Below are 59,935 nucleotides of genomic sequence, written 5' to 3' on the forward strand. Positions count from 1 at the left end.
AAAGAGAGAGATTCCGGGTTCTCGCGCTACTGACCGGTCGTGGCTATTTATTCCCATTTATCCCCAAGGTTCTAAGGCTACACTCACCCCCTCTTCAAATATATTAATATCTTCATTGACTATTGACTAACAACCCTTATTAAGCTAAGGCTACCCCCCCTTCAGAGATGTCAATACTTAAACCATCCTCATTGACTATTGACTAACAACCCCTACTAAGCTAAGGCCACCCCACCTTCAGAGATGTCAATACTTAAACCATCCCATCCTACTGAGCCAAGGAACCAGCACCTCCATTTTTGCACTAAATCTACTAATCCTTCCATTGTGTAGATTAGCTATTTCATGTGAGGCAACTAGTCATCCACCCGTACCATAGTGGATACCTTCGTTCATGGATGCTCCACCAAAAGGAAAAATGTACGATTTCAAATTTATAGGTAGGAATATACCTTGCTTAAGGGTATATTATATTTTTAAGTAGCCACTAATCAATGGGAATCGAACCCGTGTCATTTGCTTTAATACCACATGTAGTACATTTTATTTCTTTCCCCTTAAGCCAATTGGAAAAAAGGCAATTGTTTGATAAGAGAGCCCTTAGTGGCTATTTTATCCCCATTTATCCCTTAAAGTTTCAAGTATCCATAGTGATAGTATATCTAAATCTCATTTCATGATCACATGCATTACAGATACCCATACTATAACTTTATTTATGAGGAAGTTGTATACCGATATGAGTCCATCTTATAATCTTCACTTTAGTTTTGACTAAGTGTTGATCATGTATAGCTAACCTCTTCGCATGCCTAGAGCTAGTGGTTAAATGCATTAGTGAGCTTATTGCGGTTGAGTTGAATTCAAGTGGTCATTCAGTTTGTGCTTGTCTATGAACCTTTATTTATGAACCCAGGGTATCACGTTCATGTGGAACAAGTATATAACTCGATGATATGAGTTTAGTGTTTGGGTCTTGTGAAAGCAAGTTAAAGAGTGATTGCTAGTTGCTTTGCAATTAGTGATTGCTTGTAGACTTTGTCTATGACTGTTGACACTTGCTTCACTCGATGAAGATTTATTGGTGATAGGTTTGTTTTGCCAGATGATGTTGTGGAGGATCGTGTTGTTAAACTTATATGGGTTTTCCATATTGGCATGTCAACTCTACTTCTATCAATATCATTTGGTTGCGTTTAGTTTGTAGTGTTGGATTTCATTGAGTCTTGGATGTGGTGACTCACTCTTTGATGATGTGTTATCTGTAACTGAGTATTGTTGGAGGATTAATTTCAGATACTGACTAAAGTATCTTTGACTTTAGTTAGCTTAGTTGTTAGGGGGATTTGGGTGGTGATTCACTTTTTCTTTCTTTTAGCTTTGTTCTAGTGTTAATGGCATTGAAGTGATACCTTGTCTTTAACATTATTAATGTTGAGATTTGAATGAAATGAAATGTCTCTTCATATGATTTATATTAAGTTTCATTAGTTTCAATGGAGATAATGTTGATGATTTGGCTGTAGCTTTGTGTTATTGATATTTGTGCATTTACTATTTAGAACTATGTCGACTTTCGAACGAGCTGAGTGGCAAGTTGAGTTAGTTAAGTTCTAGATGAGATTATTTAGTAAGGGGTTGAGCTTTGGCTTTTCCTTGAAAAGTGATTTAATCGTGGATGACGCTAACTCTATGAGAGGAAGAGTTAGTGATCAATATTGGAATGTTTGAATCTTTATTGAATTTGAGTTAGAATATATTGATCATTAATGATTCTTCTTGTGTTTGTTATAAAGTGAGTTACGTCTTGCTATAGATGGATTCATAGAGGATTGTTTAGTGATTATTTGTTGAGCATAGCTTCATTGTGTTTGGCTTTTGAATTGATGCAGATATACTCTTCATTAGCTTTGCGTTACTTATGGATGTGTTGAGGAGGATATTATTGGTTGTACTATGAGTTTTTCTTTAGTATTGAAGTTTATGCAAGACTCGTAATCATTGTTAGGTAAGACTTAGTTATAGGTTTCTTCAAACTTTTGGTTCCTTAAGATTTTGTGCTTATGGTCCATTTCTTAGAAGTTATTGGGGAAGGCATTTTGGTTTATTAGCTTTGATGTTGAAGTTGGCTTTTGCATTTAGCAATCATTGGTGATGATTAACTATCATCTAGGATAGTTGATTATCTTTGTTAAAATGTTTTGCTTCATTATTGTTGATATAAAATGATTTACTATTCTTTGGGATGGTAGATTCCTTTTTCAACAATAGTTATGCATTTCTCTATTGATGGGATGATTGATGATCTTCTATGATAGTTAGTTGTTCTTTTTGATAGCTTATGGCTTTTTGCAATACCACATGTTCTTTGTGGTTTGCTCTGGATTAGTCTCTTGGGTTTGAGATATCAATAAAATATTGTTAATGCTTGCTTAGGCAACTTGGGTTCCCTCGTATTGTTGACTAGGATCTATTCAGATTGGCTATTGTGATAATTAGTATGAATGAGTGTTTGTTGGTCTTACCACATTCATTCTATTGTGTTAATTATTTCTTGAGTTAGTTTTGATAGATCGGGATATTATTTCCTTTAGGTGATACATTCACGAACATTTTGTTTGCCTAATTGATGATACTTTGTGTTCTTGAGTTTTATCATTGAGTTTTCTTGATGATACACTAACTATTGAATTTTGTTGGATGGTAAATCCTATACTTTTCCAACTATAGTGATTTTGGTGGTTCCTATGCTCTACTACTATTTTATTGGATGATAACTTACTTGGAATACTTTTATGTTCTCATCTAAGATTTAATCATTGATAATTAAGTCTTTAAGATATCATTGTCTATGACTTTGATATTGTTCATCTATTTATCTTTGAGTTTAGGCCAGTATAGGCAAACTGACTTTGACACTTCGTGTGCATGGTGAAATTTCTAGTCATGGGGTAGCTACTGTCAACTAGTCACATCACCCACCTCTTGTTGATATTCCTTATTACATTGAAAGGGTGTGACCGTGTAAATACTTTTAACTGCCTGTTTATAGTAGTCTATCTAAACCTTACTGACAAGTTTGGTTTCTTTGCTTAGGAGGGTTGGGGCCTCTAGCTTCTCTTTTTATGTCTCTATAGGCAAAGGTGTATCATACTTTTGTAAGTTGGGTGACATCCAGAGCAGCAAGGGTGGCTAACTCCGTTGGTCATTTCCTTGTCGGCGACGGTCGGAAAGTGTCTAAGTTGGTAACGCATCCGCGTTCGACAAAGAAGTTACCCTAAATCATTTAAGTTGGTGCATTTATCATATAGTGTGATCACCGTGAACTTTTTCTAAAGTTGTTTCCTTGGCAGTGGTCTAGACTCGAGTATGCATTGACGAAGACGTTGATCTTCCTTAGGGGGGGAGAGTGTCACAAATGTGACTTCAGGTATTGAAGGTTACCTATTGGCCAGTCCTTACAGACACTTTTTCCTTACTACCACGATGGTAAGAGGTCAGTATTGCTGGTTCCCTTTATCAACCCCTCTTATTCAAGTGTTAGTTTACTGGGCTTAGCACCTATACTTAGCCAGATGGACATAAAGTAGGAACTCCTATGTGTTTCTAGCTGAGCATACTTGGCTTGGCCTTTAGTTCTTTTTTACTATGTTTTGCACTGGCTTGACAAAAACCCTCGCATATTGAGACTAGTCCCTCAATATCACTAGATGGTAACTTATTGTGTTTGCTAAACACCTTCGCTATCATGCCCTTTGTGTTAGTCTCATTTTGGTCCTAAATGCTATTTATGGAAAGCGTATAGATTTACTCATTTGGCACATCACAGAATGTAAAAATTGTCTCGAACACAATGGTGTTCGTCCCGTGTCTAAATTTGCAATCTAGGGATATTCTATATTTAGTAAGTTTCGAGCTTGTCCTAGAGACTAACTCCTGATTGGCTTTATTTTGAGTGTTGATCCTGGCATTAGGATGTTGAATATTCTAGGACTGTTTCAAGTCATTTCGTGCTCCTATTCCTTCACTCCTTGGGCTGTATGCTCGAGAGTCGTTCCGTGCTCTAGTGCCATTGCTCCTTGGCTCTATGCTTGAGAGTTTGGCACCATTCCTTCATTCAGTGGCCCAAGGCCCTAAAACTCGGGTTCCACACCACTGTCTCTCGAACATATGGCATGTGGCACGTGGCATGTAACATGTGGCACATAGAGGGTTTACGTTCCACTTCTATAATTAACTTATAATAAATCACCATAGGATAAAGGATAAAAACCATATGCGCTACATTCTATTACCACTACTTTATAAAGGATCACTATCTAAAATTCCAATCATTTAAGAAAGACAAACTTACAATTCTCCTCTATACTTCTATATGGTATTGGTTAGTCAAGACAGTCAATATTATTTAACCAAATAGTAACAGTCAATTTTAGTACAAGCACAAATTCTTCTATTGCCATTTGTGTAGCAATGAATGGGATGATTATCATCTCTTTACTCTAGACCTTTATATAGGTAGTATGGTTTTTTTTTTCCTCTTTTTTTCTGTGAGTAATTTTTATTTAGGCTTTACAATTATGTTCTGTTATAATGAAAATAACTTATAATAGGTATATATGTAATCTCAAAAATGATTTTTTTCTTGTGAAAAAAAAGTTAACCACACCAAGCACCTCATAAACTCTCTTTTTTCAATCTAGAGTGTCAAATAACCATTTGTGTTCCTCACCTAATACAATATCCAGTAGGAGCTTAATACTTGCTTAAGATCTAGAGCAATATTTAAATGGATATTAGTTTGGTGATCATTTGTTGAGAATAAATTTATTGTCTTTAGCTTTTGGATTGATGCAGTATAAAATGGTAACAATAGAGTAGAATAGAGTGCCATGAAACATTCTGGTAGAAATTATGGTATAACCTATAATATCCTTTTCAACACATCTATAAGTTGAAATTTCATAATACAAAAGTTAATGATGAGTATGTAAGCTTATGTGAAAAAGGGTTATCAAGGATGAAGGATCAAAAGTATAAATCATTTTATCTTTTATAAAATGTAATTTACAACAAGGTGTGATCTCATTAATTGTGTTCACATCATATGATCGAAAGTCCTTACATCAATGCATAATTTTATGAATGATGAGTCATAGGATGGAAAGCATTAATTCATTTTGCTTAGGCTTGCCATCAAAAGGTTTAATTATAATGCTCAATTCTTTTTTGAAGAACCTTACTATTGCCCTTTTAAGTATCTTGGTTAGATTAGTTTGAGTTTGGTTAGAAAGAGAGTGGTATGAGCTTATTTGAAATATGAATAAAGTTGATGGTATTATGTGTTATAAATCTTTATTAGTAAGGTTTGGTATTTATATTATATTTTGTTGACTAAAGTTGGCACTTGATACTAGCATAAACCTTTGTAATAATGACATAGGCTTTGCTTCTGATATTGTTTGATTGATGACAAAGATATTGTGATTTCTATATCATATTTTAGTGATTATAAGCAATTGCAATTACTTATTCAAACGATAATTAACTTTAAAGTGGTTGATAGGGTAGTCTACTTGTAAGTAGTAACATTCTAACAGTCTTAATTAGGTTCTCAATAAGTGATTTATTAAATGCTAAGTTGGTATTAGTACCTTGGTTCTTATTGAGTTGGCTCATTAATGTTTAAGAAAGTTATAACATTTATTTATTATAGCTAAATGGTGCATCCATTGGCAATTGGAGTAAGTTATTGGATTGAAAAAGTGTAAATTAAGGTATTAATATTATTAGCCTGTGTTAATGAAAGTGATATTGTTATGATAGGTGATAAAGAGCTTTTCTTAGAGCTTGATTTTTCATATCACTTTTGTTATTAATGTTTTAGCTTCATATTAGATCTCAAAAGTGTTTGAAAAAGAGTGTCAATGCAATATAGATATCCAAAGTTATGGTCTTTATAATCGAGTCTTGGGTATTAATTTTGTATTTTGTAGATATCAAAGATAAATATCAGAAATATGAGCATATTGTTAAACACTTATGCATATTAGTGGGTCATACAAATTTATATTGAGGTGAACCTATATAAAGTTGTTGGTAAGAAAAAGTTAGTTGAGTTTTGAGACTTTATATTTTTGGATTAAGAGTCATTCCTTTTCTAGGATGAAATTCTTTTCATAAATTTTTATAAGCTTTTCCAATGACTTATCTATTGATTATTTTGCTTAAAAACCATTTCACTTTTTGCAAACTAGTGAAGGGATTTTTTTTGAAATTGACTATGGTTAATTTTAACTAGTAGGTAATTTGTAAAAAGGATCATTCATAACTAACCTCTTTTGTTATGCTCAGAGCTATTAGCTAGATATGTTAATGGGTTTATTGCTGTATAATTAGATTCAAGTAGTTATTTTATCTATATTTGTTCATGATCCTTATATTGTATTTTGGGTATTAACTTTCAATTGGACAAGTATATAGTTCAATAACATGAGTTTGGTATTTAAGTCTGATGAAGATGAGTTGAAAAGTGATTGTTAATTGTTTTGCGACTAGTAATTGCTTATAAACTTAGTTGAGAACTACTAACACTTTACTTAACTCGATGATGATTTAAAAATGATAAGCTTACTTATCAAATGATATTGTGGATTGTATTCATAAGATTTCATAGATTTTACATATTAGTATGTTGATACCACCTCTGTCGATATTGCCTAATTGTGTTTTGTTGAGTCTAAGATGTGGTAATTCATTTTTTAATGATATAGGATTTCATAGAAAAACCATGAAAGCTCAAGAATAAAATCCACTACAACACTATCTAGTAAAGCAAGCCCATCATTGTTACCAAAAAATAAAAAGTGAAAACCACGTACAATACATTGTTGATTTTGGCATTGGAATAGTAAATGTTTTAGAAATATTCTATATCACTCCATGCTTTTATTCTTTTACTCTTTAATTACATGTTTAGGAGTTATTCTATACTTTTGTTCTTTTTCTTCTTAACTATATGTTAAAGAGTTTAACTCTGTCCCTTTGTTCAGTGGCCAAAGCTTTAAACCTTAAATTCTACTATGTTATATGTATTCAATGGTTTTATTTTGTTATGTGATAGCTTACTGTGTTTGTCAAACCCTTAAATGATTAAAAGAGAATGACTCGAGAAACAATACATAAGGGTTTAAATATAGAAGGAAATAATCTATGAATAAAAGTGCACCCTTTTGTTATTCAACAGAGTTAGATTTAAAACCTTTTTAATACTAAATGTAAGTTTTTGAATTTAGACTTCTCGAAAATCCACCCAACCTAATATTATTTAAACCCAAAGACAATAAACCCCAAGTATCCCAAAATTTTAATTAATTGGAAAAGAAGGTGTATTTATTTTTATAGGCCATTTCCCTTTATATTTTAACTTTTGGTTATTACAAACTATTGCTATTATGTCTTATGTGTTGGTCCCATTTTGGTTCTATATGCTATTTATAGAAAATGTCTAAATTTATTATCTATAGAATATGTAGAATATACTATGTTATTTCCATGTCCAAATTTACAATCTAGAGCCATTCCATATTTAATAAGTTTTCAAGATTATTCCAAAGACTAACACTCCCAAGTATATAGCCAAGGAGCAAAGAAAAATGAGCATAGGATAATTCCCAAATATACAGTTAAAAAATGAAGAAACAGGAGTACAAAACAATCAAGTATAAGGAGCAAATAAAGAGAAATATAGAGTGACATTAGAATAGTCTTAGAGCATTTACCATCCTAACACCAGGACTAATAAACAAAATAGAGCCAAAAAAGATTTCACATTATTTCAGTATATTAGTGGTTTATTATGAAAATATCAATATTCCACCAATTAGAATGGTATGGAGCTTGGGCTTAAACCCAAGTCAAACATAAAACAAGGATAAGCACACCTAATAAAGAGTTAAACAATGCCTTAAGTTAGTCAATTATGCCCTTTACCCACTATCCTTACCACTTTCCCACTATCTAGTTGTAGAACTTCATCATCTTTAGAATTTGAAGAGGAATTTAGTAGCTGTCTCAGCTTCTTTTTTCCTCTTCTCATTCTTCTTTTTCAATTTATGAACTTTCTTTTGCAAATTCTCGATCTTAACTTCTTAAGCTGTACATTGTAGTGCTGCAACATTAGGCTCTTCATCCTTTGACTCAGCCTCAGCTTCTTTTGTAGCATCTCTAGCAAGAGTTTTCTTCTCTCGATTCACTTATCTAAAGGTTTTAGCATTATCAACATAGTTCATTTTCACCATTTTGCTAGTTGCATACATGCCTTTATCAACAACTGAACATGCATATATTATATCTCTAATACCAAATGTAGTATATGTGGCTTTTACCCTTTATTTTATGGTGATTTACTATAGGATAACCATGAAATGGAACCTAAACCCCCATGTGCCATGTGTCAAATGCCATATCCCATGTGTCCAATGACAACAGAGCGAAACCCAAGTTTTAGAGCTTTGGGCCACTAAATGAAAGTATGGAGTCAAACTCCCAAATTTACAGCCAAGGAGCGAAGGAACTGGAGTATGGAGTGACTCTCAAATGTACAGCCTAAGTGTAACGCACGTGGTTTTGACTTTATCCTATGGTGATTTACCATAGGATAACACCACGAAACGGAACCTAAACCTTCTATGTGCCACGTGTCATATGCCACGTGTCCATGCCACGTGTCCATAGGAACCCGAGGTTCAAGGCTTTGGGCCATTGAACGAAGGAACAGTGCCAAACTCCCAAGCATGGAGCCAAGGAGTGACTAAACCGAACCACGGAGCAACTCTCAAGCATAAAGCCCAAGGAGTGAAGGGACAGGAGCCCGGAGCAACTTGGAACAGTCTTGGAGCAACCAGCATCCCAATGCCAGGACTAGCACGCAAAACGGAGCCAAATGGAGTCTGGCGCTATTTCAGCATAACGCGAGGATATGGGTACTCCACCAGCTAGCATGGAATGGAACTTGGGCTTAGACCCAAATCGGACGCAAAACAAGGACAAGCACGCAAACAGGAGCTAGACTATGCCTTAGGTTGGTCAGCCATACCCGACCTACCCACTATCCCTATTATACATTTGGAACCCCCCACATCCCCCCCCCCCCTGAGGAACACACGCTTTGGGCTTTCACCCCATGCCTCCCTTAGTATCAGGAGTTAGTCTCTAGGACAAGCTCGAAACTTACTAAATATGGAATGTCCTTAAATTGTGAATTTGGACACGGGATGAACACAGGCCAATCTCTACATTCCGTAGATATGCCAAATGAGCAAATCTAGACACTTTCCATAAATAGCACTTGGGACCGAAATGAGACTAACACAAAAAGCATGATAGCGAGGGTGTTTGGCAGACACAGTAAGCTATCATCCAATGATATTAAGGGACCAATCTCAATACGCGAGGGTTCTTGTCAAGCCAGTGCAAGACAGAGCAAAAGAGAACTAACAAGCCGGGCCAAGTATGCTCAATTAAATAGACACTTAGGAATTCCTTCCTTATGTTCATTCAGCCAAGTACAAATGTAAAGTTCAGTTTACTAACATTTGAACAAAAGGGGCCGATAAAGGGAACCAGCAATACCGACTTCCTGCCATCATGGCAGTAAGGTAAGAGTGTCCGTAAGGACTAGTCGACATGTAACTTTTGATACCCGAAGTCACATTTGCGACACTAAGGAGTGAAGGGATAAAAGCATAAAGCAACATAATAACAGTTCTAAAGCATCCAATATATATTTTACAGAAGGCTTGGAGCACAATGCCTTGCAAAGAGCAGCACATAATGGAACAATGCTAACAAAATGGTTTAAGTTTAATATTCATAATCCAAGTGCAAGGCAATATACATACATTCAAATACCTTTATATTATGTTTTCAATAAATCTACTAGCTAGTTGCCAAAATCTAGCAATTAAACCTCTATTACCATGGATGCAATTATACTTTTTCTTTTGGTTTGAAGGTATGCTTAATTAACTTAGTCATAAAGATTCATGAAGAGTTCATCACTTGCTGGCAATGATGAGGATGCAAAAAAGAATTATTTATAACATTGTTTTCTTTTATATGGGCTAGAAAAGGGCAATTCTAGTCTAATAATTTCTTCCCTTCTACATAGCTGGAGTGGACAAGCATTTATATCTTGCACTTGCAAAATAATTATGACCAACTTCCTTGTAGCATCAAAAGCTGTAAATGACTATTGAATTAAACTCCTATAGACATGGGTCTCTCTGTTTTATTATTTTATTTTTTAAAAATGTGTTATTTTGCTCAAGTTACATATTGAAAACATTCTCTACTTCTTTCGTTATCTACATATATAAAAACGAAGAGCTTAACCTCCCCCAAAGCCGTCTGGTCCTAGGCCTGGGGCAGCCTCAGGATGCATGGTTTTAGTAAAAGTTTTGTGGATTTTTAATGGAAAATTGGCATGGCTTGGTTTACTATTGGTTGGAACCCCACCTATGCTGTGTGTTGACACAGAGACGGCTTGAGCAATGGAGCTCCCAAGCTCCCAGGAGCACTGCTGTTGCCTGTGAACCACAATTTGCAAAACACACATTATAGTGCACATTTTGCTTCGCTCCCATCTGTGGTGCCCTAATCGCATTGTGAAATTCTATCTTATCTTTGTCCGATCCAATTTCCCAAGCCAGCATTTTGGACTTTTTACTTTCCTCACAGGTTAGTGAAGAATTCTCTCAGTCGTGATGGCTGTAGGAGACGTGATTGCTCACAATCAGGACTGGAGTTGAGAGCGTAGAGAATTCTCCTGTTTCTCTTCTAAAAACGGCTTGTTGCTTAAGAGCGAACAACAACCAAAAATGTTGACACCATTTTCTTCAACTAGTTTTACACTCTTACAGTTCACTTGGTTTCAGAAAAGGCGAAGTATTTGCCGCAGAGACTCAAGAAAGGTTGAAGGCGTGTCCTCCACAGGGCGTGAGGAGGCAGCAGCTGGAAACTTGAGTGTTCAGCAGCTTCTCAAATCCAAGCTGCATTCTCTAATGTTCATTTTTTCAAATTATAGAATTTATTAGCTAGGGAAGCTTGAGAGCATCCTCATTTGCGTCATTGGCTGGGTTCGTTGGAATTCTTATCCAGCAAAGCAATGCAACGTAAAGTCGACCTTTGAGGAATTTCCTTGGGATATTTGGGGCATTGGTCCAAAGGCTGGGATTGTGAGAGTTGACAGATCTGGTGACAAGGCGTCACCAAAGTAGCTATGAAATGCATGTACCCGCATAGTTCTCCTTATCCTCATACTCACCTTCCCAGTGGCCGTGTTCATTTGAACTTGCCCTGTGGTTTATGTCTGGGGAGATCATATTGTTTACAGGCTGATGACCTTTTTTCTGGGGAGAGGATACAAATGGCTGGAAGACGTACCACTTTTTAAGAGCTCAAAGTGGGTCAGTTGTTTATCATCCTGTCTTATCCACCTTAAGTTTCAGATATTTCATAATTGAAACAATCGTTAAGACAACACAATTTAAAGGTTCTTGAGTTGTTATTCCACACATCACCCTTACATATGTGGAATGACTCCAACAATTGATCCAGTTAAAAATCATCCCCATGTATCTCTGTCCAGCTTCCTTTTATGAAGTCTCAGTGTACATAAGGGTGTTACTGCCAATAGAGGGGTGGGAATGAATCATAATGGCAAAGTTTGAGCATTCATAAATCAAGGACTGTGGCTGGGCAAATTACTAGTTATTATATGTTTACCATGCCTAGAATATCCATAAGCCATAACAAAATATACCTTATCTGCGGGGTTTTAGGTCATCAGTCCGCGACCATGTTTGCTCGTGCTGTTCCATCGAGCTTCGCCACTGGCTCCCTGCCACTGCAGGTACACTCTCCCCTCCCCATTTCTCCAGGACCATTCACCGCAGCTTGCAATCCAAGGTGGAGCGCGGGGATGCCCGGATTGTGTGCCGGAAGCCCGACATCCACCCCGCGTTTTTCAGCGAGGCCAAGGTATTCTGCAAGGGCGAGCACGTGATGACGACGGGCGGCACCCAGGCGGAGTACGTGGTGGACATTTGGTCCGGGAACCACCCCTTCTACCAGGGCGGCAAGTCCGGCGTCGTCATGACCACCGACCAGCTCGAGAAGTTCCGCCGCAAGTACGGCAGCCTCGGCTCCATGAACAACATCCCCGTCATCACCAACAGCGTGCCCAAGTTCGACAAGAAGGGCAAGAAGCCCGACAAGAAGAAGAAGCGCTAGAGGAGATGCGCAACGGAATGTTCTGTGCCGCTGGTGGCATATTCTGGTTCCGCTGACGGAATATGCTCCATCCATTTTTAGTTGCCCTTGCGCGTATATAAAGGAGGTGTGGCCCGCAAGCCCTATAATCATAAATCATGGCTGACATTGACGCGTCCCTTGATCATGCAAGATGCGCAAACAATTGTGGATACTACGCCAACCCAGGGACGGGTAATTTGTGCTCCAAGTGCTTTAAGGAGTCGATCAAAGCATCCAAGGCCAAGAAAATTGAAGGTGGCGGTGGAAAGATTTTGCATCCCGACGTAGCAAATGTAAAAGTAGGTGGTAGTGGTGCTGGAGAAGTAGAAATAAGTGTTGCAGAAGCAGAAATTGGTCCTGAGGCAAAAGCTGATCCTAATCGTTGCATATTGTGCAGTAAGAAAATTACTCTTTCCATGGTATTCAAATGCAGATGTGAGCTAGTATTTTGTGCGAAACATCGCCATCCTGAAGATCATTCCTGCCACTATGACTACCGTGATAAAGGCAGAAAGGATATTTCCAAAGCTAACCCAGTTATCAAAGCTGAGAAGATTACAAAAATTTGAAGTTAAAAAGACATCATTTCTAATGTAAATTCATTCAATACGTTCGTTAGTGTTCATAATATAAAATACCTGCTACAGTTCTTACACTCGGTCACCTCAAAGGATCCTCCCACAACGTTGTAGACTCCGCAGGACACGCACTTGAGCCTGTTGATCTTTGCGGGCTTGAGCTGCTTGTAATAGTGAACGTAGCCCAGCCGCGGATGGACGAGCGTCTGCGCGTGAGCGTAGCTTGCTCCTCTCTGCTGCGGATTCTGTGCCGGGAGAGATGGAGCCTTCTTCAGCTGAACGCAGCACTTGACAGGCTGGAGCTTGCACGCCTTGAGGTGTTCCTGGATGATCCCGACGCGGCTGTCACCAGTGATTTCTGTTTTACTGCTGCCTTCGGCCCCGGTGAAGGCTCTTAGCGACTTGAGTTGCGAGGAGAGGAGCAACGAGAGCTCGGCCGGCGGCTCGATAAGTTGGTCTTCGCAGTAAGCCTGTAAGTTACTGAGCTGCATCTGAACGTGAGCAATCTCCTGGACCAGACTGTCCCACTCGCTCGATCCTCCTGTTCGTTCTCCATCGAGCTCGCAGCTAAGACCTGTGGCTCTCGGGTGATCCTCGCAGCTCTCGTCCAGATATGCCAAGTCGATGTCCTCCACTTGAGTCAATGGCTCGTCACGCTCGTTGCTTCTCCTTTCCAGCAGCCCGTACATACTGACGAAGTTGTGGCGGACAACCAGCCTTGCAGCGAGGAGGTGCTCGCAAGTGAACATCGTCTCGAGGCAGTCGCAGAAGTTTGTGAGGAGGTTGACGACGTGAGACTTGGCCGTGTCACCATTGCAGCCGTGAACTCTGAAAAGAAAACCCGGCTCGCTGAGTACCTCGAAACATGCTCGGTTATTGTTGTATTGAGCCAAAAAGCGTTCTGCAGCAGCCAAGCGCTTGCGCTCCGCCGAAGTGCTCGATTGACTGTGATAGCGCCTCGAATCACCTGAGAAAGTGTTAAGGACTCGAAAGAAAGGAAAAGACTGGTGGATACAAAGGACGTGTCTCTGCCGAAAAAACTCCTCCAGCGTACCACCCTCTGGCTTACTGCTTGTCAGGGCGCTTCCTACCAAAGCCAGAAGAAGATCACAATTGCTCTGGTTCATACGCCCTCCAAACAAGGAATACTTGATGAAGAGCCAGAAGTAACTCACTATGTTGATTGTCTCTACGTTTCCATGCTCGAACAACCTGCCAAAAGTCGGCCAAATTCTCCGCCAAGCACAATGAGAGCCCAACCATCCCATTTCCAGATAATCCACAATCTCCTTAAAACCACCATAGTCCTCCTGTGCATCAAAAACAAAAACAGGCCACTCAAGACAGAAACATGACAGAACTACCTTAAATTTGTTCCAAAGATTATCGAAATCGGCTTCAGAAGGGGCCATCATCATTCCATCCAGTTGGCGATACACATCTTTTCTCATTTCCGATGCGACCTGCTGCAAGCAATCAGGAAATAGTTACAACGAAAAAAGGTTTTCACCTGTGGGAGAAGATTCTCAACCCAAGCTCTTTTCACGCAAAACCAGCAAAGCAGTAGTCGACAAGCGATCTGCTTACCGTCCCTCCAGCATTTCTCATCCCGAGAGACAACACTGAACAAAGCGTCAAAGCTCAGCCGCGACTTATCAATCAAAATTGCAGCTGGCCTCACAGACAGCTGCTTCAAAACTGCTGTCAATGCCAGCTTCAAGGCAATGCTCTCGTGCCTTGACCCCGTGTCAGCCGAGCACATCATGAAAAACACTGGCATTCCAATGCCGTCCTGGAAGACGTGATCAAAAACCATAACAAAATAGAGATAGAGACAGTAAGGCACCTGATTAGGAACGGCTGCCGCATGCAATGGAAGACCCCGTATACAGGTTGTGAAAGTCGAGTCGAGGGCCCAAACATTACCCGCAGAAAACCTTTACAAGAAAAACAAACGTCGTTATAAGAAGAATGAAGAACATAAGAAATGAAAGCAAGACCTTTCAGCCATTTCTCGCATCCATGGAGTCATGATGACACACACGAACGGCTGCTTCTCTTCCACGGGATTAAAAACGTCATACTGCTGATAAAAAATCACAGTCTTCTTTTTCCTGTGTGCGTCAACCTCCTTGAGCAACCGGACCCAATCGCTGCTTGAGATCTTGCCTAAAAGAAAGCGGTACAAAACCCAGCTGTATCAGGCAGGAAGATAAACATTGGACCATAAAAGAACGAAAAAACCGACAAACCTTGAGAGTTCAGCTCCATGGTTAACTGCGCCACCTCTTTCGGGATCAGATGAAAGCGAAAGGTAGCTTTGTCAAGGTCCGTAGCTCTGGACTTGAGTAGCATATCCATCCGCAACGACGCTCTTGCAACCGAAATCACGTCCCAGGACAAGTCAAACTCGTACAAAGCAGCTTCTTTTGCCGACGAATGGACGGGAAAGTTAACGTAATCTTCTTTGTCATTGGGATTATGCCCCCTGTGTGCCCTGTTGAGAAGTACTGTCACCAAGATATTGCTCGAATCTAGAAAATGGCTGTTTGCCTGCATTTGCTCAAAGTAACTCCCATGGCCGTCCTGGAAATCTGGAAGTTGGCTCGAGCTTTTGGAGCCAAGAAAGTCCTCCGACGAATCCACGGAGGCTGTTCTCTCCGGCAAGTTTACTGGCTCTGTAAACTCCGGGTTGAGCTCGGGCAACTGAGAGATCCTCACCGGAATGAGAGTACGTACTCGAAAAGTGCATGGTAATCCTTGATGAGTAGCACCAACATTTTTGCTTGAGGAATCGGCTCCTTCCTGCTTTCGAAAACCACGGGCACAAACCCAGGTGGTGACGATCGAAGGCTCAGGACTGGCGATCCTGTACGTGCTCTCCTTTCGCAGCGATACCCTGTGCCGGATACAAAGACCCTCGATGAAATCATCCAGATGCTGCCAAGGAACAGTGTGAACTTCCGGCCACCTTTCAGGCAAGTTCTTGCGGAGACGCTTGCTAGCCGGGGACTCGTGGAGCTGGTCATCGCATTTCGGGCACTCTCCAATCCTGGCCTTGATGAAATCCTCCGGGATGCCATGCTTCTTGTTCCCAGTAACGTAGAACAGCCCCAAGTTCTTGACAGTGTCGCGGAGGTTTAGACACGATCCACTGCCAGCCTCGACATGGAACTTATCGACGACGAAAGGCCACTCCTCTCTGTAAGCTATGATCCTTCTTAACTTATCCCACTTGGAGCTCAAGCGTCGGCGCTTGATCCCATCGCTTTCCACGTCCATCACCACCAGAGCGCTGGACAGGGATTTCCATCGGCTCAAGAGAGCGTCGGCCACAGCGCGGTTGTTCCTCCGCTTCTCCGGGAAGCTTGGATCGGCCTTCTTGATCTGCGCCTCGCTTGGCTTGGAGCCAGAATCCAAGCACTTGACGGTCAGATCGTAAGCGGCAGCATTGAAAGCGTAGGATTCCAGCGATCCAGAATTATCTCGTGGCGCCTGGTGATGATTCTCTGAAGGCGCCGCTGCCGCTGCCGCTGCCGCTACACAAGAAGAAACCCTCTCTACATCCTCGAGGCTGTCTAGAAATTCTATCACATTGAGCTCCGCTGCTGGCTCAGAGACTCCAAAACCCTCAAAATCTACATCGCGTTGCCTGGCCGCCGCACCTGCTGCTGCGTCCCAGCCCTGACCCCAGCTGGATTCGTAAGCACTCATCGCTAGCATCGCTGGAAAGCATAGCTACAAATCCTAGAACCCTAAAAATCAAATTGATAAGATTAAAAGAACATTGTTCTTTTCTAACATTATTGAATTCTTTTACTTCCTATTATTACTAAACTCCCTTTTAGTTCAACGTGAAGATAACAATATGCATTTTTGTTTGATGTCAAAACTAAATTTGCATTATGAGGCAATACATTCTATTTTATGATACCAAACTATTTACTCATAAATCCAACAATTATCAAAATTTAAATCATGATAACGTTTTTTATTATTAACCAATTAATTGATTAGCAGGACCTATATTGATATGTTTAAATTCATAATTTTCTGAAACTCCAAAAGCCCTAAAACAGGCATACATCCAAATAATGTCTCAAATCTATCAATAAGCTGATACTTGAACAAAAGTATTAGGCTCACTATTAGACTCTTTAGTTGTATGAAATTTTATAACAATATTAAGAACATTATCTATTGTATAACTCCAAGTATCTCCCAAGATTCTACAATTTCAATAAATTTTATAATTGAATAGATGTAGTTATTTGAGTGACACTGGAAGAGCACTATCATGTACAATTATATTAGTAACTATAGGAAAGATTAAACATATTAATATTATAAAAATAATTGTGTTCAATCTCAAATAAATATAATGCTGTATATAATACTCTAAAATATTATAAATATCACTAATTGTCTTTAAAAAAAGAGTCATATACTTCTCTTTAAGATTAGATAGTGAAGCAGTTGGCTATAGTTTTATTAATCAATCTTATTCTTTACTTAGAATAGAATAATCTCAGATGTTTATGATCTTCTAAACATAAGACTTTAAATTAGAGGTGTATTATTTTTAACTTATAGCTATAACCATATAAAGATAGGATATATTCAAAATAAACTACCAAGGTTAATATTATTATAAACATATATTTTTAGTTATGTGAGTGCATGGAATATAAAAATGGAATACAAAAATCCCATTATACTAATATTAGTGTACAACTGTTAATATTAGTATACAACATCGTAACCATACACTTGGATTTCATATCATCCCCTCCTTTCTAAAGTATAGAAACTAATTAGGGGTTTCTAGTTAATAGGCTGGGATTTAGAAGAATATTAAGAACTAGTGGATTTGTAGATGGTATTAATTGTTCTTGATCCCTTTGTACAAACCATTTCAACCATTATACATATATAATTTCTAAAGGATTAATTTCTTGAATATCATGCCAAACCTCATAAATTTGCAGTCCAATTGTAAATGACTAAATTTCCATTCTACTTTAGTCACTTAACCACATATTCAACCATTTAAAAGAGTCTCATTTACAACCTTCATAAGCCCTATTCCGGACTTAAGGCTTGTTAACCCCAAAAATGGCATTTATGCCATTTAACCTTTGCATTTGGTCCAAATGCTCTATATGTCCAATCCCATGATCGACACTCAAAGGTATCACTAATATATCAACCCATTATACTAAGGCCATGCCCATTCACTTTTGTCACACCGATGATCCAACACCACTTACATCACAGTCCCATCTCTCAAAGACTAAGGCATTCATCTATGAATGATCATCACAGATCCACTCCTTAACATCTTTAAGATACCTATAGACATGGGGAACAACTTTCCCCAATATCCCTTTTTTAGTCTCTATCAAGTCCCTTTTTGCCCATGGTTGTGTTTGCCCACACTGCCATTAGATCAAGGCCCACAGGCCCAACCATCATATGACCATATCCTTGGTCATTACACCAAAGGATTATTCCCCTTCCTTTCCAGTGTTTGGGACTTTGGGATAATATTTTGGAACACCATGCCCCACTCTCCCCACCTTCCACCTTTGGGTGCTTTAGCTATGGGCTTAGAGTGAGGTTTCATTGAGCCATGCTAAGTATCCAAGTAGATAGTGCCACCCATATTTGGATTGGGAGCATCGACCATTCAATCTTCTAGGGGAGCTAAAGCTAGCTCTTGAACACTTCACCAAGGTACCCCACTTGTCTGTTCAAATTCACTTTAACTTTAGACTCCTCAGTGGATATATCATCACCGAACACGTGGGCATAGCCTTCTTGGGTCACATTGGCCTTTCCAACAATCTTTAAAGAAGAAGGACAACAGAGGTTTTTCAAAGTGAAGAGTGATGCAAAGTTTAAGAAAGACTCCAAGAAGAAGTTTGGTGGTTATTATAATAAATCTAACTATGAAGAGTTTAAATGTAACTATAAATGAGTTTAAATTTAACTATTGACCTATTGTGGTAGTTAAAGAAATAACCCCTTTATGCATTTGGGTGCATGGCATATCAGCATGTTCCAAAAGGGTTGCATACAAAATTTAATCCAATTAGGGAAAAGCTTATGTTTGTTGACATATCTGATTTTAGGTTTCATACTTACAAATTGATGAATTTGGTGACAACCATGGTTCACATTTACAAGTAGGAAAAAGTGGTATTTTCTTAAGTAACTCTTTTTTTTCTCTCAATCCTCTTTTATTCTTTATAAAATTTTCATGTTCTTAATTTTGGAATGATGTTATTTTTTATGCTTATTTTTCGAATAATGCTCAACAAAGTGGAGTTAATTTAAGAGTATTTGAGCAAAAAAGACCTAATTTAGTCATTAAAGTCCCAACCCAACCTTCTCTTATAAGATATGAGGTTACAAGACTTTTTGAACCACTTAAATAAGGAAAAAAGGTGAAAATTCCAAAAAACCTTTAAAAATGCTAAATATTTTTATGTTTTTTTATTAGAATTTTATATACTTACTTATACACTAGAGTTTTCTTCATTTAAGGAAGCTATTAGAAGTAAGAAATGACAAATAAATCAAGTTCATCACTTGTATACACACTTTTGATGAAGTGGTTTTTCCAATTAAACTTGCATCTCTTGGCAATTCATAGGTTTACAAGATGAAAATTAACTTTAATAGTTTCATTAATTGTCATAAAGTTTAATTCATTGCACAAAGTTACAAATAACAATATGGTATAAAGTATTTCAAGACATACTCTTCAATAGTAAAGATGAAAAGTGTTTAGATTTTGTTTATTTTAACTATTTACTTTAATTTTGAAATTCATCAAATTGTCATTAAGACTGCTTTCTTAAATAGAAACTTACAGGAAGATGCTTACATTCAACAACCAAAAGGTTAACCTAACCTGAAAAACAACATTTCATGTAGAAGCTCAAGAAAGCTCTTTATGGCCTTATGTAAGTCTTGAGAGCATAGTGGCAAAAAATTAATATTTTCTTTAAAATTAAAAGATTTTTTTATCACTCCTGAATTTAATGTTTACATCAAGCAAGAAGGGAAATTTCTATTTATTGTTGCTCTCTACATTAATAATTCACTCATGATTAGCAACAATTGTGAGTATTTACAAATTTTCAAGACTAACCTTGAGAAAAAAATTCTGTGATGGATCTTGGAGAAGCTTGATATTTTTTTAATCTTGAAATTCATTGTGATATGAAAATAAGGTCTCTTTACATCTTTCAACATCAATATTTAACTAAAGTTCTTCTTATTTGTCTATGAAACCTAAAAGTTGAGTGTTCTTTTAACAAGAAAGAGTGTCAAGCTATAGCAAAGGTACCATTTCAAAATTTTCTTAGGAGTTTGATATAGTGTGCAACTATCCAAATTTAGCTTATGTTGTCATTGCTCTTAACCAATTTTCTACCAATCACATCAAGATATAGCTAAATTTTTTATATGTTGCTTTTGGAGTGTTATATGGCTCAAGTGGTGGCTTTTCTCTTGTTACTTACAGGAACATCAACTTGTTAGATAACAGAGATAATTATAAATCCACAACAAGGCTTTTCTTCTAGTTTGGAACAAATCATGTTCTTTGGGCTAGCAAGAAGCAAACTCATATTACTCTTTCCTCTACAGAAACAAAGTATTTTGCTACCTTAATTGCTTCCAAAGAAATTCTTGAGTTTCAAAAATTTCTTGGAGTTCATGGTCTATATCAATTACTTTTCATGTTGATAATGGAGTTATTAATTAGTTGCAATACTAGAAGTTTCAGCATGTCTATCACTATATCAAAGATCTGATACATATAGAAATTCCATTGGAGTCATGGCCAAGCCTTGGAGGAGGAAGCAATAGCAACAATCAAAGAGTGTTGAAGCTGAAATCCAAGATATGATAGGTGCTTTGAACCAAAGGCCATAATTTCAAGTGAAACTTCTGTACATAACAGTGGTTCTTTCTTGTTTCAAGTAAGCAATTGTTTCTAATTTCCTTCTATTCATTCTTTCTGGTCCTTTATTAAGAGAAGATGATTGGACTCTGACCTAACTACTCCTGGATGCCATGTGGCAGGAACTGGCACTAACACCCCCACTTTGGCGCAGTAGAGGATGGGACTGGTGGAGACTCGTCTTGGATGGTCTGGCCACATACTACACGTCATTGCTCCTGGATCCAGCACTCTACTCTTGCAAGTGTTGCAAGCGCTTGCGCCCTCTTCTCCTCGTTTGTCATTGGTCATCTGCACCATTCATATTGGCCATTGGATCGTTTCAACCAAATATCATGTGCGAATAATATCAGTTAACTTCATAGCATGTCAGTTACATTGTTATACATCTAGCTATGTGTTCCTTGGACCATCACTTGACAAGCTTATGTGGAGATCAGTCAGGATCACTGACGTAGTGATCTTGTGTTTCCCACAGTTTGTCCATTGTAGCTGAAGGTGGCTCTCTCTAAGAAGACACCAAATCTGGAGGATGTAGTGGTGATCGTCAGTCACCTGTTTCAAGAGGATGGCCTTCTTTGGAACTTCTTGAAGTGCCAGACACCCATCTCATGGCCGTTTTAACCAAGGAAATGAGAAGGACCTTGACTGTCATGCAAAACATTGTGGATGGGATCGCAGAATTTTTATTTTAATTTTTTTTTTTCTGGCCTCACTTTTGCAGCTCCCTGGCGTAAGCAACCCCGAGTGCCAACCAGGGAGACTTTTGAGATGGCTTTGCTTGAGAAACTTAAGTTTGTTTCCAATCCAATCTATACACGCTAAGAGCTCAGATCATCCGGTGGGACACAATGAGCCCCTGAGTCTGCATGGAACCAAAACAATAAACTCGCAATGGAAAGCTCAATGGATTCAGCTTGGCACCATTTGGAAATGGCCAACGGCCTTGCTGTGAGTGTGTGACACAAAAGCACCACACTGTTTTGATTGAGAGCTTGCGATCGATCAAGAAGAAACCACCTAAAGGAAAACTGATGCTTTGCTTTGCTTCTGTTTTAGATACACTCACTTCCAACTCGCTGCCTCTACTTTCGTTTAGTACATACACTATTTTACAATTGAACATCAAGTATCATAAGCTGAGAGGTGGACGACTTACTAGCTCTGCCATTCACGTGCTGGTCGTGGTAGTTGATGTCCTTCACTTACAATTCGGACAACCATGCTATGGCTTTGCCTCGGTGGTCCGAGCTTTAAAATGGTGGGACGAGATCGAAAGCTCGTGTTTTTCACGACAGAGATAGCCAATCAGCCGCTCTTGATATTTAAAGCACGTGTTTTTCTCTCACATGCTTGACAGGCCTATAAATGTATGCAAGGATTGCTGTGACTTGCCAATATCGAGAAGTCATTGGAATCATGCTTCTTCGTGCTCTAGCATTCTTTGCATTGTGTTTGCTGGTTTCCGCAGCACCAGCATCACCCCCTCCTCCTGGTTCATGTTCATCCGACGCTGACTGCCCGGAGGCATACCCCTGTTGTTCATGGGGAAACTGTGGCAAAGAAGCCCCATGGTGTTCGTCGCCTCCTCCACCGCCTCCACCTTGCAAGGAAGTCTTACGAGTACACCAGTGGAGGGTCTACGCATAATCAGCGGTTGTGTGGTTGATGCCATTCAGTGGAAGTCGTCGGGTTCTTCCTGGACTCAAATGTATGGAACGAACTCCTGTTCAGAATGTTTACCAAGGCCACCTCCGCAAGCTGGTCTGAGAGGCACACTCTACGAGGTCTTTTTAAGTTAACGTTTTTCTTACTTTCTCAATTTCTTTCTGCAGATCTCTTTGAGCTCGGATGAGTACATTTACAAGGTATCGGGTACAACTGGAACAGACAAAACATGCGGTGCTGGTTGGGCGGGAGAAGCTGTTGTTTCGCTGACTGTGCATGTCAAGAACATGAGAACCAGTGCAACCAAACCATATGGTCCATTTGGTACTTCGACGAGTGGCACTTTCTTCGAAACAGCACCAGGCAACATAGTCTCGTTCTTTGGATATGCAAGCCCCAGCTCATATATGAAAGGCATTGGTGTTATCTATTCGACGTGCCCATCCAGTTCTGTCATGGGGGCGTTTAGCATCATTTAGGGCTGTGTGGCATTTGCCAAACTATGTATTAAAGATTTTGGTGCTATGCCAAAATATGTATTATCCGAGCAGCTCGCAGCAGGGCTTGGCAGAGAAACATCCTTCATATTTCTTTAAAAAAAATGCAATCTATTATGATGTTGCAATAGATCATTGTAGTGTTACACACTTTGACAAGAATTGAGGCCAGCATTTCATAACCCAGTTAGGGAGGACATATACATGCCTCGATCTTGCCAGCCATCCGGGAAAAATATCCACCGCATAAAAAGCAACCTCAACCTGGTGGGATCCAAGGACGTTCACAGCATGCTATTCATGATCAAGATTATCTGAGTATTTTCAATTCGGACTATTTCAACGAACATAACTTTAAAACTTTTAATGCTATGAAGATGCATCACATTTTACAAACTTCATTGCAGGATTATGGCGGTAGTTTGGTGAAAGCTGGAAAGAGAACTGCTGTAGTATCATAGCCAGAATGACTTTGGCCTTGATCATCACAAATGACTAGCCGAACACCTACGGGCCAAATAAAAACGTGAGTACACAGAGTACAGTATGATATGGCACTGCCCAAGGGAGATTTATACAAGAGAGATTTTGAGAGATTTTGCAAATTGGGCTGCCCTCCTTGATGGGTATAAGTCTAGGTGAGCAATATATTAACCTTCTTCTCACTGATTGGTAGTTTCTTTGTTGTCACATTGAAGGGCATTGAATTAATAAGAATTGAATTTGTGCCAATACCATTTATTTCTCTTCCCTTAAAAGCTAATTGAAAAATGTGATGGTTTTTAGTGGCCTTTTATATACCCTAAAATTCTAAGGATTCATTGTAATAATATATTTAAATTTCATATATATATATATATACAGATAAGCACTTCCATTATGCAAAATAACCTTTTATAAACATCAACAAATGTTAGTACTCATTTGACATAGGGCAATATAAAACTCTTTGCATAACCAGAATTTATAAGGTTAGCTTATTTCTAAAGAGATGTGTTAATCTCTCAAGGAAAAGGAACACTAGTAGTAAAATCTCAAACTCAAGATTAAACTCATTGCTTTTATTACTTAAAGTAGTTCTCATTTTTTTTAATCCAACAAAATTCCAACCTCCAAGAGTTCCAATAATAATTTTACAAAGAAGAAAGGCCATTGTAACTATTATACCAATTACTACTCACCATTTACACCAATCGCCAAGACTAAATAATCACATTCAATTGATAATAACATTCATGATGCATAGTTTTACTTTTGTTGCTAATTCTCGAATTATTAATTATACAAATGATTTGTACCATCAATTTAATCACTTTACAATGATTACCACCTATCATTTTTAAAATGATATTTGGCATTTGCACAAATTTCCCAAATGTTTACAAAGGATACAGTGGTACAATGTTTTAAGCATAGGCACTTGTGTAGATTAAAGTTGTGTGGATACTAAACTAACACATGATAGAATCATACAAGATCTTTGCTGTAAAATGCTAATCTGCTGTCTTGAGAGCCACAGCCTCCACCTACATAGTGAAGAAATTCATTGCAAACAACAAGTAACAGTGGCTGTGTAAGATGCTGGAGATATTGGGCAAGTGTAGAATGGACTTTGAAAAGGTAATGAACTGAAAGGGAGAATGTTGCTTTGAGGATTGAACTGTTGGCAAGTCATGCATTGCCTTGAAAATGACAGGCCAATAGAAACCACCATTGTTGATCCCCCCAAATGACCATTATAAGGGTGAAGACTTTGAGAGTCTGGAACTTTAGCTTCTGTCAAGCAGCACAGTTGAGCTGTTCTCATGTATAGTGTTCCTCCCAACAAGCAAAATTCTGAGCCTTGATCTCCAAAGTCCATTGCCACACCACTGGCAAGTTGTCTGGGGACTCTTGTGATGCAAATTTGACCTTGGTGTCAATGAGTGCACGATAGATTTGCTTTTGTCAACTGCCCAGGGTTTGCTGGGCAATTTATACTCTTGGTTCTAGTATGCTCAAGAGTTGATTACATAGGAACTCTAAGGTTGTCAACGTAAAGTTAGAGGAGTGGTTCATTCTTGATGCAACTTTTCATATATCTTGCACTCAAAATAACTGTGACCTTGAGTTCCCTAGTCCACCCATGTGTTGGACCGCTTTGTAGCTTTGCTAAGATTTGTCAATGCTTATTCCCCATTGAGTGGTACACTCTAAGCCACTTGGGGTTGATGTTCATCAAGTAGTATTGGCAGCATGCTTGGCAAGCCCTGGTCGCTGGCCCTGAGCACTGTGTTGGCTGGCCCAAGAATCTCTGCTTAAACTCATTTCTTGGATTTTCAATGACAAAGCTTCTTATTGGTCACACTAATTGTGGCGAGTTTCTTTGGAGTAGCCTTCTGGTCACTGGAAACGATTCGGTATGCCGAGAGCCAGGCTTGGCTCCGTGGCACCACTTGGAGCAGGTGATCGATGTAGAGACAGATTTTCCTTATCACTTTTCTTGCAACATTGGCAGACGGAGAAGTCACAAAGCAAGCTTAAATGATGGAGAAAACCGGCATTTGATCTGAAAGCTCGTCGCTCTCAAAGACAGGCAAACGTCCTATTGTTGTTCTTTCCCTACAGTAAAAATTTTGAGCTCAAATGAGTAGCTACTCATTGCTGTCCTGCCACGACTCAAGGGCCGCAAAGAACCTCTGCCAACCGAAGTAGACCCCCTCGATGATAAGAGCAGTCGGGTCCCTGGGATCGTCGTCGTCCTCGCGAGCACTCTCGAAGCACTTGAGGTAGACATCCCGGTTCACAAAGTCGTGGTGGCGGCCAGCGCCACCAGCAGCAGCAGCGAACAAGACGTTGGGGAACACAGCCACGCTGCGAAGCAAGTAGGCCAGCATCATCCTCCCGCATCGCCCATTCCCATCCACAAACGGATGGACGCACTCAAACTTGTAGAAGAATTCTGAGGCCAGCACCAGGAGCTGCTCCACCGTCTTGCAGCTGATTGTCGTCCTCTCCTCCTTGAAGAGCCGCTGCAGATCCGCGTTGGTCTTGCTCACCAACTTGGACAGCTTCGGCCGGATTGCCCAGGCATCCGCGTAGAAGTGCTGCCTTCCGCTGCTCGTGATCGTCATTGCAACCTCGCTGCCAGACCGAAACAAGCCCGCGATGTCCGGCCTGCCCGACTCCATAAGCAGCTCGTGTGACTGCCTGAGATTGTAGTTGTTGACGCTGGGAGCCTCCTCCTGATCCTGGAGCCACCATGTCTTGTTGAATGCTCGGGACAGGCAGCGGACTTGTTCCAATCTCTCGTCCGGAGCCACCACTTTGTCGTCCAAGTCCACTTGGAGCTGCTCCAGGGCGTGGAGTGTTTCATCCCGGGTATCAAAGCCTTCCAGCTCCAGCTTGTTCACCTGGAACAGGAAGTCGGCCATGGCGTCGCGCTGCGCGTACACGTCCAGCGCCCATGCTTTGGCATCGCCGTCCAGCGCCAGGAACCTCTTCACGTACCCACAAATGGCGTCCACCATGCTGCTCGTCGCCGGGGCTCCGTCGCCATCGCACCTCCAAAAGGGCCTCTCCGCGTATCGCCCCATCTGTAAGCCCTAACCAACAAGGGCTCCATTTTATACCCTTTTCATTTTAAAGTTTACAAAAGGTGGCTATGTATAAAGCTTTCTCAAATTTGTGTAAACCTATATTCCGAGAATATTCCAAGGCCCCTCAAGATATACAATATGAGAGCCTAAACAATGTGTAACCATTTTCATGCATGGATATTTGTAGTACTTGGTACCTGAGAACCGAACATGCTATCCAGCTGGCCTGTTGAAATCCCACAAACTCACTTTCACAGCACAGGAAACTGTTTGTCCATACCCCAAGTGTCACTTTAATCATGCCGGTTGCAGCTCGAGCCCGCTTCTTCCCCTTGTTTTGCGGCGCAGAAGCACGAAATCAGCTTGAAATACAAAGATGTCACACCCTGTCCAAAGATCACATCGCCAAGGTGAGAATCTCAACACTCTTAGAATCCTCAAAGTCTCACCTCCCGCGAGAATTCCAGGCCAAAACAGCCATGGACAAGTTCCTCCAAAGCGTCGAGTCGAATCCCCACAGACGAGACGCAGCCGAGCCTTGCTACTCGCTGCACGAGCCAGGAGACCTCGTCTATGGAACCGCTCTCGTCTTTCACGGATTCGGGCAATCTCCACAGCAGTGCCAGTTGCTCGCGGACTACCTGTTTGACAATGGCTTCAATGTCTACCAGCCTTGCCTTGCTCGCCACTATCTCGGAAATCCGACTCTAAACTGGCCGCAGGTGACACATCTTAAAGTTCGCTCTTTACTTTCATCTCCACCCAGGTCGATCTCAAGCCGGAACTGAAAGAGAAGATCCGGCAAAACTTCCTCAAGGATCCGGTCCTGGCCAAGGAGCTATATATCTCTGTAAGCCTTCTGCTATAACGTTTTCATCCTGCTGACAGTTTGCTGGCCTGTGTTCTTCGTGATTGTCCTCCCAGGCGGAAGACACCATGCAGCGAGTTCGCTCGCTTTCCCCCGAAATGTCTGATATGATCGCTGCCCTCGACCAAGGTGACTGTAGCCAGGATTTCCAGAGGTCTGTGAGCGCGGCTCTTCACCTCCAAAATGAACTAACCACTTGGCTGCCAGGTTTTTCGAGTCGAGCCACTTGGACTACTTCACGGAAGCCGAGCAGCGACTAGAAGAAGTGCGTGCTCTGCCAGGCCCGATCTTCGCGATAGGCATCTCGATGGGAGGAGCCACTGCGTTGCATCTCGCCAACACTTATCCAGACACAATCTCGAAAGTCGTAGCGTACGCCCCGCTCCTCAAGGTAGGAGGATACTTAGGCTTCGAAACAAAAGAAGAAAGAACAAACTTACTAATGATCGATCGATTTTCTGGCCAGACAATGGATGATGCGAGGAGAGAATTTGCTCTGGCGATCGGCCCGCTGGACGTGAAAGAAACCGGATGGGAGCCGTCGCTCCAGTTCACAGTGGGATGCCTTGTGGCAATCGACCTGTGTGGGACTCGCGTCAGCCAATCCAACATAGATAACCTCGCAAAGAAAGTCGCTACCTTGCTACTCTTCACCGCAAACGAAGACTCGGCCGACCTTCCAACGCAGGAGAAATTCGCGCAAAGACTAAAATCCATCTCCTCCGGTAGGATGCTTTGATCTTCAACACTGCGGAAAAATTCTCCCGTTGCTACTGTCCCAGATGGAGTGCCACACCTGCATTACACATATCGCCGCGAGCTGGAAGTCCCGCACGCGATGATCCACCCAAACGAGGTAGGAAATCGAGAAATTCTCGAGAGATTTCTAACCTCTCGCTTGGCGCAGAGGCCGATCGCGAACAAGCTGTGGAGAAGAATGTACCAGGAGACATTTCGATTCCTGACCACCGGGAAGGCGCGCCAGGACGAGCTCGATTCGCTGCGCCAAGACGAAACCCTACCCCAAGTACCATAAACCCTAAAACCCCAAATTCTCGGGAGCAAACTTTTATCTCCTCGTGAGAGCGAACAAACTAAACGCTAGAACTTTGGATCAAACCTGAGAGATCTATTCCTATCCTAGATGGAAGTTTTTCGTTGTGATCTTCTTCTCAAGCTCCTGTGACTCTCGAAAGAACTTACAACTCTCTGGAACTTGACGCTCGCTCTACCTGCAAGGAAGAAAGAACGTCGATCAAAAACACGAGAAAAGAGAGAGGACCACCATCACCACTCGCCTGGAAGAACTTGGAACTTGGCATGGATGGTGTGGAGTCGCTTCACTGCTCGCCATCCGAGGCCGTGGATTGCTGGCCTTGAGCCTGCGATTGCTGGGCTTGGGCCTGTTGATCCGGCTGCCACTGCTGCTGCTGCTGCTGCTGCGGCGACGCCATGTACTGCATTGGCGGCCGCTGCTGCTGCGCGTAGAGCGCTGGATCCATTGGAATGGCCGGCCTTCCAATCACCCCCGGAGGAGTCTGCCCAGGAATCATGTAGTACTGCATGTCCGGAGCTCCGATCGGCAGCGCTGATCGCGAGACACCCAGCGCCTCGTCCTTGACATCCTCGCGCGGCACGATGTCCACCAGGAAATCGAAGATGTCCGTGCGAGTGACCGCCGCCGCGATGTCGTTCTTCTGGAGCGTCCGCCGCTTGTTCTCCTCGGTGTGCATCCACGCGCGCAGCGTCAGCTCCAGGATGAACATCTCGCACGCCTTGGCGAAGAGCACGGGCGCCTCGCCCGAGATCATCCTCACGTCCTCGTCCGCCTTCATGATCTTCTTGATGCGCGCCAGGGGCAGGCTGTGCGTCTTGAAATCCATCACCTCCTGGACCTCTTGCATCTGCCCCATCCAAAACTCTTGCATCTGCCGCTGCTGCTGCTGCTGCAAATGCTGGTAGCTCATCCCCGGCGCTGGGAATCCCCCCGCTGGCTGCCCCGCCGCGATCTGACCTAGCGCCATGCCCGGAGGAGCCCCAGCGGCCGCCATTCCCTGCCCGGCGTACTGCGATTCGTTCTGCGAGCTCTGATCCATGCTCACCCCTGCCACGGCCAGGAGGAAGGATCTCAGCTAGAGCGCCGCGCGGCGGCGAGGGATTTTCCGGGAGGAAAGATTGGAAATATCGGCCTACCTGGTGGATCGCGCTCGCGTCTCCCGGCCTGTGCGCCTTAGGGCTCGCGCTTCGTTGCAGGCCGTAAGATCCCACTAGTCCGTTGCCCTTCACTGACGGCCGTCAATCGGGGGCTTGGCACGTGGTGCTCCATCACACCGTCTAATTTAAAACTTCTAGGGGGTAGGGTTTAATATTTGAAAAGTTGTAACTAAATTAAAGTGGTATAACAATTTTATTTTTTATAGTGTAATATTTTTAATATTTAATATTTTTAACCTTGATCCTTATTTTTATAAATTGGTTAAAAAATCCCAAATTTGTGTAGCTTATAAAATATTTATTTTTACTAAATAGATTTCAATTGTTGCTTGCCTCACTCATAAATTAATTTTAAGTATATAATTTTTAAAAACTTTAGATATATGCGAATAGAAATATCTAGAATACTCTACTGAAAGTTGTTGAAGAATTTTTTGATATAAAAATCTTAATTCACTATAAAGAGGAAAATAAAAATAAATTGTTAATATTTATTTTAAAATTAATGTTTGAGTTCAAGTTCAAAGGAAATCAAGAATAATCTTCATTATAATGTTATTAATGTCAAATTTAGAAATAAATAATTTATCATAAATAAAATAAGAATATTATATTAAATAGGATTAAATTCTATTTTATATCCTAAAGGCAAAAACATTAATCTCACACTTCTATAATTTATTTTATGTATGTTATTGATGTTATTTTAGATTATACACTTTTAACTGTGAAAACAAAACTTACAAAAATCAGATTTCTTTTTTTATCCCACTCTATGGTTCTGTTTGATTTATACAAGTTACCCACCGCTTTCTTCATTGAGCTGTCTTCGTTGGTATGAAAAAAAAACCTTCCCAACGTCAAAGGAAAGCACTGGCAAAAAACCATCCAGCCGATACACTCTGCCTGTTAGCAATTTGTCTGTCATGTGATCTATAATACAGCACCAGTCGTGTCTTGTCTTTCTGCCGCTGCACCACCAAAATTATTCCAAAACCGAAATACTCCCGAGAAAAATGTACACCTTGCACCAAAAAAACACTCCCTCCCACCTCAGCTTCTCGCTTGCCTGCCTCGTCGTGTTGATTTCAATCCTTCTCAACGTCCGAAGAACTCTGGCCACCGTTGTCATTCTCGTCGTCTTTGCTGGAGCAGCTGCTGCTGCTAGAGGTTTCAAAATGGCAGAGGCCATTTCGTTCTTTTCCCGGACGAGTTCTGACGTTAGACCCAACGGGGAATGGCTCCTGCCAAGATCCAAAAAAGAAAGTTAGAATGTACAAAAGTCTCCGCAGTATTGCTTACAGGATCGCCCAGGTTGGGACCTTCCGAACGAAACAGAATTGGACGGCATCTCTTGTCTTCGTTCATGAGGCTTGAGTTTTGGAAATGTGCGACGAGGGCAACCTTGCCTTGTATTCGAGCGTAAGCCAGAGAAGCAACCTTCTCGCTGTTGAATTTCTCCCACTTCTTTCCATTGAAGGTCTGTAAGATCGAGAATGAGAATGCGCACGAAGAAAACAACGGTGTCAAACCTTGAAGAAAGGGACGATATGCACAGGTGCAATCATGTTGATGAAAGCATACCCCACGTTACACTTATTCTGAAAGGAGAACCAACAATCAGCAAGAATGTAAGGATTTCTCGTTATACGATTACCTTAAAATCAATAGGTAAGTAGATGAAATCATAGGTACCGCGATGATGTTCGTCAATTGTTGACAACAGCATCTTCGACGTGTACCTAGACACTCAGTAGCAGATCAGAAAAGTTCAACCTCGTAAAAATGAAAGAGAACTTACTTGTTTGGTATGTTTTTTATCATCAGTGTTGTCCGTAAGTCTTCCCCGCGAAGAATACGCTCCAAGTCAAGCTGATACTTTTTGTTCTCTGCCAGAGTCAAAGTGCTGTCGGTTCTTCGGCTTCTACAACGGTCGCTAAAAGTTTCCAAAGTCGCACCATTTGGAAAGGAACGGGGCCTAAGTTGTGGTGACATAACACCCAACCTGGGAGAATCCACCAATCCTTTCGATGTAGCAATAGCAGCCAGGTTCAAACCGCCGTGAGTGAGGCCAGCCCCCTTAGAACCATTCATTCTCAGGCCGCCGAGAGATCCTGGCCATCCTAACGCTGATCTCTCGGCCAAGTCAGAGTAGTACCTATTCTGGCCATCCATCAGACTCTGCTCGGTAAATGTTGCTGAATAATCTGCAGCTCGGCTATGCCCGTCCGTATGGTACATGGCATTCGCGGAGTATAGCGAGCCCGAACTGTTCCATGACAAGTCCTCGTTTCTCGAAGCAGGAACTCCAAAAGCTGGAGAGAAATAAAAATGGCATGATCAGTCCACGATGACTGTTTGATTGCTGAAAACTTACCTCTGGATGATTGCTCGAGAGACGGCACGTCACACAAGCTCGAGACTGCCCTCTGAAGGGTACCAGCATCTAGCTCGTCATAATTTCCAAAGCCGGGTGGAACCCGTGTTGGACTGTCGAGGTCAGGAATCTGTAACGATGGAAATTGCTGACGGATTCGAAGGCCAACAGACCGCTCCGGTTGTATGAAAGAATCAGGATTTGCGGACATGCCGTTTCGTAGCGGAGAGGACACACGTGCAGGCAACGAACCAGCATTTACGTTTAGAGGCTTGATACCCAAGGAACCAAAAGTGCCTCGCTCGTTCAACTTATTCATAGGAGTACTCCACTGCGGTGAATGCCCTGGAGTGCAATCAGTTAGATAAAATAAATAGAACGTCGTGCATAAAACAAACCTGCAGGCGAAGCACCCAATGATGCCTGAAGTTGCTGACACCGAAACTCTTCCTGCTCCAGCTCTTGAGTGAGCTGTTGCATTAGGCTGAAAAATAAATCTCAAAAATCGATTCCAATGCTTGCAGTAGCCGACCGCATTACCTTCTTCGAGCACCACCGGGACGACTGGGTTCCAGCTTTATACGCTTTCCTGCGATGTCGCTTCTGTTCAAGGCTCTCAAGGCAGCTTCAGCTGCCCTGACATCGTAAAACTCTATAAACTTGTGGTGCTTCTTGTGTGGGGTCTCACGTATCTGACGTAGTATCATCCACATGTGAGAAGGCTGTCTAGTACAAGAGCTTGTACTCACCTCTTTGATCTCACCATAAACACCAAAAATATGCCGAAGGTCGTCGTTGGTCACTGAGGCGTCGAGATTAAATACCACTAAAGTGCCCTGGTTAACATCCTTATCTGAGGGGTTATCCTGCAAGAGACCGTGTTAGTTCCATGCCGTATATTGCTACACAATACCTTCGGAATGGAAAAGTGAATATCTAACTTTCGACGCCTGAGCGGTTTGTTCTGGAGGGCGCGCATTGCAGTACGGGCTGCTCGGATGTCGTAGTAGGAAATCATCACGAATCCCCGATGCTTACAGGCGGTATACAAAGTGCGAATGGCACCATATTGCTGGTGAAAAGGGAGAGGACACAAAATGAGCAAAGAAAAGGTAAAACAAGATTTCGTTACCTCAAAAAGTGCTCGCAGCTCCGCATCTTCAACGTTACTGTTTATGTTCCTCACAAAAAGCGTTCGCGAAGGATGCTCGCCGTAGGGGTGTTCCCCGGCCAACACTGCGGCTGTGTTGCCACCAATCTGATAGTTGTTCAAGTAAGGATCACCCTCCAGCTCCAGTCCACCCCCGCTGTTGAAAATGTCGTAGTCATCCTCGTTACTGTTCCGCTCGTAAGCATAGCCCACCTCGGCTAAAAGATCCTCCTCGGCATCAGGAAGAAGTCTGCCTAAAGCGTGTGACTCGAGCTCTTGCATCGATCCGAAAAGCTCGTCAGTTTCAGTCTCGGCATCCGGATCAGAGACTACCGTCGGTTCCGACAGTTTGACTGCATGCATAGCAAAAAAAAAAAGAGAGAGAAGATCAGAGTAAGAAAAAAAGATGATTTTAGTAGTAGTAACTTACGTCTTTGCTGGAGCATATTTGGTAGAGAGTGGGCGAGCCCATTTATCGGAGAAACCGCGGGGAATGGGTTTCTTCCTCTCCCATTTTCTAACCAACCATTGGCGTTGTTGGCGACACCGTCGTGATTTCTAGCTAGATTGTGAAGCCCATTTGCCCAGTCCGGCTCGGCAAGCGACCACCCGTGCTGGGAGAAGGCCTCGAATTTTCGAGCGCCAGCGGGGAAGAGCTGGCCGACGCTGCGAGTTTCCATCTCCATCGCAGAAAGCTCCTGCATTCACAGATTTTTCTCACAGCGTCAGGCACCAAGAATCCACGCCATGGCGGGCAAACCTGGCGAGGGAGCGAAATTACGCCGCGAGAGGGACTACGCTCGCCCTAGCACGAGAGCGCGCGATCAATTGAGCGCGAGAGAAGAGCTCCGGGGAGACGACAAGGAGGAGAGTGTGAATGAGGGAGCGCGATCATGACGAGGAGCCTAAAGCAGGGGAAGAGAGGGAATCGAGTAGATCCAAGCGAAATATCCAGCGGGAGCTTGATCTTGGGGCGGGAATCCATGATTTGGAGCTCCTGGAGCTCACAGCAGCGGGATCACCAAGCCAGAGGAATCCCATGCGTAGCTTACATGATGCAGATCGCCACAATCCAGAGCTCGAAGCGGCGCCTATTCGATGCGTCCTCCACTGCCGCGATCGATCGTTGCTCCATAGCTCTCTCTTCTCTCTCTCTCTTCTCTCCCTCGCGCTCTCTCTTTCCCTCTTCGTACAAAAACCACGCAAAAACAAAGAAAGAAAAGGGAAAGAACGCACCAACACGCATACACACCCTCTCTCTAGCCCGCGGGCAGCCACGGGCAGCGCGGGCACGCCTGCCCGTTTCGCCCTTGCCGGCCGGCGCAAGATAAGTTTTCACGAGCAGCTTCCCGGCAGCATTTCCGTTGACCTGACGCGGCACGATCGCCGCCGTTGTGGCCTGAGATGGACGGGCAGGATCTGGCGGGCCAGGAGCTCGTTTGTCGTTACTCGCGTTGGTCCCAATGGCCATGTGGCCCAATGGGGCCCTTGCGTGTTGTCCTATTGGCTCAATCTTATCGCTACGGATTCTAATTGCTTTTTCTTTGATTGATCGAGAGGAGATGGTAGGGTTAGCTAACACCACCTTTGCTTTGTTTCTATCTCCCGCCCCGGAACAAAAGATATTAGGGCATGGAGAGGACGTGGCCTGTGGCTCTTTCACGCTGAGTGTGATTGTCTGCGTAGATCGCTCGCACAGGAAAAACATTGCAAGTGGTCCCTGGAGAAATAAATGACCCAATGGTTTTTTGTACATATAGTCAAGGAATTCACTTGGAGATCCAGGCACCAACTTTGGCAAAATGTGACCCCGCCAACCATAGATTGCGGAATGAGATCTTCTAATTCAATGAAAATTGGCTGTCCATGTGTGCCACGCTTGCAAGAAACACTTAAATTGGCAGTGCAAAAACTATATTAAATCAAAGAATGTTTAAGTTAAACCCATTTTTCGAAAATAAAGCTGGCAGGGTGAAAATTACGTACCACTGGCGCCACTTTTTCGAAGCATTCAAATTTCGAAGCTTCCTTCTTCCCAGGGCAAAGAAAAAGCGAGGGAATCCAATCCATACACACGTCACGGGTTCGAATTCTCCTAATTTATTTGAATTTTTTTTTTCCCGGCCAATAGTTTTTTTGTGGATTGGTAGGCTTAATGATGTGCACTGCCGCGGCTGCTGGCGCAACCTTTTTCTCCTCCAATCAATCATTTGGTCACACAAAAGTTGGGGCATATGCTCTGTACTATGACCAAAAGATTCCACCCAATTCCTTGGTTTCGAGATGAGAACCTTTGAGCGAAAGTTATAAAACGTTACAACGGAGTATAATTCCATAAGAGAAAAATTTTAGTGTAGCAGCCAAGCAGCAGACATCGAGAAGGCATTCCTTTCGCGGCCCAAAAAATTGATATCTGCCTGGAAAAACCGAAAAGTAGCGATGGACGAAGCGGAAATGGAAGCTCGTAGCGATGGACGAAGATGGAGATGAAAGCTTCCATCTTCTCAAAGGAGGTTCCGCAAGAGCCTCGCGAAGACCCTCCACGATGGCCACAGCCAGTCGATGGCGTCCTCGTACTTGGTATACAACCACAGCGCCAAGCGAGCCAACGCTTCCCTGAGATCGCGAAGAGCTTGAGTTTTCACGTACTGGATCGCCCAAACTCTGGAGCTCGACGCAAACTTCTTGGCGTTGGAGATGCCTGTTCTCAACTCCTGTTGGAGCCTTCCCGTTCTCACGTCGGACAAGAGTTGGAGTCCTCGCTGATTTAGTGCCTGGACCCTCGCTGCTCCATACTTTTGGTACAAGCTTCCAGCGTAAATCCCTGCCTGGATATAAAAGCTCATGGCCAGAGGGCCCAGCGTCCATACTCGCCACAGATCATCCGAGACTGCTTTTCCAAACCGGACAGTCACAGCCGCGTAGAAAATGCCACTGAAAAGAAAGACGAAAAACTTTAGCATATAGAACATAGAATTTTTCTACTTACAATACGATCACCGGCCATTTTATCGCGGGATGGATGCTCGACCAAAGTGTCGACGGTTGGGGAGGTTTTAGCGTCTGCAGCTTTTGCTTCAACACCTGTTTCGCGTCGGCGCTCTTTCTTCTAACTTCCGTGATTGCCAGGAGCTCCCTCGCGACCTGGAGAGATCCGCGATCTTTTAAGTTTTGCCTCCAGTGCTGCAGCGAGCCTTGTAACTGCTGCCACAATCTTTCTCTTTGTTGCCAGTCCAGCGTAGGCGTCGAGGAGGATGATGTCGGTGAGTCGTTGCCGTCGGACTCGTTCTCGGCAACGTCTTGGAATGATACAGCACGAAAAGTTCGTTTCCTGTTCGTTGCTTTTGGAAACAGCATAAGATATCCGTGTGGATCAAGTGGTGAGGATCTAGAAAAAAAAAGAAAGCAAGATAGGAGAGACTTGACATACTTGCAAAGAAAGAAAGAAAGAAATACTGAAAACTTCGCTACCTCAACACAATCTTTGAAAAACTGTGCGTCCAGGACGATTGTAGATTCGTGTTCTCGACGTAGCTACACGTACAGAGGGATTTTTCTTTCACCGAGCGTACAAAGCTTGGGTGAGAAACACAAGCTACGTGAAGACCCTGCAATGAAAGGAAAGTTATTAAAAACGTAAGCCGCGATTTGTTTAACACGAACACCAAGAGCACTGCTCTCTAGAAACTTACTCCAACGTTAAGTGCTGTCATCTTCAAGCTACGCGGCGAGCGAGTGGAAAAAACAATAGAATTCCCGGGGAATCCTTTCGTTTGGATTCACAATCCACTTCTCGCGAGGAATCTGTAAGCGCGGATTAAAACTCACGGCACTGGAGCACGAATTAGGGCCGTGGGAAGGAACACAGGCAATCCACATTGGATGGAGCTTATGGCTCCCGAAAGGCATCAACCGCAGCGAAACCTAGCAAGCAATCCAATGCCAGGCGCGGGCGCGCTGGATTCTTACCGGGCAAGGCGCTCTCCACAATCGCCCACTCCCCCCCGCTCGCGCTAAAGCCCTGAATCTCTTTGGCGAGGAAAGGAAATCTCCATCGTTAAAAATCTCTTTTTATCCCTTTGGCCTTAACTAGCTGAACGGGGCCCCACTTTCACGCTTGGAACTTGTTATGTTAGCCAAGCTCTAATTTAACTCTCAAAACCATAGTTTGATGGCCTCTCTCTGTACAAAAATCGATGCTTCTTCTTCTTTTCACCGGAACGAAGAAACCATCGATCAATCCAAACAAAATACACCGCCTGCTAGAAAGATCCTTACGGACTTCCCACAGCTCTCTTGCCGCAGCTAGAAAAAAAGAAGGAACTCGTACAAAAGCTCACACCTCTCTCCATCTCGATCACAGCGAAGAGATTTCGAACTGGCAGTTTCCATCCGGCTCGGGCCGAGCAGCACAAAAGTGTTGCTGCAACAAGCAAATCTTAGATCGATGAAGAGCTATCTCTTAAGCACTACTTACCGGATTGTTTTCCGAAGGGAAGAGTATTGGACGACACCTTTTGTCCTCGTTCATGAGGCTCGAGTTTTGGAAGTGTGCGACCAGCGCGGCCTTGCCTTGGATCCGTGCGTAGGCGAGAGAAGCAACCTTTTCGCTGTTGAACTTCTCCCACTTCTTGCCGTTAAAACTCTGAAAGTCACAGAGCGAACAACAAGGATTACAACCAGACGAGCGAGAGAATTGATCGAACCTTGTAAAAGGGGACGATGTGAGCTGGCTCGGTCATGTTGATGAATGCATAGCCAACGTTGCATTTATTCTGCACAGGCAAAAGCCGGTCAATACCAGGGAAACACTTTTGCTCGCCTAAAATCACCTTAAAGTCAATTGGTAAATAGATGAAATCGTAGGTACCACGGTGGTGCTCGTCAATTGTCGACAGAAGCAGCTTTGATGTGTACCTAAAAGCCGAAAAACGTAAATATCACCGCAAGACTGCTCTGTTCGGAATGCTTACTTGTTTGGTATGTTTTTTATCATCAGCGTCGTCCGCAAGTCATTCCCGAGGAGGATGCGTTCCAAGTCCAGCTGATACTTCTTGTTCTCCGCAAGCCCCGCAGAAATTTCACCCCTCCGGCTCTTGCAACGTTCGCTAAAATTATCCAGTGACCCAGCACCATTGACAAATGGACCAGTTCTATATAGCGGTCCCAACCGTGAAGAATCCACAAGGCCACTGAAAGCCTGATTGGATCCTTTCATATTCAGGCCCCCAACCGGTCCTGACCATGACATGCCGGGCAAGTCAGTGAAGAAGCCATTGTGACCGTCGACTAGCTTTCGATCCGCAAAGGCTGCGGAAAGTTCCATACTCGCCCGGGTGGAGTCCAAATGCCTGTCTCCCACAAAACTCTGTAGTTGAGAATGGAACGGACTGGAATTACTCCAGAGTGACTGCTCTGTGATTCTCGTACCCGTAAGAACTGCACAGTCGAAATGTCAGTCACACCGTAACGAGAAAGATAATATCTTCGCACCTCTGGGCGAGTGGTCGAGCGATGCCGACACTTCTCGTAAGCTAGAGGGTATTCTCTGGTCATACACACCAAAACTGGTGGGGTCCTGGTCAGAGATCTGTAAAGATGAAAATTGCTGACGCATGAAGTGACCAGAGGACCGACCGAGAGAATCAGGAATGTTAACATGTAATGGAGAAGAGACCCGGGCAGGAACGCTACCAACACCGTTTGGATGCTTGCTAGCAAAGGAGCCGAATGAAGAGTGCACAGCTCTTATTCCTGGATCATTCATTCGAAGCGTGCTGCTTCCCCAGTGTGGTGATTGCCCTGCCGCAAGGTATTACACTTGAAACACGTAAGCATGTATGCAACTTCAGGAAGCATACCTGAAGGTGACGAGTCCAAAGGTGTCTGCATCTGCTGGCACCGAAACTCTTCCTGCTCCAGCTCGTGGGTGAGCTGTTGCATTAAGCTGAAACAATCGCTTCAAAACTCTGTTTCCTGGCTTCCACACAGACACGTACCTCCTACGAGCACCACCAGGGCGACTGGGTTCCAGTTTGATACGTTTCCCCGCAATATCGCTTCTGTTCAGCGCTCTTAGCGCCGCTTCAGCTGCCCTGACATCGTAAAACTCAATAAATTTATGATGCTTCTTGTGTGGTGTCTCGCGTATCTGAATTACAAAAGAGAGTTGCATACGTAAACGTTGTCACCGAAAAGACAAGCATACCTCTTTAATTTCTCCATAGACACCAAAAATTTGTCTCAGGTCGTCGTTTGTGACTGACGTGTCCAGATTAAATACAACTAGCGTCCCCTGGTTGACATCTTTATCGGACGGGTTATCCTGACGAAGCGAGCATTAGCGTAAGAAGCAACTCAGAAATTCTGAGTACCTTCGGTATTGAAAAGTGGATGTCCAGCTTTCTTCGACGTAGAGGTTTGTTCTGGAGACCACGCATGGCACTCCGGGCAGCCCGGATGTCGTAATACGATATCATCACAAATCCGCGGTGTTTACAAGCGGTATACAGCGTACGAATATCACCATATTGCTTAAAAGAAGAGAAGGTAAAAACCAAAACGTGTGTCACGCGCGCTCAAGAAAACCGAAAACAAATGCAGCCTCACCTCAAAAAGTGCTCGAAGCTCCGCATCCTCAACGTTACTGTTGATGTTGCGAACAAAAAGCGTTCTAGAGGGATGTTCTCCATACGGGTGTTCTCCTGCCAAAACATTCCCGGTAAAGTTCCCGTTTGTGCCTGCGATGTCACCCTCCAGCTCCATTCCACCACCACTGTTGAAAAAATCGAACTCATCATCGTGAAGAGAGCCCAGATTGTATCCAGAATCGGCTAAAAGGTCCTCTTCGGCATCCGGAAGGAGAGTCCCCAAGGCATGCGACTCGAGCTCTTGCATAGAACCAAAGATGTCGTCACTCTCCACATCCTCGGAAGCAAGCGGCTCTAGACAATCGCAAAAGTGATTCTATCAGAAAACAGGAACTCGAGGAACGAGAGAACTCACGTCTTTCAAGAACTAAGTTTGGCAGCGAGCAAGGAGCACTGAGAAGGCGATTTAACTGTGAAGTGGCCGAGAACATCGACGATCCAACTGGCGCATCAAAATTCTGGAATTCATTGCTACACCATCCGGAGTCCGAGAAAGCTCCAAATTCCCGCCCGCCAGCGTGACTGGGGAAGAGCTGCGAGGTATTGGACGCCATCCAGGCAGCCGATCCTGCGCGAACACTCACGCTCATCAGCACATCATCAAAACCCTAGAGCATGGGAAAAACAGAGTCTAAAGCTCGCGGCAGTGGAGCGCCGCAAATTCGAGCTCCCCGAGCTCGCCAGGGCCGAAATTTCGAGAATGGAGGCGCGAGGGACACTCACATGACGTGAATCGCAGCATTCCGGAGCTTAGATCGATCGCGCCGAGATGAGGAACACGATGCGCTCGCCGCCGCGCCCGCCGCTGCTGGTGCCGCCAGGGATTCCTCCCCCCCCGCCAGCGTCCAAGAGCACTGCTCGCCATTTTTGCCTAGTCGATCGAAGCACAAAGAAAGGGGCACACACCCTCTCTCTAGCCCGCGGGCAGGGCGGGCAGCCACGGGCAGCCACGGGCAGCCAGTCAGGGGCCGGGCATCATCTTATCCCAAAATGTCTCTGTCTTTGACATTAAATCCCGCGAAACAAACATACTTATCACTTTTAAAAGCCCGAGCTCGAAGAAATAAAATCGTCCTAAACGCTAAACAAGAGAAGATTAGCCTCGAAGTCGAGGAACTTGGAAAATCAAAGAAATCCAAAGCCTCGAAAACATTACCACATCACCTAGTCGATCAAGCGCTGCAAAGCTGGAAGAAAATAGTCTGTACAGACAGAAGAACAGTACCTATCAGAACGAGCAGCGATTCGAAAAACACGAAAGAAGCCTTTCCAGTCTCGAGAAGGCGAAGAGGATTACTACTAACAAAGCACAAGGAGAGAGTACTGATTAGAGTCTCAATCACCCAAGACGCAGAGAAAGCAAAAGATCTCGCAAGAACACGGACAAAGCAAAAGAAAATAAAACTTCGAGACGCGAATCTCACCGGGTGAGTCGCGATCCGTTTTGATGTGTCCGCTCGCAGTGGCTGCAGCCAATCCGAATGGATCCGTTCGTGTGCATCGATGAACGGGCTCCACGCCAGTTTATCCCTGGAAAATGGAAAACTCCCTCCAATTAGCACAAGCAATACTTCACATCACCTGATGTTTACCTGATGTTTATGTTGCTAGTGAGATAAGCTTCCACCACTGCTCGCTAGTACAATAATGTAGGCAGGCGCCTTTGCTTTCCCTTTCGCTACTTTTTATCGCTCCTCTCTCTCTTGCTTCACTGCGAGCGAGAAAAATCCATCGCGGATGAGATGAGTAGCTCTAGTTAGCTATAGATACAATGAGATCATTTACCAGCTGCTGAGCTGTTGTGTGATCCCTGATCCCTGCTGTTGATCATAACTCCTCCACCAGACACCACGGCAGCCTGGTTTTCTTCTTTTTTCGTAACCTCTCTTCCCAGGAGTGCTCCAGACCCGAGGAGAGGATCAAAGCGCTCATGGCCTCGGTCGATTGTTTCTCCAGCCAAATCGAGCACATCTACTCCAAGTCTGCAAAATCCAAGCCCAGCGGTAAACTGTCAGTGTTTCTGAAAGAACGGTATTTAGCTCGACGAGAAAAAAACCTGTCTGTGCAGGAAATCCGGTGCTCAAAATCAGTTTTATAACACTGTCTATTGCTGTGGCTCTTGGAGTTTCGTATATAGCTCCACCTCCCGCAAAGATATGCGGGACACTGCATGGCCCCGCTGTTACCACTTCTCGACTCCGCTTTCCAGATGGTCGACCCGTTGCTTACGCTGAAAGAGGTGTCTCCAAGAACGATGCAAAGCACAAGGTTGTTGTTGTTCACGAGTACGGAGGCACTCGCTTGGATCTTTTCCCCTGCAACGAGGTAAGATATATTCAAGCCAGCTAACAGTGCAGTAAGCAGCGAACCTGTGCAGGAAAAATTGGAGGAGCTCGGTGTGTATATGGTGAGCTTCGATCGAGCTGGATACGGCGAAAGCCACCCCTTCCCGCACCGTTCTATTGCGTCCGAGGTTCAAGACATGGAGCACTTGGCAGATGCACTTGAGCTTGGACCGAAGTTTTACGTGATAGCCATTGGTGTTGGTGCATACGCCGGCTGGGGTTGCATTCAATACATTCCCAACAGGTACAATGCCTTGAGAATGGCTGCAAATGCAACTAGCAATGTGTTTCAACAGGATAGCAGGACTTGCGATGATTTCACCTGTTGCAAACTTCTGGTGGCCAGGCTTAGCTGCTACTTCTCAAGGGCTCGAGGCTTTAGAGGCCGCCGATAGATACACTCTCCAGGTAGCACATTATGCTCCTCGGTTCCTCTACCATTACACAAGGCAAAAATGGTTCCCTTCATCAAACATGGAGAAACTTAGTCAGGTATGTAATATTAAAAGAGCAACTCACGGACTCGAGGTTCCCAGGTTTCGGAGCTTGCGATACAGCAGGGAATACACGAATCCATTCACAGAGATCTGATGATTCAATTTGGAAGCTGGGAGTTCGATCCAGCGGCACTCCACAATCCTTTTGTCGGTGATGCGGTTCACGTATGGCAGAGCAGCGAAGATCCCTTCTTCCCATCAAGCTGGAAGGCACGGCTGAAAATTAAACTCCCATGGGTTCAGTACCATACAATACCCGGGAAAGCTCGTGATTCGTGGCTTCAAGTTGCTGGTTTGCCTGAAAAAATGCTTGTTAGCCTACTACCTGGCAATCAAACACATGCCTGAATCCTGTTGGTTGGGCATACTCCGAGCCGTGGTACAAAACTTTATTTCAAGGTACCGTCCTGGTCGGAAGCTCGTGGAGTTCATAAATCTGCTATAGACAACACGTTATTGTGAAAAGAACTAGCAAATTGTCTTACAGCGATGTTCGTCTTGGTGAACTGGCGAGTTCGTCTTGGTGAACTGGCGAAAATCCATTCGTTGCGACGGTCTGTCCTTCCTGACGACAATATTCATAGCAGAGCCGATGCAAAGCATCAACTCTACCTGAAAAGCCGTTAACTGCTGGCACAGAACCGGTACTGCCGCATCTCTGCTTGCTCCAGCTCTGGCATCAGCAACTGTACAACTTCCAGCCTGTTGAGCCTCCGAGCATGGTTCACAAGCGTCTGCAAAGTATTCATTTGAGGGCTATGTCCACTGGCTTTCATCTCCCTCAGCATCGAGCATGCCTGGTCAATGTGACCAGCGCGGCCGAAAGCTTCCACCAGATTGCAGTACGAGCTGCGGTCCAGCGAAACGTTTCTGCCCTCCATTTCCTTGATCAGCTCAAAGCAAGCTTGGAGCCTCCCCACCTTGGCCATCCTGACCACAATCGTGTTGTACGTGTAATGGTCCGGCACGAGGCGCTGCTCCAGCTTGAGCTCCTCAAAGGCTTTCCAGGCCTCATCGACTTTCCCAACTTTTCCCAGCAAGTCGATGATGATGTTGTAAGTGATGAGATCGTGAACAAAGCCTCCCGCGGCCTTGAGATCGTAATAGAGCTCGAGCGCTACTTCCGGCTTGCCGACTTTGTTCAGTCTGGTCATGATCACGTTGAGAGTGAGCGAGTTGGGATAGAAGTTCATCTTCATCAAGTCCCGGACCAAGGTATGCGCTGCATCCACTTCCCCAGACCTCCCAAACGCATCCATCAGGATCCTGAAAGCCCTCTCCCCGGGCGAGCAGCCATAAGACACCATCTTCCTTACCAAGTCCGCGGCTTGAGCAGTTTTCCCGGCTTTGCAAAACGTGTCGAGAAGAACGTTGAAGGTGACAATGTTGGGCTGGCACTTGTTCGCTACCATCTCCTCAAACACCTTGGCCGACGCTTCCAAGTTCGTGGTGTTTCCAATCCCTTCCATGACGAAGTTGTACGTGTAAACGTCCGGAGGATAGCCTTTCTCGGACATCTCCCTGGTGTACTTGAGCGCCTCGTCAACTTTGCCGAGCTTGCAGAGGCTGTTGATGACAACGTTGTACGCAAATCTATCCGGCTTGTTCCCGGCCCAGATCATGTTCTTGAAGATCAGAGGCACCACCTGGAAACACCCGGCCTTGACGAGCTTGTGCATCACGTACTTGTAGTGCTTCATGGCCGGCTTCTCCGAATGCTCGAACACATCGAAGAACTTCAAGGCCTTTTCGATCTCGCCACCGTCGAAGTAGCACTGGAAGAGGATCATGTACGTGATCTCGTTCTTCGCGACCTTGGCCTTGGCCATGTCGGCGTGGAGCTCCTCCATCATCCGGAAGTTCTTGGCATCCCCGAGAGTCTTCATCATCATGTTGTAGACGTAAGTGTCGTTGTAGTACTTTGGCTGCGTCTTCGCCCACCGGAAGAGCTTGAGCGCGGCCTCCTCGCCGATGCGCTGCTTCAAGATCTCACAGACGTGGTATGGCCGCAGCCTCTTCACTCCGGATGATCTTAGCAGCTCCTCGGCGGTCCACCACCCAAGCTCCCCCTTCCTGATCGCCTTGGTCATCTCCACCACGAACTGGAGATCCTCGTTCACGGGCTCCCACATGAAATCGCTGGTGAGCACGTCCTTCCGGTGGGAATCCAGCGAAATCTTCTTGAGTGGACTCTCCAGCCGGCTCCTGCTGATGTCCCTGCTGAGAGAATAGGGCGATGGGAGAGTGACGCAGGGACGTCGCCTCACCAGCAGCGATTCCGCCTCCATCGACAGGAATCGCACCAGCCGGATGCTCGCTGCCGCATTCTTCCTTGTGATCGCGAGGAACCCCATGGGAAAATCCCGAAGAACCCTAAATTTCGCTTGGCCGATCGCACCACATCGCCTAGCTGCTCAGCGATCCCACACTTCGTCCAGGAAGAATCGATCGAGCTGCGTGAAACCTCAAATCGTCGAGCCACAGCGATGCCTCCATCGCCGGGAATCAGTGACACTGCCGCATTTTCTTCCTGAATGTGATATCTCCCGCCTAGCTCCTCAAGAACCCTAATTCTCGGCTAGGGTTTCTGGGCAGCGAGGATGTGGATCTTGCTCGAGGCCGTGCTGCTGATGCTCAATAGCATCGCGATCTTGAACGAGGAGCGATTCCTGGCGCCGCACGGGTGGGGTTTTGGCGACATGTCGCAGCACGGCAGCCAGACGCTCAAGGGGCAGATCATTGGCTTCATTCACGCTGTCCAATACTTGCGCATGCCGCTCATCTTCTTCAATCTCATCGCCATCACTTCGATGCTTCTCTTCGGCTGAGCTAAGATCGATCGATCGATCCCAGCTAGAAAAAGGAGAAAATGTATGGCGCTTTTCTAGCTAATCAAATTTGCCGCAAACCCTAATTCCTGAACCCTAGGAGGGGAGGAAGAGCGATGGCGTTCGCGGGCGCCTTGGGCAGTGAGGTGAGATTTTCCCTCTTTGTTCTTCCGATCGATCCACACTCTTGGCGCTGCGCAGTTGGGCCTCCGATTGCTGCTATCGCCTGCTGGAACAAACATTGTTGTGCGCACGGCAAGGTTCTCTTCTTCTTTTTCTTCGCTTCTCTCGCATTCTAAGATTTGGATTTCCATCCAGTGTTGGAATTGGGATCGGCTTTCCAGTGTATTCCACATTCAAGGCCATTGAGAGGAAGAATCAAGCAGAACAGGAGGAATGGCTTGTCTATTGGACTGGTAGAAATTCCTTCTTGTTTTTCTCCCTGTTCTTCATGTTTTGTGGTGTGCAGTGTATGGATGTTTCACTGTAGCGGAAATCTTCTCTGATTCCCTTCTCTCCTGGTAAGTTTTGTTTTTTTTTTCTGCTCAGAGATTCTTCAATCCTCGTATGTTTTCTCTCGCGCAGGTGTCCATTCTATTACCACGCAAAGCTTGTTTTCCTTGTTTGGCTACAATTCCCACACAACTACGTACGTCTGTTCCATTTTTTTCTGCTCTTTCTCACTCCGATCTTTGCTTTTCTTTCCTTGCTTGTAGGGAGCAAGGCATGTTTTCAAGGTGTTTCTAAAGCCTCTGTTCGTGAAACACAAGCCTCAGCTCGACAGGATCGTCGAGGGAACACGCTCAGATCTCGTAAGCTCATAGGAGTTCGATCGATTCCTACATTTCTGATGAGCTCCTGGATTTTGCAGGACACTTTCGTCAAGACCACAAAGGAGAGAAAAGAAGTCCAAGCTATCGTGCACACAACGAAAAATCTCGCTCTCTCAGGTAAAACTCCACACAGTCTAAGAATCAAAGGCAAACTTTTTCTTCTCCTCATTACATTTTTTCTTTTTTTTTTTACTTCCTCTTCTAAGCGTACCATTCTCTCGGCGATTTGATCAAAGGCCACAACGATAACAGTATCAGAGGAAACGATGAAGATCAAACAGATCAAACCTGGGTTCACGTTCGCAGAGACGAAGATCAAGATGAATGACGAAGATCAAGATAGACTATAGAGTTTTTAGAATATTCGGTTCTACGAAGGGGAATCTTTTCGCTTTATGTTGATGCCACAAGGATATGCTGTTCTTGTTCTAGGGCTAGGTCTCTCTTGGCTAGGGCATTGGTTCTTGGCTCCTCCGGCGCCATGGCTTCGTCGCTGATCCGGGATCTCGGGAGGAAGCTGGCTCCGCGCATTGCATCGGCGGCGGCGGGGTCGACGTCGTCCTTCCACACCTGCTCCTCCGGTCTCTCTCGGGGCGCGGCGTGGAGCGCGAGCAATGCGATGGCGAACTGGGATTGGGAGAAGCAAGAGAAATCCTCCTGGGGCAGCTGCGCCACTCCCTGGAGCTATTCCACCACACGAGGTAAGCAAATTCTCGCAAGAAGGGGGGAAAAGCTTCCATCTTTTGATCGATCTATCCAGGCTGCGCACTGACGCGAGGGAGCGAGGCGCTGACGCGAGGAGGCGAGGACTCATCGCCCTTCCTCACGGCGCTGCGCAACCCCACCGCCAACATTGTCTACGACGAGAGCGTGGTGGAACGCTACCCGCCCGGCGACCCCGACCGAGCGGCCTACATCTACTTCGTCGCCACGGGCACCCGGTTCGTCTACGCGGCGGCCATCCGCGTGTTCATCCTGCGCCTCATCATGACCATGTCCGCCAGCGCCGACGTGATGGCGCTCTCGAGCCTGGAGGTGGATCTCAGCAACATCATCGAGGGCTCCACGATCACGGTCAAGTGGCGAGGCAAGCCGGTGTTCATCCGGCGCAGGACCCCGGACGAGGTGGCCACCGCCAACAGCGTTCCCGTGAACTCTCTCCGCGACCCTCAGCAGGACGCGGAGCGAGTGGTGAATCCCGAGTGGCTCATCGTGATCGGGGTGTGCACGCATCTGGGATGCGTGCCGCTGCCAAACGCGGGGGATTACGGAGGCTGGTTTTGTCCCTGCCATGGATCGCACTACGACGTGTCTGGGCGAGTGCGCAAGGGGCCAGCGCCGCTCAACCTCGAGGTGCCCGAGTATAAGTTCATCTCGGACACGACTGTGTTGATAGGGTAGAGAGGGAAGAGGCGAGCACCAGAATCTCCAAGGCAAGAAGAAGAGACCCCATTTTTCTCTAAGAACTTTGCTATGTTGACGAAGAAGAAGATGAGCTGAGCAGCGGCTGCCTGGCATCTTGTTGGTTTTCTTTCCAACCAGAGAATAAGAGTGAGATTGTAAACTTGTAGCTTGTGTCATAAAAAAGTCACTGGATCTAAGTTCATATAAACCAAAGTTAATAAGTGTAAAACTACATTAAATGAGCATTAAACTACATTAAACTAGAATATACTAGATAGTGTTTAGAAAAGTTTATAAACTATAAACATGTTTATAAATTATAAATATAAAATTAATCTAAATGAATAAATAGTAAAGTATCTCAAGAATATCCAAAACTTCCAGCATAAAATGTCACGTTCTTGGGTGGATCCACCTAAGTGAGTAAAATTTTTATAGATGGAGCCTCTGCTCTATGAAACAGTGAATCAAAGTTTCTATAGAAAATGTATCAATGTATGTGTGTTTTCGCCATATATTGTAACTTTTTTCCACTATGATGTTCAAAGGATTTTCTGAAATGGATTTATAAAATATAGAGAATGTGGTGGTGGTCTTCTATAAACTTCCACTGTAGGCAAATGGAGAGAATAGAATATTACTTATAGAGCTCCAAAGCTACATCTGGAATAGCTTGGACACAAAATAGTCCACACTCCTCACTATATAAACTTTCATTTCTCAAATCTCTCCACAATGGCGTCTTCTTCCACCACTTTCGCCATCGCCACGCTCCTCTTCGCTGCTTTGTTCGCTCCTGCAAAATCCGCAAACCAAAGCAGCCCGGGCTCATTCTGCCCCACCGCGCTCTTCACCTTTGCAGATTCTCTCAGCGATGGTGGCAACCGCGACATCGAAGGTGGCGGCAAGACTCTCTCGGGCAGCTACCCCTACGGCGTCACGTATGGAAAGCCAACCGGGCGCTACTGCGACGGCCTCATCATCCCCGACTTCCTGATCCAGAAGCTCGGTTTGACAACATCGGCATCCCCAGCCTCGAGTTCAATGGCACCGAGTTCGTCAGCCTCGACTTCGCCTACGCTGGAGCCACGGTGCTCCAGGTCGAGAACCAGCCATTCTCGAGCCCCCACATCTTCTCGGCCCAGGTTGACGATTTCGTGCGCCACCAGCAGACCGTGGTTGCGCGCAATGGCCGCGAGCAGAGCGAGCCGTGGTACGAGAATGCGCTCTTCTACGTCGAGATTGGAGGAGACGACATCAACTTCGCGCTGCCGCTGGGAACCGACACGGTGATCAATCACACCATCCCGGCCGTGATCCAGGGCATCGCCACGCTTTACAACCACGGCGCTCGCCATGTCCTGCTCTTCAATATGCCCCGCGCGGATTGCTCGCCAAACTATCTCCAGGCCTTCCAGCAGTACCCCGCCGGGACATTCCACTACGACAACGATGGTTGCATTGTGGAGGTCGGCCAGCTTATCTCCTACTTCAACTCCAACATCCAGAGGCTGGCGACCGAGCTCGCGCAGAACTACACGGGCCTCAATGTATACTACTCCGACTGGTTCGCGGCAAACACGTACGTCATGGAGAACATGAACCAGTATGGATTCACGAACGCGCTCCAGTCGTGCTGCGGCGGCGGTGGCAAGTTCAACTGTAATGGTGATGGGCTATGCGGCTGCGCTCCACTGAACGAGCCCAATGTGACTTACACGGTTTGCAACGATCCCAGCCAGTACTTCACCTTCGATGGAATCCACTACACGCAGCACTTCTACCAGATCATGTCCGACTTTATCATCGCCGGGCAGTACCTCACGCCGTCGGTGAAGCTTTGCAAGGCCGTCAATGAGCCTGAAGGTCCTCTCTAAAGCTTCATGGTTTTGGCAAACTTTCATTTCTCATTATGTATCTTGTGATCCCACACTAATATCAGATAAACTTTTTGTTTCCCCTAGAAAAAATAGGTGGTCTAAAGTTGCCATGGTGATCATCTTCCTTCTCGTGATGATACTTCTCCAAGTTCTTCCAGAGATTGGAGCCGATCATCCCGTCAACTATCCCGCCACTGCCCAAGCTTTCGATGTTTTCGTCTATGGCGGGAGCTACACTCCCGGAGATAGCTACAGCCAGAGCTTGGACACGGTGTGCTCTTTCCTCTACCTCTGGACGCCCATGAATGGGAGCGAGCTTCTGGTGAGCTATGGCCGCGGGGACAGCGTTGTGTGGGCACTCAGTCAGTGCTCCAACAGGACTCTGGATCGAGATCACTGCAGCAGCTGCCTCACAGCTGCTAGAGTTCGCATCGACGATTTCAACACGTCGTTTCCACTTCGAGGTGGCGGATATTGGACTACCGGAACAAATTACGATTGCTTCTTGCTCTATAACAAGGATCCAATCCATATATTAGATCCAAGTAAGCTTTTTGGTGTTTGCATTCTTCGCTACAGTTCTTTGATCGAATCATGACCATCACAGGTATTGTGATCACAATGACGGTAACTCCGCCACCGCCACCTTTGCCATCGCCACCTCCAGGAAATGTGATTTACGTTCCAGTGCCTGCTAGCAGTAGCTCAAGAGGTGATCTTACTTGGAATTTTTTCTTTCCTGATGAAGTGTAAGTTTTTCCAGTCAGCAAGATTGTTTTCGATGTGGGAGTTCCAGTCACGCTTATCTGCGTTGGCTTCGTCCTTACAACACGCATCATCGATATGGTAAAACGGAAAAACTTGGGATCAGTGAGAGTCAAAGGTACCTTTTCTTTCGAAGCCAAATGGAAAATCCATTCTTGTATCGTCATAGAGCGTGCCCGATGCATCGAGTACAAGGAACTCAAGCTCGCGACGAAGGGATTCTCCGCGGAGAACAAGCTGGGAGAGGGAGGATTTGGAGTAGTATATAAGGTACTCACGTGTGTACTTTGAGCTCTAAGATTCGAGAGTTCTTTTGCCTTGCCACAGGGTGTTCTGAAAGATGGAAAAGTTGTTGCTGTGAAGAGGTTGTCACTGGAATCACACCAGGGAACGGATGAGTTTCTCAATGAGCTAAAAGTGATAACTGAAATTCAGCACAAGAACCTGGTGGAGATCATAGGATACTGTGCTGACATTCAGCACAAGCTGCTGGTCTACGAGTTCCTGCATCATCGAAGCTTGGATATCGCACTATTTGGTAAAATAGAAAAAAGCAGCGAAGTGATCTGGTCATACCTTAACCTGCTGTTGCAGAAGGTGGTGTTTTCCTGGACTGGTCGAGTCGATATAACGTCGTCGTGGGAGTGAGCCGAGGCCTGGCTTACCTCCACCATGATGCCAATGTCACGATCGTCCACCGTGACATCAAAGCTAGCAACATCCTCCTGGACGGGAACCTCAACGCAAAGATCTCCGACTTTGGGATCTCCAAGCTGTTTGAAGACGACCGAAGCTTCATCAGTGGCACTAGAATTGCTGGCACTTAGTAAGTTCTTTGAGCTTCGAAAGTCTCTGACCGCTCTTTCCTCCAGTGGCTACATTGCTCCCGAGTACGCGTTCCGCGGACGACTGACAGTGAGAGCCGATGTTTACAGCTTTGGAATCCTGACTCTGGAGATTGTTGCCGGGAGGAGGTGTGTAGCACCAGATGAGCAGTTCCTTCTCGACCGGGTAAGCATCGGATTCTTCTTCTTCGACTATATCTCTCGTGCAACGCAGGCTTGGGACCTTCATCAAGCCAGAAGCCTGCTCAGCCTCGCTGATACACGACTGGAGCGGTACGATGATAAACAAGTTCTCCAAGTTATCCACATAGCTCTCTTGTGCACCGATAGTAACGAGAGCTGCCGTCCGACGATGGCCGAAGTTGTCGCAATGCTTTCCGGTTATGCCGAGCTCTGGCCTCTGAAGCCTCGACGGAATTCTTCAGATGTGCCGAGTCTCGAAAACACCAGCCTCCTGTCTCACATAGTACGAATGTACGATGACCTCGACTCATCCACTTCTGTAGTGACGAACTTGTAAATCTTGAGTAACATAAATAATGAACTTTACCTCTTCGCTTCCAAGCTTCTCCGGCGTCTCATGAGCATTTGATTCTGGAGCTCCAGGCTTAGATCCATCCCTTCGAGTTTCATCCTGCCGTAGAGCCTGAAAGCCTGGTCGTACAAACCACCGACGGTGAAAGCCTCGATCACGCAGGCGTAAGTAGCCTCTTCCGGAGCGAAGCCTTTCTTGTCCATCTTCTTGATCACTTGAAGGCAATCGAGAAGTTTGTCGTTCACGGCCAGTCCCACCAAGAGCACGTCAAACGTAGCCTTGTTTGGCTTGATCCTCGAGCTTTTCAGCCCTTGGAACAGCTCGAGAGCCTCGTCGGTCTTCCCCTCCTTGCAAAGCATTTGGATGACTATGTTCTTTGTCTCAATGTCTGGAGCGCAGCCGGCGTCCTTTCTCATGTCCTCGTAGAGCCTGAGTGCCTTCTCGTACTGTCCAGCACCATTGAGGAGTCTCAAAAGCCCATTGTAGACCATACGATCCGAAACAGCCAAATCCTCGTAGAAGTCGGACGCCAAATTTGCGTCACCTTTCTCCTCGAGAAACTTCATGATGATCTTGTTCGAAGCCTCCTGGAGCTCGCAGCAACCCGCGACCACCATCCTCTTCACAACCCCGAGAGCTTCGCACGCCTTGTCGGAGCTGAGCAGGAACTCGAGCAGGAGATTAAAGTTGTGGACGTTTGGCTTGCAGCCTCTCGCTGCCATGTCCGCGATGATATCAGGAGCTCGATCCATGTTCTCGGATCTCACAAGCCCGCTGATGAGATAGATGTAACTGTGGACGTCGGGCGCACAGCCTTTCTCCACCATATGCCTCGAAAGATCCACTGCTTCTCCAACTCTGCCGGTAGAACTCAGCGCATGGATCACGGCATTGACAGTCTCGGTGTCGGCTACGTGACCAACTTGGAGCATCCCTCGCACGATCACTGGAAGAACATCACTTCTCTGACACTCGATGAGCTTCTTGAGCACGTAGAGGTAGTACTTCTTCTTGGGCTTGCGCTTCACGTAGCTCTCAAACTCGAGGAAGCTCTGGACGGCCTTGTCCACCATGAAGGCATCGAAGTAGCTCTGGACCACCGCCATGAATGTCACGTAAGTTCTCTGGGTGTTACTGGCCATCATCTCCTTGAGAAGGAGATTGAGCTGCCGGAATCGCTGGTTGAGGCCAAGCGTCTTGAGCATGAGATTGTAGGAATTGGTGTCGTGCTGGAAGCCTGGCTGTGCTTGCGCCCAGCGAAACAGCCCCATGGCAGCGTCGGCATCGATGTTCTTGCGCAAAATCTCGCAAATGTGGAAGGCCTGGAGCTTTACCTCGAATTTCTTGAGAATCCCCGCCGCCTCCCACCAGGTGATCGCGCCGCCGCGGAGCACCAGCGTCATGTGCTTGATGAATCCCACATCTGCGATCGATGGATAGCACTTGTACTGCTGGAATACCTCCTTGTCGATCTCCACTGGCCGCTCCTCCAGCCCCAAGAAGCTGTCCGGCAAGTGCAAGGGATCCAAGCGGCCGCGCGGAGATTCTAGGGAGTAGAATCTGGCGGTGGTGTGAAGCCCGGAAGAGACCGCATTGCCCCGGCGGAGGAGCCGCGCGATCGAAATCATCCTCCCTTCTTCATCCTCCTTTGGGGTGTTTTTTTAGGGTTCTAAGGATTTATATTCTTTTGTAGCGTTAGGGGAGGCGCTCAGCTCGTCGCGAGGACGCTTGGCGCATCGCCGCTCTCCGGAGGCGCCATGGATTCCGGTAAGCTCTCTTCGTAGCGCAGCGCTCACTAGGGCGCGATTTCTTGCTCCCGCGCTTGGCATTGCATGGATCCTCAGTAATTCTTGCTTGGTTTCGTGGTGTATAGACGCGGACATGGAAGATTATGGCTTTGAGTACTCGGAAGAAGACCCCGAGGAGCAAGATGTCGATATCGAGAATCAGTACTACAACTCTAAAGGTAGCGATTTTCTTTTCTGTGAAAGAAAACAATGGTATCGGCAGGATTTGTGGAGGCTGATCCTCGAGGAGCTCTCAAGGGCTTTGCGGAGGTCGTGAAGATGGAAGAAGAGAAAGGAGAATGGTAAACGAGCTTTTCTCTTTCTTTTCTCAAAGAAACACCACGCAGGGGATTCAAGGCTTTGAAGCAGACCGTGAAGGTGCATTTTCGATTGGGGACCTACAAGGAGATGATGGACGCCTATAGGGAGATGCTGACGTACATCAAGTCCGCGGTTACCCGGAACTACAGCGAGAAATGCATCAACAACATCATGGATTTTGTCTCCGGCACTGCAAACCAAAACCTGGAGCTGCTGCAAGAGTTTTACCAGACAACGCTCAAAGCTCTCGAGGATGCCAAGAATGAGGTTGTGCCGGTGGCTCGTGTTTCTTGCTAATAGTGATTTGTGCAGAGGTTGTGGTTTAAAGCGAATCTCAAACTTTGCAAGCTTTGGTTCGACATGGGAGAGTATGCACGCATGAGCAAGGTAATATTAGCCTGGGTGATTTTTTTTAATTTTCTGGCCCTCCTTTCGCTGCATAGATTTTGAAAGAGCTCCACAGATCGTGCCAGAGAGAAGATGGCTCTGATGATCAGAAGAAAGGAACTCAGCTTCTGGAAGTATACGCCATTGAGATTCAGATGTACACGGAGACAAAGAACAACAAGAAGCTAAAGGTATCTATGCAGTTCTTTTTATGATATTTTGCTGAACCTCGGCCTCAGCAACTCTATCAAAAAGCTTTGTCTATCAAATCGGCGATTCCTCATCCACGCATCATGGGAATCATCCACGAGTGCGGCGGAAAGATGCATATGGCTGAGAGGCACTGGGCAGACGCAGCCACTGACTTTTTCGAGGCCTTCAAGAACTATGACGAAGCCGGAGCACAAAGACGGATCCAATGCTTGAAGTGAGTGGCTTTTACAAAAGTCCGGTCTAACATGTTTTCTTCTTTGTAACAGGTATTTGGTTCTTGCAAATATGCTGATGGAGTCTCAGGTTAACCCCTTCGACGCACAAGAAGCAAAACCGTATGTATCATTTTGTCCACATTCCTCAATTCTGTGCTTTGTTTTTCTGTCCTCCCAGGTATAAGAACGACCCTGAAATTCTAGCGATGACAAACCTTGTCGCAGCTTACCAGCGCAACGAAATTTTCGAGTTTGAGAAGATCCTGAAGGTAAAGCTGTTAAGTTGGCAGTCTGAGCCGGGCGAGGATTGATTTTATTTGATTTTATCTGGCAGAGCAACCGGAAAACGATAATGGACGACCCGTTCATTCGGAATTACATCGAGGACTTGCTGAAGAACATCCGGACACAAGTACTATTAAAGCTCATCAAGCCTTACACCCGGATCCGCATTCCATTTATCTCGAAGGTCGGTTTTGTGCAAATTCTATCCGCTGCCATTCAACTCTCTTGTGTAAAACAGGAGCTCAACATTCCGGAAAGAGATGTGGAGCAGCTCTTGGTGTCTCTCATCCTGGACAACCGGGTTCACGGTCACATAGATCAAGTTCATCAGCTCCTGGAGCTCGGTGACAGGTAACTCTGGACGATAGATTCTAGTTAGTTTCGTTCGAACTAAACGGTGTGCTGCTCAGATCGAAAGGGCTGAAAAAATACACCGCGATCGACAAATGGAACACGCAGCTGAGATCTCTGTGCCAGACCGTCTCCAACAGGATCGGCTGAGAGCGAGAGGATTTTTTGTAACGCATTTAGCAACATCCACGCCAGGTCGGAGTTTCTTCTTCTTCTTTTTCTTCTCTTTTGGCCTTTGTAGCTCAGTGTGTATATTCGCGAAAGAAAATTTTGAGATTCCTGATTTAATGCGTTAAAGGTGTTTCTACAAGGCATAGATTGCCAGAGAGTAGAGGGCTTTCGATTGATGATTTGGAATGGCTCCACGCGATGGAGTGCTTCCAGAGGATGATCGATGCTGGGCGATGGATCGGGATCACATTTGCGGCGATTCTGGATTGGGGAGCGCTGGGCCTTTTGCTAGGCAAGTTAATGGGTTTACTCCAGATGCTCTCTTGAACATTTCTTCTTGGATTGTTTTTCTTGGACAGGATGTATGATTATAGCACTCCTTCATTCGATGCACAAGAGTATGGATGAGCTACTTTGCTCGCGATCTCCCCGACGAGAGCTCGGTATAACGACTATGCAGCATATGCCTCGGATGGGCATTAGTAAGGCCTCGTTAAAAGAAATGCCCAGAAGGGGCATTTGTATGGAGAGCTGGGACGCGGGCTTATGAGACGAAGAGATAAACCCTAGCGTTCTTGCATTGCGGCATTTGCGAGGGAGACGATGGGCGCGGGGTTGTCAGATGGTAATGCCGCTCCTCCGTCGCGATTTTCTGGAATCGCCTTGCAGGGTTGGGCGCCCGCGCTCGAGGATCGGCAGTTCCAGGCGTCGTCGTTGCGCTGTGGCGGGGATGGAGCCGATATCGGACGTGTTGCGAGATATTTCGGCTCCTCTTCGACGATTCTTTCCCATTTTCGCAGGAATCCGGTATCCGCTGTTGTCTCGTTCGTGTTTGATCCTAGTTCTTCCTGCTACACTGCGTTTGCATAGCTGTGAACAAAGATCATCCACTGGAGCATGACACTGGTGAGCGCTTTCTTTCTTTATCGGATCTTAGCCAGTTTGATCGATATTACCAGGGCCTGACTGGCTGAAGGAGGTGACACGTCGAGTTTCAAAGAGAAAGAGCGTTAGTGATGCAGCTCAACTCCATCAACTCGGCCTCTTTTTCGACACGGATCTTCAGCTCCAAAACTTGGCAGGCGATCAAGGTAATGAATCCAGCATTTCTTGCTAGTCTCTAAAACTTTGAGTCCTTTCCACTCACAGACAAGCTATTACTTGGCGCAACTACAGATAAGCAGGTTTAGCAATATCTTCTTTTACTTGCTTGCTTTCAACTCGTATTGCCAGGACCTTGCTGCACATGAGGTAGTGAGTGCTGCAGTCGTGGCTTATGTCCAGGAGCTGCTTCTGGAGAGTTATGATATGACGTTGAAAACGCTGGAGCTCAAAAGGAATACATCACGTCAGGTAAGTAACTAGCATGATGAATTGAAATTTTCATGACTTGGTTGCCCAGACAAGCACAATAGTCGTGTCTTCGAATGTCAAGTCAGCAAAGGCGATTGTTTTACTTCTCTGTGATGGCTTATGGTTGAAGAAAATCCATGTCAAGGTAAATAGCAAGTGCAATACAATGTGTCTAAGCTTTATGTGTTGTTTTGCTAGGACTCCCTTCTTACAGTATTGGCATTTCTTGGTAATGCATGAATTCTCAAATTCAAGTTCTTACATTTTCCAATCAGAATGGGCTCACGGGCTTGGGATGGCAGTGGTTCTTCTAAATCCAAGCGAGGTGGCGTTCAACGAGCGAAAGGTGCAAACCATTCCATCTTGTGTTTTCTTTGTTTTTTGTGGGACTGACAAAGAGCATTGCAGCAAGCTGCAAGTGCCGACATTTCGCTTGAGCACGTTCTATGTGCATGGGACTTCGTCTTCACAACTTTCCCTGGCACGGTGCTCGCTGTCGTTGCTCACGGCTCTGGAGGAAAGCTCGCACTCGATCTGTTAAGCCGCAGACATGTCGTCCTTCCTGAAGATTGGGAAGCTGTCCAGCGACTGAGATGTTTCGCATTCTGTAATTCAGAGATTCCAAGCGATTCTTTGCAAGTAAGAGTTCTTTTATGTGAGACATATAACGTGTTAAGCTCGTTCGTAGGTGCTTTCTCGTCGGAAATTGAATTTCCTTGAGAGCAACTGCATTAATTGGGTCTCAGAAGACAAGCTGGCGACAGAAAGAAGCCCGATAAAACAGGTGCCCTCTGGAGCAAAGACCCACGAGAAAGCTGCAGAGTTCGCTTTCAATCCGATGTGTAACTTCCTGTTGGCGAATCTGACAGACGCAAGGAACTAAATCCATTTGAAGGTAACTGTTATGTGAAACTGTATCATCGTAACTGACAGATCATTTTGATTTATTGCAGGATGTACAATTAGGACTGTACATGCGATTGTTAAGACTTGTGCTGACAGTTCCCTGTTTGTTCTCGAGCAGGGATATTGTCGATGTTATTGCTTTCTATTGGTGCCGACTATCTTGAGACGGAAGATTGATGAGAAAAATAGAGAAGAGCCTTGCATCAGCAAAGAAATTTCACCCGGCCGTGAGCTCTGTTGAAATGGAAATCCAGGTGGGTGTATTACATCTGCAACTAATTTTTCTCAGAGGAACTTCACAGGTCCTTCAGTTGCAATCGTTTTGAGACCTGAAGAAGCGAACTGCAAAATAGTGCGTTGTTTTGCTGGCTTGTGAGTCAAGTGATGAACGTAGCGGCCGGCATCGAAGTGCCAGCTGAAATTTGCGCCGATTCTTCTCGAAAATGAAAAGCGGAGAGAGCAACAAATCGTTTCCACGTTTGCTTCCTCGCTACCAGCGCCATCAGTGAAAAAGCGGAACACATTTAGCACACCACATCTATCCATCGCGTTTGCTCCTGAACACTTAGACAATGCGTGGAATTACAAGAGAAAGAACTAAGAAACGGCGCCGAAAGGTGGTGGCCGAACAGTCCATGGTGACAACGAAGGAATGTCCGAACTTCCCTGCAGACAGCAAGCCTCGGAAACTGTTGAGGTCTATTGTTGTTGGCGAAGACAGCATCAGAGTGCGTAGCGGGCCAGCAGTGTCACATCATCTCCTGACGTTTTTTCACGAAGAAAACATCCAAAAGCCTCATCGCCATTGTCGATCACAAGGCGTGGATCATGCAAGAAACCAGTTCCTGGTGGAACCGTGGGCTATAAATCGAAGTCATCCTGCAAGGTAATGACGCATTTACATGTTCTCTAATCATTTAGCCTGCAGGTGCGCTCATTATGAAAAAGCTGGATCCTTCGCTGTGTATTCTATCTTCATGTCGAATGTTGAAGAGCAAGCTGTTTTGAGAAGGTCCGCTACAGAAATTTTTTCACGTCCTTTCATACAGATCGAAACTTTTGGGCAGCCTCATTGGACATACCGCATTACACCACCAAAGCGGTTTCTATCTTTCAACCTGCGTTTGGCGATTGCTTCTCGGTCATGAATACACGTGCTGGTATGTATCCTTCGGATGCTGATGAGAAGATGGCTATGGATCTGGCTGGCATGTTTCAGGTACGCATAAAATATCTGTGTCGATTTTGCTGCCAGGCGGCAGATCGTATGGATCGCAAAGCATGCTAGTGAATGACTGATGGATCCAAGGCTTGAAGTGAGTGATGTTACAAGAGTTCAGGGGTGGTCTAACATGTTTTCTTCTTTGTCTTTGTCACAGGTATTTGGTTCTTGATGGAGTCTCAAGGTAACTCCTACGCTCAAGAATTTAAATTGTAATATATCATTTCATCACATACTTCAATTGTGTGCTCCTGTCAGGTATAAGAACGACCCTGAAATTCTGGTGATGACAAACCGTACCAGCGTTCGAGTTTGAGAAGATCCAGTCCGAATTTATTTGATTTTATCTGGCAGGCCAATGGGAAAAACGATAATGGATGACCATCAAAACAATACAATGATGAGAGTTTTGATGGGACGACAACCATACATTCTCGGAATTACATCGAGGTGCTGAAGAACATCTGGACACGAGTACTATTGAAACTAAGCCTTGCATCACCATTTATCTCGAAGGTACGCTGCCATTGTGTAAAACAGGACCGCCTGGTGTCCCTCATCCTGGACAACCGGGTTCACGGTCACATCGATCAAGGTCTTGGAGGTAGACACGATATCTAGTTTCGCACGAACTCAGCTGTGCTGTGAGGATCGAAAGGGCTGAAAAAGTTTCTTCTTCTTCTGAATTGGATTTATTGCCTTTTGCTTGAAAATAAAATAAAATCTGTTTCCCTTTGTGTAGTTTATAAACTTAGAAGGGCGTCCTGTTATTAGGGTGGTGGGAAGATGGCAATAGAGAGGGTCCTCTGGTACGATGGGAAGTGGACAGCTGCTGGAGGTCCAATTGATGACTGCTGGAACCCCATGTTGCCTGATTCTTTGACAATAGAGGGGACTCCTGGAGAGATGAAACTTCCTTAAC

At 44.9% G+C, this 59,935-nt stretch overlaps 16 protein-coding genes and 1 long non-coding RNA gene across 23 annotated transcripts; 9 read left to right on the plus strand and 8 right to left on the minus strand.

The window, feature by feature from the left end:
• Positions 1 to 11,737: 11,737 nt before the first annotated feature.
• Positions 11,738 to 12,441, plus strand: LOC9659758 (50S ribosomal protein L31, chloroplastic). The gene is made up of 2 exons (XM_002969334.2): positions 11,738 to 11,914; positions 11,971 to 12,441. The coding sequence occupies exons 1-2, from the start codon at positions 11,780 to 11,782 to the stop codon at positions 12,292 to 12,294; spliced, it is 459 nt and encodes a 152-aa protein (XP_002969380.2). The 5' UTR covers positions 11,738 to 11,779; the 3' UTR covers positions 12,295 to 12,441.
• A 414-nt stretch (positions 12,442 to 12,855) lies between these two features.
• On the minus strand, positions 12,856 to 16,635 carry LOC112346138. Of its 2 annotated transcripts, XM_024674359.1 has the most exons (7): positions 15,146 to 16,635; positions 14,894 to 15,062; positions 14,740 to 14,830; positions 14,404 to 14,685; positions 14,258 to 14,356; positions 13,909 to 14,203; positions 12,856 to 13,860 (listed from the first exon to the last, which is right to left on the minus strand). In XM_024674359.1, exons 1-7 carry the CDS (start codon positions 16,614 to 16,616, stop codon positions 12,938 to 12,940), a joined length of 3,330 nt encoding a protein of 1,109 aa, XP_024530127.1. In that variant the 5' UTR covers positions 16,617 to 16,635; the 3' UTR covers positions 12,856 to 12,937. The 2 variants fall into 2 exon arrangements, with proteins under 2 accessions (XP_024530127.1, XP_024530126.1); XM_024674358.1 differs by having other exon boundaries at positions 12,856 to 14,203.
• Positions 16,636 to 26,687: 10,052 nt separating this feature from the next.
• Positions 26,688 to 27,152, minus strand: LOC112346114. 2 transcript variants are annotated; one of them, XR_002992285.1, is made up of 3 exons: positions 27,061 to 27,152; positions 26,892 to 26,997; positions 26,688 to 26,837 (listed from the first exon to the last, which is right to left on the minus strand). It is a non-coding gene; the product is annotated as an uncharacterized LOC112346114 (long non-coding RNA). The 2 variants fall into 2 exon arrangements; XR_002992284.1 differs by having other exon boundaries at positions 26,688 to 26,997.
• Positions 26,898 to 28,622, plus strand: LOC9660658. The gene is made up of 8 exons (XM_002969337.2): positions 26,898 to 27,021; positions 27,079 to 27,333; positions 27,378 to 27,461; positions 27,536 to 27,633; positions 27,687 to 27,870; positions 27,946 to 28,204; positions 28,262 to 28,335; positions 28,387 to 28,622. Exons 1-8 carry the CDS (start codon positions 26,911 to 26,913, stop codon positions 28,513 to 28,515), a joined length of 1,194 nt encoding a protein of 397 aa, XP_002969383.1. The 5' UTR covers positions 26,898 to 26,910; the 3' UTR covers positions 28,516 to 28,622.
• A 9-nt stretch (positions 28,623 to 28,631) lies between these two features.
• LOC9659762 (nuclear transcription factor Y subunit C-2) lies at positions 28,632 to 29,772 on the minus strand. Its single transcript, XM_024674223.1, has 3 exons — positions 29,673 to 29,772; positions 28,778 to 29,583; positions 28,632 to 28,711 (listed from the first exon to the last, which is right to left on the minus strand). The coding sequence occupies exon 2, from the start codon at positions 29,573 to 29,575 to the stop codon at positions 28,820 to 28,822; it is 756 nt and encodes a 251-aa protein (XP_024529991.1). The 5' UTR covers positions 29,576 to 29,583; positions 29,673 to 29,772; the 3' UTR covers positions 28,632 to 28,711; positions 28,778 to 28,819.
• A 590-nt stretch (positions 29,773 to 30,362) lies between these two features.
• LOC9660659 (protein MEI2-like 2) lies at positions 30,363 to 34,423 on the minus strand. Its single transcript, XM_002969559.2, has 13 exons — positions 33,981 to 34,423; positions 33,651 to 33,918; positions 33,203 to 33,573; positions 32,984 to 33,142; positions 32,820 to 32,936; positions 32,611 to 32,762; positions 32,469 to 32,554; positions 32,071 to 32,415; positions 31,495 to 32,008; positions 31,351 to 31,435; positions 31,226 to 31,294; positions 30,996 to 31,175; positions 30,363 to 30,937 (listed from the first exon to the last, which is right to left on the minus strand). Exons 2-13 carry the CDS (start codon positions 33,904 to 33,906, stop codon positions 30,782 to 30,784), a joined length of 2,490 nt encoding a protein of 829 aa, XP_002969605.1. The 5' UTR covers positions 33,907 to 33,918; positions 33,981 to 34,423; the 3' UTR covers positions 30,363 to 30,781.
• A 1,089-nt stretch (positions 34,424 to 35,512) lies between these two features.
• LOC9660660 lies at positions 35,513 to 37,258 on the minus strand. The gene is made up of 5 exons (XM_002969560.2): positions 37,190 to 37,258; positions 36,913 to 37,024; positions 36,692 to 36,828; positions 36,210 to 36,608; positions 35,513 to 36,154 (listed from the first exon to the last, which is right to left on the minus strand). Exons 2-5 carry the CDS (start codon positions 36,931 to 36,933, stop codon positions 35,725 to 35,727), a joined length of 987 nt encoding a protein of 328 aa, XP_002969606.1. The 5' UTR covers positions 36,934 to 37,024; positions 37,190 to 37,258; the 3' UTR covers positions 35,513 to 35,724.
• Positions 37,259 to 37,364: 106 nt separating this feature from the next.
• Positions 37,365 to 40,780, minus strand: LOC9660661 (protein MEI2-like 2). Of its 2 annotated transcripts, XM_024674282.1 has the most exons (13): positions 40,594 to 40,778; positions 40,226 to 40,438; positions 39,830 to 40,164; positions 39,595 to 39,753; positions 39,429 to 39,545; positions 39,220 to 39,371; positions 39,082 to 39,167; positions 38,714 to 39,022; positions 38,194 to 38,659; positions 38,053 to 38,137; positions 37,927 to 37,995; positions 37,698 to 37,865; positions 37,365 to 37,643 (listed from the first exon to the last, which is right to left on the minus strand). In XM_024674282.1, exons 2-13 carry the CDS (start codon positions 40,422 to 40,424, stop codon positions 37,578 to 37,580), a joined length of 2,211 nt encoding a protein of 736 aa, XP_024530050.1. In that variant the 5' UTR covers positions 40,425 to 40,438; positions 40,594 to 40,778; the 3' UTR covers positions 37,365 to 37,577. The 2 variants fall into 2 exon arrangements, with proteins under 2 accessions (XP_024530050.1, XP_024530049.1); XM_024674281.1 differs by having other exon boundaries at positions 37,927 to 38,137; positions 40,594 to 40,780.
• Positions 40,781 to 41,462: 682 nt separating this feature from the next.
• Positions 41,463 to 43,129, plus strand: LOC9660662. Its single transcript, XM_024674225.1, has 5 exons — positions 41,463 to 41,873; positions 41,939 to 42,195; positions 42,248 to 42,459; positions 42,512 to 42,707; positions 42,752 to 43,129. Exons 1-5 carry the CDS (start codon positions 41,801 to 41,803, stop codon positions 43,058 to 43,060), a joined length of 1,047 nt encoding a protein of 348 aa, XP_024529993.1. The 5' UTR covers positions 41,463 to 41,800; the 3' UTR covers positions 43,061 to 43,129.
• A 163-nt stretch (positions 43,130 to 43,292) lies between these two features.
• Positions 43,293 to 45,082, minus strand: LOC9659763 (pentatricopeptide repeat-containing protein At3g04760, chloroplastic). The gene has a single exon (XM_002969562.2). It carries the CDS (start codon positions 45,064 to 45,066, stop codon positions 43,336 to 43,338), a length of 1,731 nt encoding a protein of 576 aa, XP_002969608.2. The 5' UTR covers positions 45,067 to 45,082; the 3' UTR covers positions 43,293 to 43,335.
• A 150-nt stretch (positions 45,083 to 45,232) lies between these two features.
• LOC9660663 (immediate early response 3-interacting protein 1) lies at positions 45,233 to 45,626 on the plus strand. Its single transcript, XM_002969339.2, has one exon. It carries the CDS (start codon positions 45,313 to 45,315, stop codon positions 45,538 to 45,540), a length of 228 nt encoding a protein of 75 aa, XP_002969385.1. The 5' UTR covers positions 45,233 to 45,312; the 3' UTR covers positions 45,541 to 45,626.
• A 15-nt stretch (positions 45,627 to 45,641) lies between these two features.
• On the plus strand, positions 45,642 to 46,783 carry LOC9659764 (HVA22-like protein k). Its single transcript, XM_002969340.2, has 8 exons — positions 45,642 to 45,686; positions 45,742 to 45,800; positions 45,859 to 45,956; positions 46,010 to 46,061; positions 46,126 to 46,189; positions 46,257 to 46,352; positions 46,412 to 46,490; positions 46,580 to 46,783. The coding sequence occupies exons 1-8, from the start codon at positions 45,657 to 45,659 to the stop codon at positions 46,699 to 46,701; spliced, it is 600 nt and encodes a 199-aa protein (XP_002969386.1). The 5' UTR covers positions 45,642 to 45,656; the 3' UTR covers positions 46,702 to 46,783.
• Positions 46,784 to 46,801: 18 nt separating this feature from the next.
• LOC9660027 (cytochrome b-c1 complex subunit Rieske-4, mitochondrial) lies at positions 46,802 to 48,040 on the plus strand. Its single transcript, XM_002969341.2, has 2 exons — positions 46,802 to 47,074; positions 47,134 to 48,040. Exons 1-2 carry the CDS (start codon positions 46,855 to 46,857, stop codon positions 47,772 to 47,774), a joined length of 861 nt encoding a protein of 286 aa, XP_002969387.2. The 5' UTR covers positions 46,802 to 46,854; the 3' UTR covers positions 47,775 to 48,040.
• A 472-nt stretch (positions 48,041 to 48,512) lies between these two features.
• On the plus strand, positions 48,513 to 49,654 carry LOC9660028 (GDSL esterase/lipase At5g03980). The gene is made up of 2 exons (XM_024674205.1): positions 48,513 to 48,718; positions 48,811 to 49,654. The coding sequence occupies exons 1-2, from the start codon at positions 48,513 to 48,515 to the stop codon at positions 49,652 to 49,654; spliced, it is 1,050 nt and encodes a 349-aa protein (XP_024529973.1).
• Positions 49,655 to 50,137: 483 nt separating this feature from the next.
• Positions 50,138 to 53,437, minus strand: LOC112346124 (pentatricopeptide repeat-containing protein At1g09900-like). Of its 4 annotated transcripts, XM_024674277.1 has the most exons (5): positions 51,818 to 53,437; positions 50,999 to 51,767; positions 50,867 to 50,940; positions 50,545 to 50,794; positions 50,138 to 50,479 (listed from the first exon to the last, which is right to left on the minus strand). In XM_024674277.1, the coding sequence occupies exons 1-2, from the start codon at positions 53,428 to 53,430 to the stop codon at positions 51,758 to 51,760; spliced, it is 1,623 nt and encodes a 540-aa protein (XP_024530045.1). In that variant the 5' UTR covers positions 53,431 to 53,437; the 3' UTR covers positions 50,138 to 50,479; positions 50,545 to 50,794; positions 50,867 to 50,940; positions 50,999 to 51,757. The 4 variants fall into 4 exon arrangements, with proteins under 4 accessions (XP_024530045.1, XP_024530046.1, XP_024530044.1 ...); XM_024674278.1 differs by having other exon boundaries at positions 50,138 to 50,794; positions 50,867 to 50,926; XM_024674276.1 differs by having other exon boundaries at positions 50,138 to 50,794.
• A 30-nt stretch (positions 53,438 to 53,467) lies between these two features.
• Positions 53,468 to 55,658, plus strand: LOC9660664 (COP9 signalosome complex subunit 2). Its single transcript, XM_002969344.2, has 12 exons — positions 53,468 to 53,569; positions 53,676 to 53,768; positions 53,813 to 53,891; positions 53,937 to 54,177; positions 54,223 to 54,297; positions 54,354 to 54,488; positions 54,537 to 54,724; positions 54,777 to 54,845; positions 54,904 to 54,994; positions 55,060 to 55,194; positions 55,249 to 55,361; positions 55,421 to 55,658. The coding sequence occupies exons 1-12, from the start codon at positions 53,560 to 53,562 to the stop codon at positions 55,509 to 55,511; spliced, it is 1,320 nt and encodes a 439-aa protein (XP_002969390.1). The 5' UTR covers positions 53,468 to 53,559; the 3' UTR covers positions 55,512 to 55,658.
• Positions 55,659 to 56,353: 695 nt separating this feature from the next.
• Positions 56,354 to 59,750, plus strand: LOC9660031. The gene is made up of 15 exons (XM_024674280.1): positions 56,354 to 56,438; positions 56,509 to 56,623; positions 56,682 to 56,716; positions 56,766 to 56,885; positions 56,935 to 57,030; positions 57,084 to 57,114; positions 57,161 to 57,231; positions 57,294 to 57,524; positions 57,574 to 57,780; positions 57,839 to 58,045; positions 58,094 to 58,677; positions 58,720 to 58,803; positions 58,859 to 59,107; positions 59,171 to 59,197; positions 59,272 to 59,750. The coding sequence occupies exons 1-9, from the start codon at positions 56,430 to 56,432 to the stop codon at positions 57,766 to 57,768; spliced, it is 903 nt and encodes a 300-aa protein (XP_024530048.1). The 5' UTR covers positions 56,354 to 56,429; the 3' UTR covers positions 57,769 to 57,780; positions 57,839 to 58,045; positions 58,094 to 58,677; positions 58,720 to 58,803; positions 58,859 to 59,107; positions 59,171 to 59,197; positions 59,272 to 59,750.
• The last annotated feature ends 185 nt before the right edge of the window (positions 59,751 to 59,935 follow it).

Source organism: Selaginella moellendorffii, unplaced genomic scaffold (genome assembly GCF_000143415.4).
Source record: "Selaginella moellendorffii unplaced genomic scaffold, v1.0 SELMOscaffold_12, whole genome shotgun sequence".
Lineage (NCBI taxonomy): Eukaryota > Viridiplantae > Streptophyta > Lycopodiopsida > Selaginellales > Selaginellaceae > Selaginella > Selaginella moellendorffii.

Excerpts from the sequence above, each read along its gene's own strand:
- LOC112346138 (XM_024674358.1), bottom strand. The coding sequence starts at position 16,616 with ATGCTAGCGATGAGTGCTTACGAATCCAGCTGGGGTCAGGGCTGGGAC. Across the intron at positions 15,063-15,145 it reads CATGGAGCTGAACTCTCAAG|GCAAGATCTCAAGCAGCGAT; the intron begins GTTTGTCGGTTT and ends GCTTTCTTTTAG. Across the intron at positions 14,831-14,893 it reads ATGCGAGAAATGGCTGAAAG|GTTTTCTGCGGGTAATGTTT; the intron begins GTCTTGCTTTCA and ends TTTCTTGTAAAG.
- LOC9660660 (XM_002969560.2), bottom strand. The coding sequence starts at position 36,933 with ATGACAGCACTTAACGTTGGA. Across the intron at positions 36,609-36,691 it reads TTTTCAAAGATTGTGTTGAG|ATCCTCACCACTTGATCCAC; the intron begins GTAGCGAAGTTT and ends TTTTTTTTCTAG. Across the intron at positions 36,155-36,209 it reads AAATGGCCGGTGATCGTATT|TGGCATTTTCTACGCGGCTG; the intron begins GTAAGTAGAAAA and ends CTTTCTTTTCAG.
- LOC9660031 (XM_024674280.1), top strand. Across the intron at positions 56,624-56,681 it reads AAACTTGGCAGGCGATCAAG|ACAAGCTATTACTTGGCGCA; the intron begins GTAATGAATCCA and ends TTCCACTCACAG. Across the intron at positions 57,115-57,160 it reads TACAGTATTGGCATTTCTTG|AATGGGCTCACGGGCTTGGG; the intron begins GTAATGCATGAA and ends TTTTCCAATCAG.
- LOC9660664 (XM_002969344.2), top strand. Across the intron at positions 53,892-53,936 it reads GAAGAAGAGAAAGGAGAATG|GGGATTCAAGGCTTTGAAGC; the intron begins GTAAACGAGCTT and ends AACACCACGCAG. Across the intron at positions 54,995-55,059 it reads AGTTTGAGAAGATCCTGAAG|AGCAACCGGAAAACGATAAT; the intron begins GTAAAGCTGTTA and ends TTTATCTGGCAG.
- LOC112346124 (XM_024674278.1), bottom strand. The coding sequence starts at position 53,430 with ATGATTTCGATCGCGCGGCTCCTCCGCCGGGGCAATGCGGTCTCTTCC.
- LOC9660028 (XM_024674205.1), top strand. The coding sequence starts at position 48,513 with ATGGCGTCTTCTTCCACCACTTTCGCCATCGCCACGCTCCTCTTCGCT. Across the intron at positions 48,719-48,810 it reads AGCTACCCCTACGGCGTCAC|CCTCGAGTTCAATGGCACCG; the intron begins GTATGGAAAGCC and ends CGGCATCCCCAG.
- LOC9660661 (XM_024674281.1), bottom strand. The coding sequence starts at position 40,424 with ATGGCGTCCAATACCTCGCAGCTCTTCCCCAGTCACGCTGGCGGGCGG. Across the intron at positions 40,165-40,225 it reads AAACTTAGTTCTTGAAAGAC|AGCCGCTTGCTTCCGAGGAT; the intron begins GTGAGTTCTCTC and ends GCGATTGTCTAG. Across the intron at positions 39,168-39,219 it reads CCTGGTGGTGCTCGTAGGAG|CTTAATGCAACAGCTCACCC; the intron begins GTACGTGTCTGT and ends CGATTGTTTCAG.
- LOC9660663 (XM_002969339.2), top strand. The coding sequence starts at position 45,313 with ATGTGGATCTTGCTCGAGGCCGTGCTGCTGATGCTCAATAGCATCGCG.
- LOC9660027 (XM_002969341.2), top strand. The coding sequence starts at position 46,855 with ATGGCTTCGTCGCTGATCCGGGATCTCGGGAGGAAGCTGGCTCCGCGC. Across the intron at positions 47,075-47,133 it reads GAGCTATTCCACCACACGAG|GCTGCGCACTGACGCGAGGG; the intron begins GTAAGCAAATTC and ends CGATCTATCCAG.
- LOC9660658 (XM_002969337.2), top strand. The coding sequence starts at position 26,911 with ATGCCGGTTGCAGCTCGAGCCCGCTTCTTCCCCTTGTTTTGCGGCGCA. Across the intron at positions 27,462-27,535 it reads CCAAGGAGCTATATATCTCT|GCGGAAGACACCATGCAGCG; the intron begins GTAAGCCTTCTG and ends TTGTCCTCCCAG. Across the intron at positions 27,634-27,686 it reads TGTAGCCAGGATTTCCAGAG|GTTTTTCGAGTCGAGCCACT; the intron begins GTCTGTGAGCGC and ends CTTGGCTGCCAG.
- LOC9660659 (XM_002969559.2), bottom strand. The coding sequence starts at position 33,906 with ATGGAGATGGAAACTCGCAGCGTCGGCCAGCTCTTCCCCGCTGGCGCT. Across the intron at positions 32,937-32,983 it reads TTCACTTTTCCATTCCGAAG|GATAACCCCTCAGATAAGGA; the intron begins GTATTGTGTAGC and ends GGTCTCTTGCAG. Across the intron at positions 31,436-31,494 it reads ATAAAAAACATACCAAACAA|GTACACGTCGAAGATGCTGT; the intron begins GTAAGTTCTCTT and ends CTGAGTGTCTAG.
- LOC9660662 (XM_024674225.1), top strand. The coding sequence starts at position 41,801 with ATGGCCTCGGTCGATTGTTTCTCCAGCCAAATCGAGCACATCTACTCC. Across the intron at positions 42,460-42,511 it reads ATTCAATACATTCCCAACAG|GATAGCAGGACTTGCGATGA; the intron begins GTACAATGCCTT and ends GTGTTTCAACAG. Across the intron at positions 42,708-42,751 it reads ACATGGAGAAACTTAGTCAG|GTTTCGGAGCTTGCGATACA; the intron begins GTATGTAATATT and ends CGAGGTTCCCAG.
- LOC9659758 (XM_002969334.2), top strand. The coding sequence starts at position 11,780 with ATGTTTACCATGCCTAGAATATCCATAAGCCATAACAAAATATACCTT. Across the intron at positions 11,915-11,970 it reads CTGGCTCCCTGCCACTGCAG|GTGGAGCGCGGGGATGCCCG; the intron begins GTACACTCTCCC and ends TTGCAATCCAAG.
- LOC9659764 (XM_002969340.2), top strand. The coding sequence starts at position 45,657 with ATGGCGTTCGCGGGCGCCTTGGGCAGTGAG. Across the intron at positions 45,957-46,009 it reads ATGGCTTGTCTATTGGACTG|TGTATGGATGTTTCACTGTA; the intron begins GTAGAAATTCCT and ends TGTGGTGTGCAG. Across the intron at positions 46,062-46,125 it reads TCTGATTCCCTTCTCTCCTG|GTGTCCATTCTATTACCACG; the intron begins GTAAGTTTTGTT and ends TCTCTCGCGCAG.
- LOC9659762 (XM_024674223.1), bottom strand. The coding sequence starts at position 29,575 with ATGGATCAGAGCTCGCAGAACGAATCGCAGTACGCCGGGCAGGGAATG.
- LOC9659763 (XM_002969562.2), bottom strand. The coding sequence starts at position 45,066 with ATGGGGTTCCTCGCGATCACAAGGAAGAATGCGGCAGCGAGCATCCGG.